At 36.4% G+C, this 67,084-nt stretch overlaps 3 protein-coding genes across 3 annotated transcripts in view; all 3 read right to left on the reverse strand.

Annotated features, from left to right (window-relative positions):
* Positions 1–7,308, reverse strand: part of LOC121430947 — a 14,817-nt gene extending 7,509 nt beyond the window's left edge. The window contains exons 1-3 of the mRNA XM_041628384.1: positions 7,026–7,308; positions 4,010–4,223; positions 2,296–2,550 (exon numbers count right to left, since the gene is read on the reverse strand). Of these exons, the coding sequence (XP_041484318.1) occupies positions 2,296–2,437 (142 nt within the window). The 5' untranslated portion in view covers positions 2,438–2,550; positions 4,010–4,223; positions 7,026–7,308. The remainder of the gene's footprint in view (positions 1–2,295; positions 2,551–4,009; positions 4,224–7,025) is intronic.
* Positions 7,309–23,086: 15,778 nt separating this feature from the next.
* Positions 23,087–34,435, reverse strand: LOC121431260. The gene is made up of 7 exons (XM_041628769.1): positions 34,411–34,435; positions 33,347–33,450; positions 31,771–31,984; positions 29,676–29,930; positions 28,568–28,730; positions 24,520–24,641; positions 23,087–23,438 (listed from the first exon to the last, which is right to left on the reverse strand). The coding sequence occupies exons 1-7, from the start codon at positions 34,433–34,435 to the stop codon at positions 23,158–23,160; spliced, it is 1,164 nt and encodes a 387-aa protein (XP_041484703.1). The 3' UTR covers positions 23,087–23,157.
* A 10,457-nt stretch (positions 34,436–44,892) lies between these two features.
* On the reverse strand, positions 44,893–60,421 carry LOC121430965 (uncharacterized oxidoreductase Mb1385-like). The gene is made up of 10 exons (XM_041628404.1): positions 60,358–60,421; positions 58,527–58,637; positions 57,920–57,948; positions 55,423–55,515; positions 54,261–54,399; positions 50,611–50,651; positions 49,540–49,609; positions 48,286–48,322; positions 47,663–47,726; positions 44,893–45,217 (listed from the first exon to the last, which is right to left on the reverse strand). The coding sequence occupies exons 1-10, from the start codon at positions 60,419–60,421 to the stop codon at positions 45,050–45,052; spliced, it is 816 nt and encodes a 271-aa protein (XP_041484338.1). The 3' UTR covers positions 44,893–45,049.
* Positions 60,422–67,084: the final 6,663 nt, after the last annotated feature.

A 67,084-nucleotide genomic window follows, 5' to 3' on the forward strand; every position in this document is an offset into this window, starting at 1 on the left:
GGGTTTACAAGTCTTCTGCATACTGATGAAAAAGTGATCGATATAATAATGATGATGATAATAATAATAATAATAATAGGCATTAATAAAGCGCCATCTATCTAGATATATTCTATTCCGAGGCGCATTGTTATTATTATTACCCCGGCTTTAGCTTGAGCTGCCTTTCAGCGCTCATGCATTCAAGGAATTAATCATTCCGGGTACCCATTCACCTCACCTGGGTCGAGTGCAGCACAATGTGGATAAATTTCTTGCTGAAGGAAATTACGCCATGGCTGGGATTCGAACCCACGACCCTCTGTTTCAAAGTCAGAAGACTTATCCACTGGGCCACAACGCCCAAAGCTAAAGTTATGGTATTGAAACTAGGAGAAAAAAGCTGACTGTGCACAGACAATATATTAGGTTGGGATACCATATATTGTATCAATCTGGCAAGGGAAAGACTCTCACTCTGGACTTGCTTAATCCTCTTCCAGACTGATTTGCCCTCTTCCATCTCGATTGCATATACTTGTGTTTAGAATGGCACAATACGATACACCAAAGTGACAACGCTAGCCCTAGAATATGCATGGTGGCCCCGATATTAATCCACATGGAACAAGTTCTGAAATTCCCATGATGGGAGTATCCACTATGCTATGAACAGGTACAGGAATGCCCTCCTAACTTAATATACTTCCCATTCATACATGAAAGGTTAGTTGCAGGGGCGTCTTTCGGATAAGATTTTCTCTGGATGAAGATCCTGGAGAAGAGCACATTTGACACGTTCTTTTGCTGACTTTTCAGTTGGGGTAGGCTCTTAATCTTTACAATTATTATTAGTTAAGAAAGAGATTATGTTTAAATACTACAGCTTTAATTGATCCTGATTCCTGTCCACTTTTTCTACATCAGGCTATGTAGAGTAAGCAGTAAGTTCAGAGTGAAAGTATTCCCCTTACCAAATTAACACAACATGGTATCCCACCGCCAATACAATGAAAGGAATTGTCTGTGCAAAGCAAGCTTTTTCTCCTAGGTTGAATACCATACATATCGATTACCTTTTCATCAGTATGCAGAAGACTTGTAAACCCAAAAAGGAGAACAGTCTGGTAGAACAGAAATATCAGTGTCGTCAGAGAAAAATTATATATGCTTCTACTCCCATGACATCTTCAGAAGATAACTTATAGTACTTAGAACAGGACATTAGGCCTACCCGCACTTGTTTATGACACAGTGTGTTTTATTTATTTATAAATTTACATTCCATTTTCCACAAGCTTTCAATTGATACCAAACATGATGTGTTTATTTCACACACTAGATCATAGATAAGTTATAATTAAGAGGTTGTCCTTTGTGAAAAGGATGGTGTGGTTTATGACGTCAGAAAATGACGTTGCCCCAAGGCTACCAAAGTAGCCCCTGTCAGATTCTGAAAATACAGATCCTCAACATAACCTAAAGCCCCAAATACATATGATGCCCAACTTGTTTGTATTCCACATGAGATAGTCCGCATTATATGTTGCATTTAATGCTTAATTTTGTGACCCAATTTGACATTTCGTGACCTTAAATGACTTTTAACTGCCCTGAATGCGTTCTAAATGCCTTGTGATTCAGATATGTGGATTTGATTTTGCATTTGTACTAATTTGATATCACACATGATATGTTTATTCAGCTCAATAGAAAAGTAATAATTCAGAGGAATGTAAGAAAATTTGTGTGGTTTATGACGTCAGAAAAGTAAAAATTCCTCAAGATGCCAAGGTCGCACCCATTGGATTCTTAATATGCGCACGCTCAACTTAACTTTCAGTACAAAATGCACACTATTGCTAACTTATTTGTATTTAAAACATGATATTTTTTCGTCTAATATGTATTACTTACGCTTGTAATGTAATTTGATCTTTATGACCTCAAATTACCTTTAACTGACACAAGTACGATCTAAATGCCCAGTGATCCATATATTTGTATTTTATTTGTCATTAGCTTTAATTTGATACCAAACATGACATAAAGTATGAAAGTCATATTTAAAAGGTATTTAAAAAAGTGGGCGTGGCCTATATGACGTCAATTTAAAAAAAATCCCAAGTGTGCCAAAGTTGCACCCGTCGCATTCTTAAAGTAGACACCCTACACTATACAACTTTCAGCAAAAAAAATGCATATATACCCAACTCGACGGTCATGCAGTAATTTTGATGATATCTACCTGACTATATCCTAAATCATAAAAGAAGCCTCGGTTCTTCGGTCAAATAAATATGCACTCTGACTCACGTTCGCACAAAGTCAGCGTTGCGAAAGTTTCCCATTGGTTATTACTACTGTTCATATTCATTCGTCGAAGTTCACAGTTCTGTGAAGAGCCCTCTACGTCCTGGATCCAATACAAGGTAGTTTCTTCTTTATGGTAAACCATCGTAATTGCAGAGACGTTGATGGGTGATCTTTCATGGAAACCTGATGAATCCGAGATGTTGTAATACAAGAGTGGCCTTCCATCTCCGCCGGTATGACCAACAAGTAATTGACCTACAAAATGTTGAGCAGAGGAGTTCAATAATTTATGATTTATGGCTGCTATTGCTTCAAGCACCTCTGTGCTTATAATAGCTGGCCCCTGTATTTTACCGAACTATATCACATGCTAAGGTATGATTTAATTATCAGTCTTGTTTGTATTATTTATATTGTATCTTTTAAATTGTCACATTTAATTTGTATTCATTCAATTATGTGAACATGATTATTTATCATTGATTTCTGAATAAAATGCAGAAACTCCTGCAAAAAAAAAATGATAGAAGCTATTCTAGTGGAACGTGATATTACCCTTTGAATTGAGATTTCATTTTTATGCCTTGAGAAAAAAAATATCACGGAGCATTTACAAGGCAGTTTGAGATAAAATTCAAGAACACACAAAAACCAAGAAGAATTTTTTTTTATTCTTATGGGAATCCTGTAGATATGATTGATACGATTAATCATACACTGTAATGTAATATTGTAGAAATCGGGGGAGCGTTTCATGGAAGGACTTGTCGGACGTTTTATCCGACAAGTCCCATTTTATCCGACAGTTACCATAGTAACAGTGCCTCACAGCCAATCAGAGTCAGAGAAAGATGTCAGATCTGACAACTTGTCGGACAAAAATGTTGATGAAACACTCCCCTGTCTTACGATCTAGTCATTACGGCGAAACTCCCTTCACCGCACCAATTCCTTTGAAAATGCAAGTCAAATCACAGTGAGTTGAGAGGCTTTTGTCGAAAGTTGGTGGACAGGGATAGCATCGGAATCTCTTGACTCTGGACAACGACATATTTGCAATTGTTCGTCTGGTGCAAATCTTCGGATGATCTGCAGCTGTCCAAATCAACAAACCTTCGACGAAAGCCTCTCAGCTCTCCATTGCGATATCAATTGCATTTTTAAAGGAATCATTGCCTTGCAGAGAGCCTCCCCGTTGTAAATGCAAAAAGTACCTGGTGTTACGCTTTATGCTACGGGGTCGGTAGCATATTGTGCGTTTTTTTTTTATAAGTGACCTCAATAATTACCCTGCTAAAGCCAGGGTAATTATGCTGGATATACTGTAGAGCGCTTAGAGACTACTGACAAAGTAAGTATTAAGCGCTATATACCGGTAAGCAAGTATAATTATTATTAATATGCGGTCTTTCTTCAAAATTGGTGACTCTGCATGGACAAACGACACGTATTTTTTTTTATTTTACGTCAGCTCCAAAGATTAGGATGAAACTTCTGTTCCGGTTCACCAATTTTCGACAAAGACCTCCCAGCTGTCCATTGCCATTTTTTTCAACACATTTACTGGTTTCTTAAATTCGTTCTGCGTCGCGATGCGAAAACTTCTTATTGTATATAGTATGTAATCCTTGAATCTGATTGGCTGCTGAGCCCTGTTACCATGGTAGCTGCTACCATAATGCCAAAGACACCATAGTGGAAGTGACCTCCATACCTGTAAGATCACAGATGACAGCGGCATCTGTTTCATGCTGACATTCGTTCCTACCAACTCCAGCCTTTCTGCACCTGTAGAGGGAGTCCTCATCTCCTGAACAGTTGGTTTGATCGAGCCATACTGGAGCTGTTGGAGTGGCTCCAAAGACGATGGAATCGATGGTGGCGAAGGCTCTCCAAAAACCAAGCTGTCTACACACCACATTGGAATCCTATGGGGGAACAAAGGAACTTTCTAATATTAGATCACAGTAAGATAAAATGCCAGTCACAGTTTGAAATTAGCCAGATTAAACTAACCAGATCGAAGGTGTATGTATTTTAAAAGGTCAAGTCCATCTCAGAAAAATGTTGATTTGAATCAATAGAGAAAAAATCAGACAAGCACAATGCTGAAAATTTCATCAAATTCGGATGTAAAATAAGAAAGTTATGACATTTCAAAGTTTCACTTATTTTTAAGAAAAATGAACGAGCCAGTTACATCCCAATGAGAGATTCGATTGATGTCACTCACTATTTCTTTCGTTTTTTATTTTTTGAATTATACAATATTTCCATTTTTACGACTTTGATGATTAGGACCTCCTTGCCCGAAGCACAAAATATTAAAATAATGGAATCCCACGTGTTTAGGGAGGAATGAAACTTCATTTCACATGACAATGACGAGAAAATCAAAATATTTCATATTTCATATAATAAAATACAAAAGAAAGAGTGAGTGATGTCATCAGTTCCTTCATTTGCATACCGACCGAGATGTGCATATAACTGTTTTGTGAAATGAAGCGAAACTTTAAAATGTCATAACTTTCTAATTTTGAATCCGATTTTGATGAAATTTTCAGTGTTATGCTTGTTGAATTTCTTTTTATTCAAATCAAGTTTTTGTTGGGGTGGACTTGTCCTTTAATGACTGCTGCAAACGAGTCAAAGGGATTTTAGTGATTAGAATTCTTTAGAGCAAACTCAACTTCTTAGATGTAGTTATAAACACTCTTCCACATTCACATGTTTGATAAGGTTACCACCGCATTCCAAACTACAATTAAATTGTACATCTAACTTGGTCTGGACAAATAATAATGGGATAAAAAAGGGTACACCAATCGACAGAGACAGCTAGGGGCGGCATAAACGGGAGAGGGCGCCATCACATTTCATTTTTCAAGGAGTGAAGGGGGGGGGGGAGAAGAAAGGGGAGTACAAGATAATATGTCTTTTAATTAACTCCATATCCTCATTATTTGAATGAAGAAAAAAAACGAAATACTTAAAATCGTCTCCCGCTCCCATTAAAATTTCCTAGCTGGCGGCCACTGTTCCTGCATAAAAGGGTGATCAGACAATGAAAGTCATGCTTCAAGAAATTATTGATGATGGAGTTCGAAAAAACAGGGGAAAAACTGTAACAGTCTCTTAACTCCAATAATAAGGCTGAATCCTTTGAATACACGGTGGGACGCCAATGCATGAATTATTCAGTGACTTTTACACGACGATTAAATGATGGATAACTTCAGTAAAACCGACCGGACCCACACATTGTCTAAATCATGAAAGTAGGTCGAGAATTCATACACTTTGACTCTCGACTCTCGGGTGATATTTTCGGGTTACGTTCTTTTATCACGAAGATTCATTTTTCAGAAGGTTCATTATTCCGAAACAAATACATTACATAGACGTTCGTTAGTTCGAAAAAAAAAAGATTCCTTAATGCGAACAATATTTTGTTATTTTTTTCCTGAGGTATAATACTCCGAAAGGAAAAAAAAGGTTTGCCTTTCCGAATGTTCCAGTGATCAAGCGGGAAGACTGAATATTGTTCGTTCTCAATTCCCAAGGTTCAACGGTAAAAAATGAAATAATGTTCGTTAGAACGAAAACAATTAGTGAACTATACCAACCATAATTTCTAGAATAAAATCTTCCGAATGACGTAGTTCAGACATTTCTTATAATGGAATTCATGCAGAATAACGAACCTTACATGCATCTCGTATGTTGATAAACAAATCTTCGGAATATCGAACCCGTTATTTCATAATTCGAAAAAAAACCTTCGAAATAATGAACCCTTGGAAGAGGGAATTGTCTGAATAACGATCTGAAATCGATTTGTTCAACTCCGCATACATTCGTAATTCCGAAGGTTTGTATTTCCGAAGGTTCGTTAGTCCGAAAACGAAATGAGGTTCGTAACTCCGAAGGTTCGTTTGTTAAAAAACGAAGTGAGGTTCGTTTGTTCGAAAACAAAGTGAGGTTTGTAATTCCGAAGGTTCGTTAATCCAAAAACGAAATGATTAACGAACCTTCGGAACAACGAACCTTATTTCGTTTTCGGATTAACGAACCATCGGAACATCGAACCTTATTTCATTTTCGGATTATCGAACCTTCGGAATAACACCACAAATGTTCGGATTAACGAACCCTTTGACGTTTTCGGATTAACGAACATCGAGGTATAGGCACTAGCGTACCTAACAGGGGCCGCGGAACCGGGGGCTAGGGGGCTTCAGCCCCCCACTTTTTTTCCAAAACCATGTACAAAAACGTAAAAATGACCATATAATTGTGATTTTTAGCATGGTCAGCCCCCCACGTTTGGCTCAGCTCCCCCACTTTGAAAACCGTTCCGCGGCCCCTGCCTAACCCTGACGAGTCACAACCCCATGCAAAGGACGTATCCCTGCCCTCCCCTGACGAGCTTGAAGACCTTTTTTGCCCCCCCCCCCCGACGAGCTTGAAGACCTTTTTTGTCCCCCTGACGAGATTCTTTTTTTGCTTGTCATTTTTTTTCTGGTACGAAATCCTTTATATGTGATTGAAGACCTTTTTTTGGCTTGTCAATTTTTTTGGGGGGTACAAAGTCCCTTATATTTTTGTGATTGAAGCCTTTTTTTTTTTTTGCTTGTCGATTTTTTTTTACGCCACTAGGTATAGGCAATTTACGTGTTTCGGAATTACGAACCTTCGGAATTACGAAGTGTAACCGTTCAACTCACCGTTATCTCCCATGTGGTATTGCAAACTGTACCCCATCTGTTGAAATAGAAAATCTCAACTCGACCCTCTCCTCGAGAATACTCGTTCCAGCCCAGTCGAACTTCTGTTCAATAACAAGATAACTCTTAAAGTATTAGGCCAAATACATTATTGTGAAATCTGCAACTAAGGCTGAGAAATGTACTATTCATTGAATTGTATACTATACAAATATACCAGGCTTTTAGTAAATATAGCGGGAATTATACATCCGAGGTTGGACTGGCATTACTATTTTTTCCCGAGGGGCGAAGCCCCGAGGGGAAAAAAGTAATTTGGCCATTACAACCGAGGATAAATAATTCCCTTTATACTTTCGAAATAAAGGCCTGGGGTGGTATTCTGAAAACGTTCTTATCTTTGTTCTTATCTTTTATCTTATCTCACTGAGATAAGAAGACGCTAAAATCATTGCAAATCGGTATTCTGAAAATCTTCTTAACGCGTTCTTATCTCTGTAAGGACTGCCCCCTTCTTATCTCCAACACGCCCATTTTTAAGATTTTACCAATCAAAATGTGCTTTATATTGGCAGTTTAACCAATAGAAGCGTTCTTTATGTGAAGAGAATATCATGGGCGCTGCGCGTTCACCGTTTCTGGCGCATTGCGCGAAATAGGCATTTTATACGCAATGACTGATTTTATTATTTCGAGACGTCCACGTGCAAAAAAAGTAAGAAAAGTAAATAAAGCAGGTACGAATAAAGAACAAAATATGAAGAAAGAAAGTAAGTAGGTATGAAAGAAAGAAGACAGAAAAGGGTCAGAATGAAGCAGAAAAAAAGATGAAAGTGACAAGCAGAAAATAATGAAAAAATAAAGAGTAAACGAAAGAAAACAAGCAAAAAGAATTCAAAAATAAAAAAGAAAGAAAATAGAATGAATAAAAGAAGGAAAAGGAATAAAAAAAAATAGAACAATTATCCATGATAAAGTGAAGGAACAAAAATGAAGAAAAAAAAGAAATTAACTAAAAGGAATACACACAAAAATAGAAAAAGGTCAAACTAATATAAGATAAAATAAATAAACAAGGAACCGAAAATGAAAAAAAGTCTAAAAAAAACGAATGAAAGAAAGTTAGAAAGAAATAAAAAGAAAGAGAAAAAAGGGAATAAAAATGTAAAAAGTGAAGGAAGAGAGAAAAAAAGAAAATTAAACAAAGAAATAAAGATGAGAGAAAAAAATGAAAGGAAATTTGACGCAAATATGAAGACTACAAAAAAGATAAAGAAAGAAAGGTAAATTCATAGAAAAAAGAAATAAGGAAAGAAAGAAAAAAAAGAAAGAAAGAAAACGAAAGGGAAAATAAAAAGTTGGGAAAAAAAACGAAAAAAAATCAATGGAAAGAATAAAGAAAAAGTTAATAGAAGAAAGACAGACAGATAGAAAGGAATAAAAAATGGAAAAGAAAGAAGGGATAAAAAAAGAGACGGGCAACATAAAGGGTGAATGAAATAAATGGTGGGAGGAATACTTGTGGGTACTTGTTACTACTAGAGGCCATCGATTTTGAGCAAGAAAAAACGCGGACATCGTGAGATGTGATAACCCTCTAGCTATCTTAAATATTATCTTAAATATCGTGAAAGATAAGAAAGAAAAAAGATAAGAACGTTTTCAGAATACCACTTATCTACATTCTGTTCTTATCTTTTAGCGCGCTTTGGCATTATATGCGCGAGTTGTAAATTTACGCGCTCAGCATTGGGTGGAGAGCAACGAACGTAGAGGGCAGCAACACACAAGCGTGTTGCTCTAAGGAAGGTCAACTCCGCTCGAATTTTGTGACCACTCTAAAAAATAAGGGGGACTTTTCGGAAATTTGTCGAGTTGATTTTTTTTCATTTGTTAATTTTTAATATTTTTAATGAACAATTATTAGGTCGGTTATTCTAGGTAGAAATATTACAAATATTACTTTTATTTTTAAAGAAATTATTTAGCTTAAATAATCATGATTTTGACATTTTTTCTCATTTTGGAATATTAAGTCTATGACGAGGATACCTCTTATCTCTTATTTTCCTCTGCTGAATTTCGCTGCACCACTAATAAATGCATAGCAAACCACCGTAATAATCGAGGTCAATTTTCTGGCCTGGGTGCGCCGAGTCTGGGCCGGTCGCGTAGCTACTAGTAACGTTGATGATCATGCGCTGGGGCTTCAGTCGACTCGTCTTAGATCTTCTAGCAACATACACAATGACGTCTAATTTGCCTGGTCTGATTTGAAGTGCAATTGCTTCAGGGCTGATGTTTATCAACGATGATTGTTCAAGGTCAGATTTCAAATTTTAAATTGCATTTTACTTTTTAGTCTATAAATCTTCATACAAGGCGCCGAATCCCCGAAATCCGGGTCTAAATTTCAACTTCGAGTCCGAGACTATGGACGGCGAAAAAAAAAACTCATGCATCGGATGCATTGCATTGGCTGCGCGCTGCGCTGCAGCCGAGCTGCACAGCCAGGCGCTGCATGGCGTCGCGTCGAAGGTCGATAATCATTGAGCAACCAAACTTCCAAAGCCAAATTAAAGCTTGAATAAACGGCCACCTATTCACATTTTCCCTGGTTTTCTTCAATAATTTCTAAGACAAATCAGCCAATTCTGGGAAATTGATTGCAATGTTACATCGTTTGCAGATCGAGTGCCATCATCGTTTTGCGTTAGACCTTAGTTATACTTAGATCTAGGCCTAGACTAGAAGAAATGGGAGCTAGATAGATTTTACACCATCTTAATTTATGATTTTGGGCAGAAAGTAGATTTGATTGACAGCATCCATATCTTAATTTGACCATTGATTCTGTGCAGTCAAAGACTTTTACATAATTTGTTTGCCATATTGCAAGAATTGGTAAATTTTCCTGGGCCTGCATGGCCTGGGGCTGGGCTTGGCTGGCAGAACACGTACTTTTTTGGATAAATTTCCAAAGTGAAAGAGCAAAGTGACTGCATGAGCTCGTCGTGATTTTATTTTTATGCATTTTCTAACTGAATTTTAAAGATTTCATGCCTAACGGTAAGGCCTAACGGTAACTTTTCAACCTTCAATCTTCTAGTTCTAGATCTACTAGACTTTACCCTGTAGGCATTTAACGGACTTAAAAAAATCATAACTAGCGGCTAGCCCATGCAGGCTGGCCTTAATTGAACCAAACTTAGCTTGCATGGACCAACCCTCAAATGGTCTAGATTTAGGCGTCCTATACTATAATGTGGAATTCATCTGTTTTGAGTTTATAATTATTTTAGTATTTTTTATTGTTGCATAGACTATCTCATACCAACAAGTCGTGCTAGATCTATATATATTCTAGATCTACTTAGATATCCAGTGTGGAACAACATCTTCAACAAACAGATCGAGACTGGTCAGAGCATTTGTCTAGTTAGACAAATAAAGTTACATGTAGATCTTTAGACTTGAGTCTATCGATCAACTAGACAGGAATAACCGTCGTTTCTGGGGATTTATTCAACAATTTCTGACATTTTACTATAATCTCCATCGGTGAGTGAGCCAGCGCAGTTCAGCAGAGCAACCAAAATACAGAGACTGAAGCTTTTGGTTTATCGATCAACATGATCATAATCTAGGTTAGATGTAGACTTCACTTATTACTGATTGGAATGTATTTCTAAATTTATAAGTTTTGGGGAAAATGGTGAAAAGAAATGATAACATACTACTGATAGATACGTGAATTATTTTTTAATACCCATTGGCATTGCTGCCCGGCTGCTCTAATAAATAAATAAATAAATGAGTCACGGCCTATATGGACTGCAGATAAATGCTGATCGACGCCTAGCAGAACAAGTACCAGTGCTAGACTAGGGGGTTGAAATCTAAGCAGACGACGGAGCATAATGTAGCTTATGCATAGAATGATGATGGGTTCAGCGAAGAGCCCAGAGAAAATAAGGGGGACATATTCAATCCCGAAATGCTTTGCGAGTGGTCACAAAATCGTCTCGGCGCAAATCACCTAATTCAGCCGTCTGGTGAAATCGCTGATAACAACAATCACCGATTTGGTAATGATTTTAGTTTCCTGAAACTTGCATTTGTAAAGTTTTAAATATCAAAGTATGTTTTCATATTTATGTATATCCTTCAACATATTTTTTAATGTTATCTTTGATATCGTTGTAGTCATATTCTTTCATATTCGTTTCTTGATCACTACTAATTTGTTGTTGTATTTGATCGGCATTTGATTTCGTTGTCATGAACAATAAAATATGCGCGCAGCTCAGTTGCATGCGCGTATCGAGTTGACCTTCCTTAGAGCAACACGCTTGTGTGTTGCTGCCCTCTACGTTCGTTGGTGGAGAGCAAGATAAGAACAAAGATAAGAACAAAAGATAAGAAAAAGATAAGAACGTTTTCAGAATACCAATTTAAGAAAGTGACGTAGATAAGAACAAAATTAAGATAAGAACGTTTTCAGAATACCGCCCCTGGTATATTTGTTTTATATCTTACACTTAATAACTGAATAAGGTAGAACAATAGTTTATCTACTCTTGTATACGTTGTTCATCTTTTCCTAATCTGAAATTAAATATAGATAACGCGCTGCGCAGGCTGATCTACTTTTTCCGAAACCATGCGCTCAGCGGAACGCGGATTTGTGCCTGCGCCGTACCTTCACTGGACTTGCCCGGTAAAGTCAACTCGCTGACCGGTGCGCCCGAGAAATTGCATGATCTATATGTCAATGATATGTGACGTCAATGATGGAATAGTCGACTATTCCATCATTGACGTCACGGAATAGCACATTTTCTTCGGTGGGCGTTTCATTTTCGACATCGCAAAATAGTGAGAATATGTTTGGTCACCTGATGCTATCTAAACCAATCAGCATACAGGATTTAATTAATGTAGGATATAATACTCGGTATACAATTTCGAAGGTCACGCGAATAGCTTAAATCTTATAAAAGGATTAACTCATACCGGTTCACATTAGAGGGAATTATTCGCAAACGCCTAATAGCTGCGTATAGTATACAAATATATCAGGCTTTGAGATAGTATAGTATACAAATAATGAATGTGTATGCGTGCAATGGGAAGAATATTTTCATGAGATGAAAGATGTAAGGTTCCATTCAACGAGGTGTTAGCCGAGTTGAATGGAACTTTTAATCTTTCATCGAATGTAAATATTCTTTCCATTGCACAAATATTTACATTCATTATTTGTTTTATATAACCCATATAAGTTACAAAGTTTTTAAAAATGGAAAAAAAGGAATAAAAAAGATAAAGATTAGGTTGGCTTATTTCCATCAACTCCTTTTCTCTGATAAAAAATTATTGCTAGTCGGTGGATTACAACATGTATCGACAGCTCATCAGCCCTTTGCTTTCATTGTTTTGTGACGCGCATTGCTTCATGCGCACAAAGACACATATACACACAGGTAAGTAGATGATTATGAGGGAGCGCTAGCGCGCTTACCGTGCAATGGAAAAATAAAAAATGCACGGTCACCGTGCAATGGAAAATTACAAAATGTACGCAGTAAAGAATGGACCAAATATTGAACACCTTTCAACCAATCAGATGGCAAGAATCTTCGTTTGAGTTATATATTGGGTAATATTTATCCGAGGTTGGTCTGGCAATTACTATTTTTAACGAGGGGCGAAGCCCCGAGGATTATTAATTCCCACTAACGCCTGATATATTTGTTTTATATTCCTTCTGTAAGTGAGATTTGTTGTGTAACAAATCTGGACCAACACGTTAGATCGTCCTCGCTTAAACTAAAAGACAGACGATCTAGACCTAGCGCCTGAGCTAATGCTACAGCTCAGCTCCTGGGTGGGCTGCGCGCGGCTTCTACCCGACTCCGGTTAACGCTGAGCTGCGCTCCTGCTGCTTTTTCACTCTTCTTCTTCCAGTAGTGTGCATAAACCTCCACGGAGTATCACCGCACAACAGTTGGTTGTCTATCGGCTAATTAAACGTGTTGCTCGTAGCAAAGCTCGATGAAAATAAGTCCAAAAACGAACGCATATACACTATATACAAATTGTTCTCATATTTTGAGTTAGGCCTAGTTTAAGACGACATCTCTGACTCGTGTCTTGAAGATGTCGATCGATGGTGAGATGACCACATTTTCAGGTAGACCGTTCCACAAACGGATGGTGTTTGGGAAGAACGTATCCTTCAGTAGTGATGTGCGTGATCGTGGGATTAGAAATCTCTTGCTGTGGCCTCTGGTTGGAGTGTTGAGCGGTACCAACTGGTCGTCGGGGATGTCAATCAGATGGTTGGTGATTCGGTACATCATAGTAAGCTTTGACACTGCTCTACGATGTTGCAGGGTCTTCCACTGACTCGAGTCAATTTGCAACGCGCTGGCCGGCTAACGTTTTCGGATCTTAATTGACTCACCTTGTTATGCTTCTCACAATTTAATTATCCTGTACCGGTATGAAGTTGCAGAATAAAGCCTTTAAAAACTCTCGATGATCAAAAGATGATGGCAGTTTCTGCACGTGCAAGCGCACTTGATTAGTTCATATCAAATTGTACAACGCCTACTTAGCTTGTTGTACGCGATCAAATGGGAGGCTGAATGTCACACATTCGTACCGTTGCACAAAAGACGTACCATCCAAAATGTACCATTGCACGGCTTTAGGAGGTGACGTCACAATGCGATTTCATTGAATAAGATGACAATGCGCGTACAACCCGCTGGCTAAATGCGCAATGCTGTCCAAGATCATGTGCGCTTGTGGGCCCGGCTTGTGGGATTTTGCTTTTCGCTTTCAATATTTTTGCTCCTTTTTCATAGATTACTGGAGGGAAAAACTCTTCTTTTTTCATATTTTCGCTAGATTCCGAGGCGTTGTACAACACAAATAGCGAATATTCTTATTCGTGCAATGGTACGAGATTTCGCATTCGGTGAAAGAAAGAAACGCTCTATTCAACTCGGCTAACGCCTCGTTGAATAGAGCATCTTTCTTTCACCTCATGCGAAATCTCGCACCATCGCACTCATGCCTATTCGCTATTTGTATATTGTACAACGCCTACTTAGCTTGTTGTACGCGATCAAATGGGAGGCTGAATGTCATACAATCGTACCGTTGCACACAAGACGTACCGTACCATCCAAAATGTACCACTGCACGGCTTTAGGAGGTGACGTCACAATGCGATTTCATTGAATAAGGTGACAATGCGCGTACAGCTCGCTGGCTAAATGCGCAATGCTGTCCAAGATCATGTGCGCTTGTGGGCCCGGCTTGTGGAATTTTGCTTTTCGCTTTCAATATTTTTGCTCCCTTTTTATAGATTACTGGAGGGAAAAACTCTTGTTTTTTCATATTTTCGCTAGATTCCGAGGCGTTGTACAACACAAATAGCGAATATTCTTATTCGTGCAATGGTGCGAGATTTCGCATTCGGTGAAAGAATGAAACGCTCTATTCAACTCGGCTAACGCCTCGTTGAATAGAGCATCTTTCTTTCACCTCATGCGAAATCTCGCACCATCGCACTCATGCCTATTCGCTATTTGTATACCGTCCTAGCGCAGCGCAGCTCGCCGAAACTTTCCCGTGGCATGCGCAGCGCGTGCCACCATGAGTACTAGACAAGGGGGGGGGGGGGGTCGAAAACACGTATAGTTCATTTTTTCCCTAGAGAAAAAATAGACTATGCGTGACGTCTGCAAGGTAAATGAACTTTTTCATGGCAAAGGTCGTCGTAAAACTATGCTTTTTCTTCTTTTGTATGATGGGGTGTCCAAACTTCGCGCACTTTTCAAAAATATTCATCAGGCTTAATTTTGTCCACAAATTATTCATAATTTATACAAAACCAATTCAAGAAATAGTAACCACATTGACGGCAAGATCATAAACTATAAAATCATGGACGAAAATGTAAAGTAGGTCACGCCGGTATCGCGATCTCAAAATTCTATTCCGATCGGCGAATGCGGGCTGTGCTGGAAAACCGTTCAGAAAAGTGTGACCTAACTTCGCGCACCAAAGCTTTTGTGGAGATTTAAACAAAGACTCAAGCTCAAAAAGTGAAATATTTATATCAGATTGATGGCAAAATGCTATGGAATTGGTTAGTACCACATTTAACTCACATTTTTTAGGATTTCTGCTTGTAAAATGGTGATATCGTGATGCTTGTTGCTTTCTTCAAAACGGGCGCTAACGGTGACAAATTTGCCGATCTTTTGCCAATATTTTCATGAATACTGGACTAATCCTAAAGAAACTTTCAGCGAAGGGTAATTTTAGGTCGCTTTTCACATTGATGATGTCAGATTTTAAGGATATTGGCTAGTTTTGGAGATAATGACCATCCGCGAAGTTTGGACACGCGCGAAGTTTGGACTCACTGCCATACACTCTCAATGCAACAATCTTTAAGTAAGGGATATAATATAGTATAGTTTATAAACCTCTCTTTAAGAATGTGGAATAATCCGTTCCTCTGATTGGTCAAAACTGAAGTCATGTAAACGACCATGCCTGCAAAACAACAAACTAAGGTGTTAACCAAGGGCAACGGGCATAGTTAACAAGATTTGCCCGTTGCCCCCTGACGCGCCCCTTGGCGACGGGCATAGCAAAATTTGGCTGAGATCCCCATTTGATTGCATGCAAAATTTTGCTTTCTGTGGTTATTGCCGATACCATAAATATCCGCGCGATTTGATCGAAAATTTTAGACAATTCGCGCATTTACGCGCATGTTGCCTAAGTGCGCGCAACGGATATGACATATCGATGGAACGATGCCGATCTTTGACTTTTGCTTGTTAATTCCTGTTAAAATATGTGGCATTTATTGAAAAGAAAACTAACTTATTAAGGACATAATGGATGTAATCAAGTATCACTGAACATCCTGTGCGCATTTTAGGTCACATGACCAAGGTCAAAGGTCAATAAACAATGACCATAATGGGGGTATCTCTTGAATTACCATCATAACTTTGAAAGTTTATGGATCTGACTCGTGAAACTTGAACATAAGAGTTATCAAGTATCACTGAACATCCTGTGCGAGTTTCAAGTCACATGACCAAGGTCAGAGGTCATGTAAGGTCAATGAACTTTGGCCACGTTGGGGGTATTAGTTGAATTACCATCATATCTCTGTAAGTGTATTGGTCTAGTTAAAAAAAAGGTGGAAATAAGAGTAACCAAGTATCACTGAACATCTTGTGCGAGTTATAGTAGTCTTCAAATCAGCACTGCTGCTGTATTGAATCGCGTGATGGAGGTGAGACCGCCATAGGCATTCCACTTGTTAACTTATTTGGTGGTCATTTTTTTCGTCACATCCGAGTACTGATAAAGCAGAACATGTGCTGGATGGATCTTCTGTGGAGCGTGGACCGATTCGTGGATCAGGTCAGAGCCGGGCAGTGGAGCTTCTTGCTTGGTGGAGGGGCAACAAACAAAGTGCCTCCATTTTTTTTTTTGGGGGGGGGGGGGTGGGTGGGTAGTGTTATGGTGTAAATAAAAGCTTCCCTGGGCACTTTCTGTATAATTTATTCATTTCATTTAATAACCAGTTTCGATTTATATTTCTCTCATTCATTTTTTTGTATAATGCTATCCTGTATCCATGTTTCTAATATGCACATACATCACACACCAAATTTCCTCACGGACGGCAATGAAATTGAATTAAATTAAAGCTATTAGAGGGATACTGCCATTTAACAGGGGTCACGGAACGGTTTTCAAAGAGGGGGTGGGCTGACCATGCAAAAAATCACAATCCTATGGTCATTTTTACATTTTTGTACACGGTTTTGGAAAAAAGTGGGGGGGGGGGGCTGAAGCCACCCCAGCCTCCCCCCCGCATCCGCGGCCCCTGTATAATACTATGAAGTAGAAAAAGCAATCGCATGTCTCATGATGGATCAAACGTTGGTACAATGTAATTGTTGGAATATATTACTAGATATGAAATAAATCAAAATGGTTAAAGGTAAAATGTGCATTTTTTTCACCACTTGAACATAAAAATGAGCAGTGGTTATTTGAAAAAGGAATATTGATCAATTCTTCAAATGGTTCAAGAATAAACATTACATTTTAGAGAAACAAAGTGGGCACCCCCCCCCCCCCGTTTAGGTTAACACCACTCGTCACAAATATTTTTTTTCTCTAACAAATTTCTGACAAGCAAAAAGAAATAAGAAAATTAAAAATAAAACAAAGGATCTAAACAAGGGGGCACGTGCCCCCTATGCCCGACCCCTTGCCCTGAATAATTAATCAGTAATGATTTCACATATACCTTCTGAAGGTCTTTCACACGACCAGTGGATGATATCTTCAGCGATGCCGTATTTCTTTAGATCAACGATTGGTGGCCGAGAGACTTGTACAGCTTCCAGATGAATTTCATCATTAGCGATATTATCGTGAACGTTTGGACACACAAATTGTGGACAATCACCACTCGATGAATGTACCCGAGTTAAAATCACTGTGTGAAAGAAAACGGATCAAATAAGGAGAAGAATCCACAAAAAAGAGGAGGAAGAGGAGGAGGAGAAGAAGTAGAAGTTGTGGTAGACTAGTAGCAGCAGCAGCAGTAGTAGTAGTAGTAGTAGTAGTAGTAGTAGTAGAAGCATAAAGTAGTAGTAGTAGTACGTAGTAGTAGTAATAGTAGCAATAGTAGTAGAAGCAGTAGTAGTAGTAGTAGTAGTATAGTAGTAGTAGTAAAATAGCCCTTACAAAACCCCACACACATTTTCTTCAAAACAGTCCAATCTATCCAAACTGTTCAATTCATTCCCCGCAATATAGTGATTAATGACAATATTACTTCACTTCTTTCTTTCATTCTTTCTTTCTTTCTTCCTTGCTTCTTTCTTTCTTCCTTGCTTCTTTCTTCCTTGCTTCTTTCTTTCTTTCTTTTTTCTTTCTTTCTTTCTTCTTTCTTTCTTTCTTTCTTTCTTTCTCTCTTTCCGTTACTAAACACCATGCCGGTTTACTTTTTGTTTTATATTGATATAATTTATTTCCTGTTATTTTTCTTTTCTTCGCCAATGTTTCTATGATTTCCTTTAAGTGGATGTTTTTTGAATAATTTTGATTGTTTTTGTCGTCAGATATTTTGTTTGATTATATTTTAATGATTTGCTGTTTTATAACTTTTGTTTTCTCGTATTTTATCTTAATCACGACCTCGCTAAAAACTAATATAACTTGAGTTTTATATACAGATTATAAGTGTATTTCCGTAATTCAGCTAATAGAGGTTTTTGCTGGTGTTGTTGTTGTCGTTGTACAAGGATTCTGTTCTGTATTCCTTCGTGATAATAAGTTGTTAAAGAAATGTGAGCAGATTGATTCTAAGTTTACATTTGAAATTCATATATATTCCTTTTCTTACCATGTTAAAGGTTTATGCGTAAACTTGAAACAATTATGTTAATGATGTTATGTTACATGTATATTTATTTTTACATGTGATATGAGGAAGAAATAAAATATAATTTAAAAGAAAAAAAATCCTGACAGTGGGAAAATGTATTGTTTTCAAAACGTGAATGAATAAAGTTAAACAAACAAACAAACAAACAAGATTATTATATTTCAGTAACCATTGTCGTATGATTGTCAGGCTATTTCGCATCCTATCAAATAAAGTAGATGTCCCTGAAGCCCTCATAAGCAACTGAGTCAAGTATACATAATTCGTAATTTGGTATTATAATCAAGTATATTGAAACTCTATTGCCCGTATTCTGAAGTCTGGTTTAATTCAAACTCTGGTGTAAAGTTGTGGTTTAATTATGGACAGCCAATAGTTGCATAGATCTCAAACAATATCATATAAACGTATCAATTCATTTTTCGCTCAAATCATTCTTAACTGTTTCGGAAATAATATAATTTTCTTCATTATTCACGAGTTAGGATAAGAAACCTGCAATGTAAGGAAAATTTGTTTGGCTTTACATAATTTTAGCACAGACTTAGACCATGGGCTAAGTTAAACCTGACTTTAGAATACGTGCCCATGTCCCAGTTTGAAAGGAAAATAATGAAAGATTGGGGTATGAAATGTATCTTACCGCAAAGTGAACTCCATACAAGATAACCTATATTCGTGCAAACTGCCATCTCATTTGATGTTAACTTTGAGTTTCTGTCTCCTCAGCTCCATGTGTTTTGAAACCTCGAATATATCCACAAAATAATCCTCATTTAGCAGCCCTTTTCAATTTTTTCATTCGTACAATCAGCAAAAGGTATATGTCAAACTCGAAAAGATGAAATTCGAAAAAAATGAAGAAAAGTCGAGCTGTACAGCGATTTTTTTCACGTTGATGATATGTAGGTCGGATATGAAGCAAGAGTGATATAATTGATGGTATAAATGAATATGAGTTGATAACAGGCACCGACGCGTCAGATGGTGCAGCTCGAAGTTCGCCAAAACCCGGAGGGGGGGGTGTAATTGAAACCCTTGCCCTTTTCTAAGAGTCACTTTACGGTGAGGATTTTTTTTCATAAAATACAGGCTCATGCCTAAGGATTTTCTATAAAATATAGACCCAAAATTATATTCCGTACTATATTTTTACTGAAACATATTCATGTGGGGGCAGTTGTGGGCGTGGAATCAACTGAGCATTATTCCAACCTCTCACGACGTCATCTTGATAATTTATTTTGATTGGTTACTTAAAACCTATCTGTGAAGTGACGAATTACGCAAACGCTATGGACTATTATGCTTGCTTTGGTGTTGTTTTAAGAATAACTCAAGAAAACCTCGGTTTGAGCTTCAAATGGCGAGTCTAAAAAGTGTGTATGAAACCGTAAAATATATTATTTTATGACATCAAAATGATAATTAAATTAAATGTATCAATAAATTAAGAGTCTTAAATACATAAGGCTCTGAAGACAAAGGTAATAAAGCAGCGTTTCTCACCATCAATCACTGCATGAGGAGAGTTTTAGCTGAACATATTTTGTAATACAATGTTCTTTACATCACATAAAAGTAACCTAAATAGAACACGCACACTCAAGCCAAAACTCCTAATGAATAGCAGGGGCGTCGATCGATTTTTCAGATGTATTTTTCAGATATATATATATGACTCATGAGAAAGAGACACATATCTCACCAACAAATTAATGCGAGCGCGAAGCTGAAATTTTTTAGTATATACTGACCTGAAAACCGGAAAAAGTGACATTAGGCCTGTTTGTAGTAACTCGTGAGGAGGATACGCATACACACAGATAATGCGAGTGCCGAGAGCGAGCTGAAATCTCTTAACATTCTGACCTGAAAGCTTGATATTCTAAGCATTTTTGGCAGCAATGATTAAGATGGATATCTAAAACAACAATAGATGCGAGCGTGAAGCGTGAGCCAAAAATTGTGATTTTTCGATCTGAAAAATTGAGTTAAATTGACGTTTTTAATAAAGAACAAGATATATATCCAACAAATTATTATTGCAAATCGAAGCGGAAGTTCTTTTGAGGATTAAAACTGAAAACGGGACATTCTATTCATCTATTTAATCATGAAAATTATGGGTTTTTGCTACTGAAATGATGCGAGCGGGAGCTGAAAATTTGTTATATTCCAATCTGAAAAAGCGGACATTTTGAGCATAATTTTCAATAAAGAACGAGTTTTGTATCTCAATCTCGCTTGCTGATTTTCGTGTAACATTACAATCTTATTTTAATTTTGCACATGTGGAATTATTGGTGGGGGGGGGCAAAACGATAAATGACCCATATTGCCCTCGTCTAAAGACTCGGGCCAATATGATTTTTTTGTTGACAATATATTTGATGTTCCCCTCAAGGCCAGTCAATATTATATAATTATTACCTATACAAGGTATTTTAGCAGATAAATAAAAGTCATATTTCGCTCGCTACTTTCAATCCGAGACCGACAAGGTAAACATTTGCCACGTTGCCCTTACGCGCATCCCATCGGTGCAGAAACGTGAGTGAAGTCATCAGTCACCTTATTTGCATACCAACCAGGGGAGTGTTTCATCAACATTTTTGTCCGACAAGTTGTCAGATCTGACACTTTCTGACTCTGATTGGCTGTGAGGCACTGTTACTATGGTAACTGTCGGATAAAATGGGACTTGTCGGATAAAACGTCCGACAAGTCCTTTCATGAAACGCTCCCCAGGATGTGAATATAACTGTTTTGTCTAATTAAGCGAAACTTAAACATGTCATAACTTTCTTATTTTACATCCGATTTTGATAAAATGTCAGTGTTATGCTTGTTGGATTTTTCTCTTTCATCATTCAAGTCAACTTTTTGTTGGGGTGGTCTTGTCCTTTAACAGTTGGCCAAGTACATTTTAATAGCAACATGATAACATTCAAAGTAAAAATGCAACAAATACCTTCAAACAAAATCATGACGTGCTAATATAGTCACCTAGGGTATATGCAATGTCTGCATTTTACTATTTCAAGCATGTTTACATAATATCTAGCTTTGAAATCTGTCTATCTTATTAAGGAACGGTCTTGTTTGAACAAACTTGCCCATGATGTATTAAATATATATATCAGGATTTGAGAAATTATAGTGGAATTGTTTATCCGAGGTTGGTCTGGCAATTACTATTTTCCCGTCCAACCGAGGATTGATAATTCCCACTATGCATTCGAATGAAACGCCTGGTATATTTGTTTTATATCCTACTTTTAATAATTTATAACCAAAATATATGCATGCGCTGCACTTTCAGATTACAAAAAAATGAAACACTTTACACTACCTTATCGAAAAAGATTTCAAACACAAATAGATATAAGAGTTATTAAAAAATTCTTGCTCTTAATTGATATTCATATTTTATATAAATAAAGCGTTAAATACAAGTGCATTCACTATGATTTTTAAAGTAATAAGTATCCTAAATATAAAATTTGGAGTGAGATTTACTTAATCGAAGCACGTCAGCATTACTTGAATTTTCTTAAATGTACATTGAACCTCAAAACTCAGGTAAATGCAAAGACAAGATAAATCTACAAGGAATAATTACAAAGTATAAATTCTACTTGTATAGATTAATTGGTAACTACTAATTCGAAGATTTTTTAAAAGTGCATGCTATCATGTATACTATCATCATTTTTTTAAATTATTTTCATCATCATTATTATCATTATAATCATATCCTTCGGCGTTAATATTATTCTAACTGACCACAACAATATTAGATATATTTTCTCTTAATATTAATTTTACAATCATTATAATAATGAAATTATCGTTATCTCAATAATCACAATATCAATCCTCCTCAGGGGCGGATCCAGGATTTTCCAAAAGGGGGGGGGCACATTTTACCGAGGAAAAATTTAACAAGCAACACCAAAAAAAAAAAGGTTTTCAACAAAAAACAAGAACATTTCGTCCATGAAAAAATTTGACAAGTCAAAAAACAAAAAAACAAAGGTCTTCACTTAAAAAAAGGGGGAGGGGGCACTTTTGTTTTAACAGAATTTTTACATAAAAAAAATAATTGCGTATCTCAAAGGGAAGGGCAAGGGCCGGCTTGTCCCCCCTGGATCCGCATGTGATCCTCCTTTTCCACATCGTCATCATCCTCACTACCGCCACCATCATCATATAACCACAACGTGGAGACTCCACGTTCTGGCCCAGTGGATTAGTCTTCTGACTTTGAAACAGAGGGTCGTGGGTTCGAATCCCAGCCATGGCGTAATTTCCTTCAGCAAGAAACTGATCCACAATGTGCTGCACCCAACCCAGGTGACGTAAATGGGTACCGGTAGGCAGTAATTCCTTAAAAAAGCTGTGTGCGCGGTGAACGCCTAGCTTGGCCGGGTAATATAGGAGCGCCTTTCGCAAAATAAATACTCTATATTATTATTATCATTATCATTAATATTAATCATAACATAATCATTATCGTTATATTACAACTATCATTGAAATGTATCAACAGCCACCAATCATGATCGCGAGTTCGTCTTCTGAAACAATTTCACTAAAACAATTTCACTTGAGATTTCATTTTCCTGTGTTTTTTGGAATGAAAGTGAGGCTCGCTGGAGCACCTTCCATCTGCTGATCAAAGTCCCGGTATATGATCTCCCGAGAGCTTGCCCGTAGGGCGACACGACCAACCCGATGATGAGTTGGTTCAAGCCAGACCAACCAGCCCGATGCGAACAGCATACCCGAGGGGGTGTCATTGATGTCCAACGGAACAACCTTGAGCGTGCCACCATCAATTGGCGCCATCTTAAGTACGACGTCACTCTCGAAATCGACGAAGTACATCATACCACCTAGTAGGAGAAAAGATGTTGTTGTAAACGTTTTTTTTATTTCAATTTAAATATGCATTAATTGACTTTTATTTTCACAATAAAATAATTTTTCAATCTAATTTATACATACCCATGCCTCTTTTTTTTATCGATGTGAAGTATGTGTTGATTTTTCCTTTACTTGAATGTATAAATTGTATTTATTTGTTGTATATTTATTTGTTGTATGCGTTGTTATATTTATGCATTTATATATTATGTTATTTTACATTGTATTTTTTACACTGTATTTTACATTGTATTTAAATATTTTTATATGGTGAATAAATGAATTGAATTGAATTGTATATTAGTTGTAATTCAAGTTTGAGTTGATTTATTAGATAACTTTAAAAACACATTTCGTAGAGAGATGTTTTCGTTTTTCAATTCTCGTTGGAAAATGTGGCCTAAAATTCAAAGGATTAAGAAAAAAATGTCTGAATTTCTTTTTGATTGAGAGGTACATATCTGGATGCACATCTTCGTATAATACATTTTTAAAAGTATCATTCTGCATTAGCTGCAAATTGCGACACCGGCATGATTGCTCAGGTGAAAAGCGCACAGTGGCATCATTTCTTTCTCATTCGAATGATAAGAGTTCTACGACCCACAACTCTCTTTCTGACATGTCCACGTTTCCCGTGTTTCCCCCTCTCTTGTCTTTTTATCTTTTTTCGTTACGATACACGAAAACTGTCATAGGGGCCCGTAACACAAAGCTTAGCAATGATCGTAGAACATTTTTCTACGATTGATTGCATTGACTACAACGTACAATCAATCGTGAAAATCAAGCGTACGTTTAATCGCTAACCTTTGTGTTACAGAACCCAGGTCTTAGACCAACCAGGGGCCTGTAACACAAAGCTTAGCAATGATCGTAGAACATTTTTCTACGATTGATTGCATTGACTACAACGTACAATCAATCGTGAAAATCAAGCGTACGATTAATCGTTAACCTTTGTGTTGCGGGAGCCAGAACTACTCGTCCCGTGACAAAGAGCTGCCATAGATCATAATTTTTCATTTCATTTCCAAGTTGTATACGTACCTGCTTCATCTAATGTGAGACATTTAACATTCTTGTTATTTGGGTAAGAAACAGGACCTATAGAACCACCTAAATTCAAAGTGCGCGAATCCACCCGATTCTCCATTAAGATGTATACCCTCCTAAAATGAAAAAGGACAGAATAGAGTCAAGAAAGTTGAAACTAAAGATATACGTTCCTTGTGAGTGCAGGGCGCTGGGAAGGATTATGTAATGTGGGCCGTTGGTTTAAATTTTACAACCAAAAGAAGAAAAACAGGGGTGTTCACAAAATGAAGGTGATTTGGGTTGAATTTTTGTTATTTTCTGCTATTAACTTTGCACACGGTAACACACAAAAAATCGTAATTTGAATGATTCCAGTGAAAATCAGGGTAATGTCGAATATTTAGCAAGTGTGAAACAAAACTAGAACATGATTAGAATTATGAACGCTAATCACAGTCACGATTACAATAGCAATCGTCATTACAATGATGATTCAAAAATTCACGTGTGAAAAGCTCCAAGTCAAATCGCAGAGAGGTACGATTTTTTTTTACAGTTTAGGGTTGACCAAATGGGATAACTAATGATGTATCTGAGGAATGTATTCCATGTCAGTTTCGAGTTACTCGAATGGTTTAGCTTCTTCCCCTCCTTAGTTGTTTTTTTTACTCACTCGTCTCTTTCTTTTTCCATGGTATTTTCATTTTTTTTCTTATTAGGCAGATGAGTGACCAAAAATGGCCAAGATGCTCGGATCCGGCAGAGAGTGTGAATTTTAGCGTACGTGCTATTTGGGGGCACTGACTTATTAAAAAAAAAATCACCGGTCCCAAACGATCTGACCATCGGGTCGGCCGCCTGTTAGAAATCCAAGATTGCCGCCATGAAAAATCATTAGCTATCATTTCTTGAGTTTTACATGCCATGTTACACTGAAGTTTGGCAAAGGAATATTTTGAGGCACTGAATTCAAATATTGCCGCCGACCGCGATAGCTCACTCGCGAGTGTGGGTTTTGGATTCCGGTACGCCGGGTGCGTATTTTTTTTTTACACCACTGCTCCGCCAAAATATTGAAAAACCCCACAGAAACGGCTCGCGCTAGAGTCTAACACGTTGACCACACACGTTTCGTCGTGCACATCTTGATTTCGTTCAATATAGTCATACAAAACAAACCTTATGATTTCAATATAGATAATTAGATATATAGCTTTTTAAAAGCGTTTAGTTTGTAGGGACCTAATCGCACTTATGGCACCTCCAGACATTCAGATACATGAAACAAAACACTAGCGAGGTTTCTTAGCTGCAGATAGACTAGATTTCTTTTCTTCGTCGATTAGAATTTTCACCTCTCTGATCTCCAGCATTCTCCGGTCTCTGCATTGCCCTCTTGCTTTTTGCCCAATACAAAAACCTTTATTTTGTTGTCATTAAATCCCATTAAATTAGGCACAATCACTTTTCGATAAATTTGGTCTGTATTTATTGATAACTTTGTACACCTTGATACCGTTGCTTTTCTTTAGTTAATTACAAAGCATTTAGGGACTGCTTCTGCATTGATGCGCTCTAGAAATATGATTTTATATTAGTCATATTTTGATCATTATTATTATTATTTTTATTTGGCAGATAAGATCTTCTCTCTACCTCTCTATTAATTCTTTCTTTCTCAATTTTTTAAAGGATAGTCTACGCCAAAATAACTTTTCAACGGGACAAGAAAAATCAGATTGACAGAAAGGGCATAAAAAGTTTGAGGGAAATTGGACAACTGATATGAATGTTATGAATTTTTAATGAAGTGAATACCACCAAGCGATTACCAACTTGCTAACATCATAGGTGCACGACTAGCATTTCATTAATCATTACTACACTTTTTTTTTTTTCGAAATTTTGATTTCCTCAAAACTTTTTCCAGGATATCTAGATGATAGATATGCTTTTCATGTTCCCATTATTACAGACTTTATAGTTCTATTTAACAACCTTGAAAATATGAATTTATGATTCAATATTTATAATAACTGAGTGATTAAAGGTGTAAAAATATAGTCAAGCTCAATATTTTGAGTTCATTATATTTTAAGAAGGCCTACATAACAATTTATGTAAGGCTTGATTCGAGTTCTGAAAAAAATCATGTGATTGGTCAAATAATGATTTTTTGCAGTATAAATACATTTGTAAACAAAATGAATGGTTATAGTGGTGCATCCATGACTTCATGTAATCGGCAATTTGTCATGTGATTTCCCCATATTTTCATGTGATTAAATATTTCATAAATAGGGGCCTATTTAGTTGTCCAATGAATGTTTTCGTTTTGTTCATCAGATTTTTCTGCTTGGGTAGACTCTTCTTTTATTCCCCCACTCCTTTTGCTTAAGGTCCATTTCTTTTTATTTTTTTCACAATATAATTTTTTTTCCAAATCAATCTCCTTGTATCTCCTAGCTCTCCCCCTTTATCTCTATTCCTTCGCACTCCCCACCCCTATAGCTTCTCCTCTCTTTCTTTCTTTCTTTCTTTCTTTCTCAGATCACAGCTACTACTGAACTTTATCCACAGGTGCACTACGTACAAATTGCTGCAAATGTATACTCTGTACGTGATTCTGAAAAGTATTTAAGGTTGGGAAAACCTCAGAACAAGTCAATTCTAGAAGGCCTATATCAGTGGCATACCTAGGATTTTTTACAGGGGGGGGGGGCAAATTCGTCCGCCCCAAAATTTGGTCTTCAACCACAAATATAGGATTTCGTACCAGAAAAAAATTGACAAGCAAAAAAAGGGCTTCAAGCTCGTCAGGGGGGGGGGGGGGCAGGGATACGTCCCTTGCATGGTTTGTGACTCGTCAGGCGGGGGGGGGGGCAGACTGCCCCCCTGCCCCCCCCCGTAGGGACGCTAGTGAGGCCTATATGTAGGAAAAATACTAAAATGCCCTCACCACACTTTCTTTCAGCAAATTCAATTCGCCAAAAGACTTTAAATAGACAATATCCTTTACATCTTCATTTTCAATACAAAATCAGCTCAGTTACAAACTAAAATGGTTTTTAGAACCTTTTTTCCATTATATCAACAATAACATTAAGAAAATAATGTGGTAACGGGATGATTTCAGGTGGTTTTGGATAATTCATTCAACTTAATACACCGGGTTCATACACATCTCACGCGGGAATTCCGAGAGCTTTGCTTTCAAGATGTGTGTGCGTGTGTATTTGAGTTTTGTCAGACGTGTATCAATCAGATATGATTATTTACGTCTGGGACCGACCTTTAACGTCACCCTCCGAAAGACGTGACCAGGGCTCGAAATTCGAACCTCTGCATCAATAATTTGTAACTTCCCCACAGCTTGGATTACAGGCGCACGCCACAACGCCCAGCCCAGTTGTGGCGCACATGCAGATTAGACTTGCCCGCGAGTCGTTTCTTTCGTATTTCTGGGGATTTTGGCGGAGCAGTGGTGTAAAAAAAAATACGCGACCCGCGTTCATTCCCATTTGTTGCACTAATGCCATTTGGTAAGGCATTATTCCTCATTACTAAGTCCCTCGGAGACGAACTTAAGCCGCCGGTCCTCTGGTTGCTTACTTACAAGCATTCATGATTTCGTAGCAATAAGGTAATTGCTGGGGGCCGGAAATATTGAAGTGGCACAAAATATGCCAAGTTTCAGTTTCACATGCCATGTAACACTCAAGAAAACGATAGTTGATGAAAATTGTGCCCATCTTGGATATCAAAAAGGCAGCGGCCGACCCGATGTTCAGATCGCTTGGGGTCGCCAAAATTTATAAATAAGCGCCCCCAAATCCCCCTATATGCCAAATGCCACACTCTGCCGGATTCGTTCATCTTTGTCAAATCTTTCGCAATATCTCTTATTTTCCCCTTTTAAAGAACTATCTATTATTACTATCAATCATTCTTTTTTCCGCTGTCATTACTTTATGTTGAGAGGGGCAGGGGGCACTTTGGCCCTCTGAACATGCTGAATGCTATCTGGATAATACCTCAATATGCTATAATTAAACCTTACCGTGTTGCTTTTCGTAGTGCGATTCCTCGAGGGGCTCGTACGCCGTATCGAAACACAGTTGGACTAGACCCGTCGGTAGCCTTCCGGTAAACCCTTCTTGATGTTGAAGGCTCCGTCCAGAAGACATATGCCCCGATTTCATCGATAGTCACTGAGGAATATTCTTTGATGGAAACAAAATAATGGCCGTCTCATTTTTTAATCATTTCAATGGTAAGTAAATTCTACTAAACATGGATTGCATATGTAGCTGTAGTAGCTATGATAACAGACAGGCCCAGCGGTATTCTTAAAGGTCAAGTCCACCTCAGAAAATGTTGATTTGGATCCGCAGAGAAAAATCAGACAAGCGTAATTCTGAAAAATTCATCAAAGTTGGATGTAAAATAAGAAAGTTATGACTTTTTAAAGTTTCGCTAAAAGTTATATGCACAATTTAGTCACATGCAAATGAGAGAATCGATGATGTCCCTCTCACTGTTTATTTTGTTTTTTATCGTTTGAATATTATACAATACTTGTTACAGATTTGACAAGGACCAACTTGACGGAACCATAAGAGGGAGAAATAAAATTTTGTTTCACAGGACAATGAGGAGAAAATTAGAATGTTTCATATTTCATAAAAAAAATAGGAAATAGCGAGTGAGTGATGCCATCAGTTCCTTCACTTGCATACCGACCGAGATGTGCATATAACTGTTTTGTGAAATTAAGCGAAATTTAAGTGTCTTAACTTTGTTGGATTTTCCTCTGTTTTTATTCAGATCATCTTTTCTGTTAGAGTGGACTTGTCCTAAAACTAATTTCAGTAACTGAATAACCATGCATTAACTAGTTAAATCAATGAATTGGTATACATAAATGTGTCATGAGAGATATATGGAGGTCACATATAAATCCATAGATCCATACTTTTTCTGACCAATTTTATGAATATATAATTTGCAGTCAAATAACAAAACGGTATGATAAAAAAATATTGAATTGTTGAACGTAACGCTAAACGCTGCATTTGTTAGAGATTGACTAACATTGGCGCCCTATACATCCTAAATTATAAAAATGCCTAAATTCTTTGGTCAAATAAAAATGCACTTAGACTTACGGTTGCAGACAGCCAGCGTTGCAAAAGTTTCCCATTGGTTATTACTTCCATTCATATTCATTCGACGAAGTTCACAGTTCTTTGAAGAGCCCTCTACGTCCTGGATCCAATACAAGGTAGTATCCTCTTTATGGTAAAGCATCGTAATTGCAGAGACGTTGATGGGTGATCTTTCATGGAAACCTGATGAATCCGAGATGTTGTAATACAGGAGTGGTCTCTCTTCGCCGCCGGTATGACCAACGAGTAATTGACCTACAAAATGTTGAGCATTCATGATATCAACAGACATGACAGAGGAGTTCTATAATTTACGATAGGGCTAGTTTCTAGTTTCTACATGAATTTGTCCTTTGAATTGAAATGTCTCTGTCAGGCCTTGAGATTAAAAAAAAAAATCCCAGAGCATTACAAGGCAGTTTGAAATAACATTCAAGAACACAAAAAAAAAACAAAAAGGAAGACTTTATGATGCTTATGGTAATCCTGTAGATATGATTGATACGATTAATCATTTACTATAATCGATGCAACATTGCAGAAATCAGTCTTACGGGCTAGTCATACGGGGAAAATCTCTTCACCGCACCAATAAGCCAGTTCGTAGTTCCTTTCTGCGCTTGATCAAAAGATTCTACGCATGATCAGAGGAAGGTCATTTGTACTAAAGTGACATTGTGGTTTAAAATCTAATAAGATAAGCACCAACTTTGATGTCTTGATTATTCATATATTCTTTTGAATAGTGGTATTCATTTACACCCGCAAAAAACAACAATGCGTCCACTAACGACTGGTATTTCACAGTTTGCCAAGTACATTGTGCAACATACTATGATATGCATTCAAAGTAGGAATACAATAATTACCTTCATAAAGCGTTCATTGGTGTGCTATTCTATTCACCTGGTCTATTCAATCTCTTCATCCTGCTATGTAAGGCAAGCTTACGTAATATCTTGCTTTGAAATCTGCCTATCATAATGAAAGGCCATTTGACCAAAATTGTCCAGAAGCAACTACGAACTGGTCTATTTCTTGGAAAATGCAAGTCAAATCACGGTGGCGAGCCGATTGAGAGGCTTTTGTCGACAGTGTGTGGACCGAGAAGCATTGGAATCTGATGACTGTCGACAACGACATATTTGCAATTATTGTTCGTCCGGTGCAAATCTTCGGATGATCTGCAGCAGTCCAAATCCACTGGCGGCGGAAGCCCCCCCCCCAAAAAAAGGGGGGGGGCATCTGGAATTTTGTGATGGACATAGGTAAAAAAATTGACTAGCACAAAAAAAATATAAACAAAAAAATAGGGGGACTTGCCCCCCCCCCCCCGCTTCCGCCGCCTTTGTCCAAATCCACAAACTTTGAACGGAAGCCTCTCAGCTCTCCATCGTGATTTAATAAAGGAATCGGTGCATTTAGAGAGTTTCCCCGTTGTAAATGCGAAAAGTACCCATATGTTACGCTTTATGCTGCGAGGTCGGTAGCATACACTGTGCGTTTTTTTTATAAGGGCCTATCATTACAAGAATAACAACGAACTGTTTGAGACTTTGCAATTAATAGGGGGCTTTCGCTTCACGCCGCTTGACAGATTCAAGAACAACGGAGAATACATTACATGTGTATATTCAAATGCCCTTCACGACAACGAGCAACTAAGAAAAATCAAGCTTTCTCGAAAATTTGTGAATCCAAACTGCAGTTTCGTCCTGGACCCTGCATGGTCAAACGACACATTTGATCAAAAAAATAATTTACGTCAGCTCCGAAGATTAGGATGAAACTGCGGTTCCGGGTTCACCAATTTTCGTCACAAACACTGTAAAAATTAAGCGCTAATTCAGCACTTACGGTGCTTGAGTAGTGACTGCACTACGAGTGCTAATTATCTAGTTTAAATTGGAACTAGAAAATCAACACTCGTAGTGCAATCACTTTACAAGCACTGTAAGTGCTAAGGGAGTTCTCACTTCCTTTTTTTACAGTGAATTTCTTATTGTAACATGGAATCCTGAAAAGTGATTGACTGCTGAGCCCTGTAGCTGCTACCACAATGCCAAAGACACCATAGTTGAAGTGAGCTCCATACCTGTAAGATCACAGATGACAGCGGCATCCGTTTCATGCTGACATTGGTTCCCACCAATGCTAGCCTTTCTGCACCTGTAGAGGGAGTCCTCATCTCCTGAACAGTTGGTTTGATCGAGCCATACTGGACCTGTTGGAGTGGCTCCAAAGACGATGGAATCGATGGTGGCGAAGGCTCTCCAAAAACCAAGCTGTCTACACACCACATTGGAATCCTATCGAGGAACAAAGAGACTTTCTAATATAAGATCACAGTTAAAGGGGAAGTTCCCCCTGAAGAAAACTTTGTTGTAAAAAATAGCAGAAAAAATAGTAAAAAATATTGGTGAAGGTTTGAGGAAAATACTTTAAAGAGTAAGAAAGTTATCACACAATGAAAATCATGCTTCAATAAATTATTGATGATGGAGTTCGAAAAGAAGCAGGAGAAAAACTATAACAGTTTCTCAACTCCAATAATAAGGCTGAATCTGTTGAATACAAGGTGGGACGTGCACCAATAAAATTGCATGAATTATTCAGTGACGTTGATGAATAGCTTCAATAAAGCCGGCCGGTGCCACACACCGACATAGAATTATGAATGATAAAGTCAATCATGAAAGTAGGTCGAGAATTCATATACACTTTGACTCTCTACTTTCTGGTGTTATTTTCGGGTTACGTTCTTTATCACAAAGATTCACCATTCAGAAGGTTTCATTATAGAGAGCGGTGTCGGCTCAGTCGGTAACGCGTCTGCCCGTCGAACCAAAGATCGTGGGTTCGAGTCCACCCCGGGCGGATGACTAAAGCCAATGCGTTGTGTGTAAACGTCTCTCCCATGTTTCATAGATGCAGGCTATGTTATAATGGAAAACACTCCGTCACTCGGATAGGACATTAAATGGAGGCCCCGTGTAGAGGAGAGTCACCACCTTTGCACGTTAAGAACCCATTGCACTATTCGTATAAGAGTAGGGGGAAACCCCGGTGTAGTGGTCCACCTGCATTCCCCAAAATCAGTTATATCGGGAGGAGAGACCTGCGGGTCACAGTGATTCAGTTCGCTTTTCGCCTCCCAGGCACAGGTGACGCCAAACAAATAATAAAAATAATTATTACGAAACAAATACATTACATATAGACGTTCGCTAATTCAAAAATGGAAAAAATCCTTAATCCGAACATGATTTTGTTATTTTTTCCTGAGGTATATTACTCCGAAGATTCATTAATTCAAAAAGTAAAAAAAAAAGATTTTGCTCTTCCGAATGTTCCAGTGATCAAGCGAAAAGACTGAATATTATTCGTCATTTAACTCCCAAGGTTCAACAGTCCAAAAAATGAAATAATATTCATTAAAACGAAAAAATTAACGAACTAGACCTCACCATCATTTCCAGAAAGAATAGGGCCTATAGAACACTTCTTCGAAGGGAATTTCTTGAGAATAACGAGCATTTTCTCGTATGTTGATAAACAAATCTTCAGAATATTGAACCCTATTTTATAATAAAACAAAACTTTCGGAATATTGAACCTTTGCAATGGGGAATTTTCTGAAAAACGAGTTCTAACCGATTTGTTCAACTTACGGTTATATCCCATGTGGTATTGCAAACTGTACCCCATCTGTTGAAATAGAAAATTTCAACTCGTCCCTCTCCTCTTGAATACTCGTTCCAGCCTAGTCGAACTTCTGTTCAAGAACAAGATTCATTCATTCGTTCATTCATTCATTTCGTTCATATGATATATTAAAAATAATATTTACAAACATATTGGAATGTACAAGAAATAAAAATAATTCATCAAACGAGAAGACAGCTTAGAAGGCAGAGAAGCCTTATTGGTGCTGCCACCGATAGAACAAACTACAAATTTATACAAAAAAAATTACAATATACAACACCTAAAAAACCTAAATACGTTACATAAACAAAGTAACGATAAAGGCTGTAATATAGTAAATGAATTATTAATAATTAGTGTAATTGTCAATTAAATATGATTTTAGTCTCCTTTTGAAAACGGAAAGGGAAGGGCGATCTTTTATATGTAAAGGAAGGTTATTCCAAATGGTTGGATCTTTGAAAAAACCTCTAAAAGTAATTCAGACTGTATACCGAATATTATCCTATGATATTGTGAAATCTGCAGCTAAGGCTGAGTTAAAATTGAATATATTCGGTGTACCATGCACGTTTTCGAAGGTCATGCAAATAGCTCCAGTCGTAAATAATAAGGATTAACTCAAACCGGTTCACATTAGAGGGAACTTTTCGGAAACGCCGCAGTAGCATAATAGTATATTATATTATATATTATATTATAGTATACTATATTATAGTACAGCATAGTGGCAATCGAACTTGTTCGATTTTCGTCCAGCATATATATTAGCGTCCAATGTAGATGTGGCAGCAGTTGTCAGGTGAAATAGGGTTAAATCCAAAATAATGAAATAATTTCTTGGTTCTCATTATGTCGTGATATTTAAGATATCCAGCACTCCGGATCTGCAATGTCAAATGCCACATAAAAAACTGAAAGAACGGCATTTCATGTAAATTTTACTTGATTTATGTGGGCTCCTCATTTTTCTTTTGTTTTTACCGTGGGATGATTGAAGATACAAGGTCAAATTGGCTGAACTAACCAGCACCTCTGGTTAGTTCAGCCATTTTTTGTGTATGTTTAGCCATATTACTTAATTATTCTTATAATAAGTTAAAAATAATGAGAAAATATATTTAATCAAAGAAAATGATATATATAAAAATGTTTTCTTTATTATTCACTTTTGATACGAGTTCACATGAATAATATAATATAGAATATAGCTAGGATGGGGAAGTTGATTTAAGCTACTCCAACATTAAAAAAAAGACGACATCAAAACAAATATAGGAATAATTGATGACATTAATTAGGCTGATACATGGATGAGATTTTGAAATGTATATTTGGGAACATAACCACAGTATTACCACCCCAGCCCCCCAAAAAATGAATGAATATAATTTGTTGCTTTGGTGTGTGAAATCATAATTATGACTCAAATAATTCCATCTCGATCAACGAACCACATTATAAACAGATGTATTAAACAGAAGTTAAATAATTTCTTCTATCCAAGATGTATTAAACAGAAGTTAAATAATTTCTTCTATCCAATCAATGGCCTTATATTTCTCAAATCTCCTAAAGTATCAGGCCTTATCTACTGAAAAACATTGTAGTGATATATGATAAGATAATTTTGATTGGCGCATACATGAAGTATATTCATTTTTGAATGAGAGAGCTGTTAAAACAACAAATTGCAGAGGGGTTTCCTCTACTTGAAGTTAATTCAAAACAAGTTCATTTTCGAATATGAAATTACGCAGAAAAAAAGGTGTGTTTTCTTTTATTTTTATTCAAAATCATAAACTTCAGGAAGGAAAAAAAATGCTTATTGCCATAATTTTAGTCCAGATGAATAAAAAAAATACAGAAACGATTTCACATAAATAATGAACATGATGAATGACAGCATTCAGTTTTTGTTTTCCTTATTTTAAATGAGCGGAGAAGAGCAAAAATTTCTTCGTATGTGGTATCCATTTTGACGGCGCCATAAGAATATAGGACACACATGCTACCTTATGTGAACCGCAATGCCCGTATAGCGAATAGCGAATACCGTATACTACTATGTGTGTAGGCTAGGCATAAGCATTACTGAAAATACCCTATATGCGGAGCTTTGGGCCCAATGGAGCAGTTCAGAGTTGCCTTAAGGTCAAGTGTATTCAAATGACTTTCATTTCTTTCATTGGGATAGGCTATTTTCAAGGCAAGATATCATTTAAGCATACCTAACATAGTAGGATAAAGAAATTGCAGATAACTGGGCCCTGTCTGACAAAAATTACGATTGATCAGATCAAACAACAACCATGGACGGCCATTAACATCAACATCTAAAATGCAACTACGTTCAAAATATTTACTAGATATGATGTATATTATATATTCATCATTCGCTTGAAAATTCAGTGTGGTTCTTTTTGTTTACTGGAGAAAAAAATTATGGCATGGATGGATTTTTCATACAGTTGAGATTGATTGGATCAATCGTAGCTCTTTGTAAGACGGGGCCCAGGTGAATCGAAATATGAAGGTGTTTTTGCGTGTTTACTTTGACACTGTTTGAATGAATTAGCATGTTGCTGTTATAATGGATTATTAAGTCAACTGTTACCAATGGACGCATTGTCAATGTCCAGTGGATCGAATTCAATTATCTTGATCAAGCTCCCTTTTCGACCTATTTGTCAACCAAATTACTCACGATAGAAGGACAAATAGCTTGGTCTATCAAGTGCGACGTTGATTAATAGTTAAACCATTGACCATGGTGATAGGATATTATCTCTATTTCAAACTTATTTGGCGGTCTTTTTTCGTCACATCTGAGTACTAATGAAGCCGAACATTATCTGGGGACCGGTTTGTGGATCAGGTCAGAAGTAGCGGAGCTTCTTTCTTTCTTGCTGGAGGGACAACAAATAAATGGACTCTTTCTTCTTCTTTTTTTTGGGGGGGGGGTATAGGGTAGGGTTTTGGTGAAAATAAAGGAAGGCTTCCCTGGGCACTTTCTGTATAATTATCAGTTTCGATTTATATTTCTCTCATTCATTTAAACAAAGATGTTATCCTGTACTACAAATCCCTCAGACCCTCACACAACAAAATGTCCTCACGGACGGTAATAAAATAAACCTGAATTGAGTTAAATTAAGGCTATTAGAGGCGTACTGCATATGAAGTATAAAAGAACTAATCACTTGTCTCACGATGGACCGAACGTTGGTAGAATGTAGTTGTAAAGTACTTGATATGAAATGAATTAACATGGTTAAACATAGCATGTGCATTTTTTTACAGTTCAAACATAAAATGAGCAGTGAATATTTGAAAATAGATATTAATCAATGAGTCAAAACTAGAAAGGTACGTAGAGAATTAAAGTGGGCATCCGTAGAGGTGTTGTGGCTCAGTGGATAAGTCTCCGGACTGTAAACCACAAGGTCCGGGGTTCAAACCCCACCGCAGTACTAGCGTCCTTTGGCAAGGCGTTTATCTACAGTTGCCACTCTCGACCCAGGTGTAGTAAATGGGTACCCGGTAGGAAAAAAAATCCTTGAATGCTCGATGCGCCCGATCAGGGTAGTCGTGATAAGGCCGGAGTAATAGTATGCAGCGCTTAGAAACATTTGTATTAAACGCTATATAAATGTTGCATATTATTATTATTATTATTATCATCCTCCCATTTAGGTTAACACCACTCGTTACAAATATTTTCTTTTCTCTAACAAACTTCTGACAAGCAAAGAGTAACTAGAAAATTAAAAATGAAATTATAAAAAAATGATCATATGCCCCCTTTACCCAACCCCCTGCCCCGAATAATTAATTAGTAATGATTTTGCATACCCTCTGAAGGTCTTTCACACGACCAGTGGGTGATATCTTCAGCGATGCCGTATTTCTTTAGATCAACGATTGGTGGTCGAGTGACTTGTACAGCTTCCAGCTGAATTTCGTCATCCGCGATATCATCGTGAACGGTTGGACATACAAATTGTGGACACCCACCCCTCGATGAATGTACCTGAGTTAAAATCACTGTGTGAAAGAAAACGGATCAAAAACTCAAAAAAAGCAGAAGAGGTCCAAAAAAGAGGAGGAGGAGGAGAAGAAAAAGAAGAAGAAATAGTGGTAGACTAGCAGGAGCAGCAGTAGTAGTAGTAGTAGTAATAGTAGTAGAAGTATAGTATTATTATTATTAGTAGTAGTAGTAGTAGTAGTAGAAGTATAGTACTACTACTACTAGTAGTAGTCGTGGTAGTAGAAGTATAGTAGTAGTAGTAGTAGTTGTTGTTGTTGTAGTAGTAGTAGTAATAGAAGAAGTATCAGCAGCAGGAGCAGTAGTAATAATATAGAAGCAGCAGCTGTATAGTAGTAGCGAGTTTTCGATTTGCACGTCGACTAGTGGACTGCCACAAAAGTGCGGCATAACAGTCTGCTTTGTGTTTACGGTATACAGAACCGCTGGAGTAAATCACCACGTGGCTTCAATCAAAGGGCATGGATTTGATTGCTCGTTTACTACATTTCGAACGAGCGTGATCTGAGCGAAATCCACAGTCGTCATCATGAAGTTGACGTGTCAGGAATGGCTTGCACATGCCCAGTGTCTTCCAATCATGTGCTCGATTGACTTTGTATACCATCAACATAAATCAGACTATTATGACGTACTTTCGTCGCAGATCACTAGTCGACGTGCAAATTGAAAACTCCCTAGTAGTAGAAGTAGTAGTACAGTGCGTATAAAAAAGGGACAGAGTTGGTAAGTCTACAAAATTTCGAAAATTACGGCAAAGATAATGAAAATGTTAAGAGGAAGTCTGCTGATTAGCAAAAAGTCCGACCATCATTTTTATCATTTTAGGCCATTTTGGCGCAAGCCTCCTTTTTAACCCCAGACAAAAACATTCCGTGTTTGCTCAAGCATGAACGAAACTTAATTATTTTAATGACATTTGAAGGATACGACTTCAGAGCACCTATTGTCACCAAAATATAGAGATCATAATTTGAAACACAAATTTTATAGACTTTTAAAATCTTTCCCTATTTTTGATACACACTGTAGTAGTAGTAATAGTAGAAGTATCAGCAGCAGGTGCAATAGTTAGTAGTAATAGTAGAAGTATCAGCAGCAGGTGCAATAGTAGTAGTAGTAGTAGTAGAAGTAGAGTAGTAGTTGTTGTAGTACTAGTACTACTACTACTATTACTACTACTACTACTACTACTACTACTACTCCTACAACAACTACTTCTACTACTAGTAGTAGTAGAAGTAAAGTAGTAGTAGTTTTAGTAGTAGTGGTAATAGCAGAAGTATAGTAGTAGTAGTTGTTGTTGTTTTAGTAGTAGTAGTAGTAGTAGTAATAGTAGAAGTAGCATCAGCAGGAGCAGTAGTAATAATATAATAGCAGCAGCTGTAGTAGTAGTAGAAGTAGTATTAGTAGAAGTATAGTAGTATTATTAGTAGTAATAGTAGTAGCAGAAGTAGTAGAAGTATAGTAGTAGAAGCAGTATAGTATAGTAGCAACAGTCATGGCAGTAGTAGTAGCAGTAGTACACTGTAGTATAGTAGTAGAAGTATAGCAGTAGTAGTAGTTATACTACTACTACTACTATACTACTACTACTACTACTTCTACTACTACTACTACTACTGCCATGACTGTTGCTACTATACTAGTACTGCTTATACTACTATACTTCTACTACTAAGTAGTGGTAGACTAGCAGCAGCAACAGCAGTACTACTACTACTAGTAGTAGTAGAAGTATAGTAGTAGTAGTAGTTGCTTTTGTAGTAGTAGGAGTAGTAATAGTGGAAGTATCAGCAGCAGGAGCAGTAGTAATAATATAGCACCAGCAGCAGCTGTAGTAGTAATAGTCGTAGAAGTATAGTAGTATTATTAGTAGCAATATTAGCAGAAGTAGTAGTAGAAGTATAGTAGCAACAGTCATGGTAGTAGTAGTAGTAGTATAGTAGTAGTATAGTAGTAGTAGTAGTAGTAGTAGTAGTAGAAGTAGTAGTAGTAGTAGAAGAAGAAGAATTAGTAGTAATAGTAGTAGTAGTAGTAGTAGTAGAAGTAGTAGTACTAGTATTACATTTACTACTTCTACTACTACTACTACTACTACTAGTAGTGGTAGATTCTTTCTTTCGGTCTTTATTTCTCTCTTTACGTTACTAAACATCATGCCGGTTTACTTTCTGTTTTATAACATATAAATTATTTCCTATTATTTTTCTTTTCTTCGCCAATGTTTTTATATTTTCCTTTAAGTAGATGTTTTTGAAATAATTTTGATTTTTTTGTCGTCATATATTTTGGTTATATTTGAATGATTTGCTGTTTTATAACATTTGTTTTCTCGTATTTCATTTTAATCACGACCTCGCTAAAAACAGCTATCATCCTGGTTGCGGGAAAATATTATATTTTGTTTTCAACCCGTGAATGAATAAAGTTTAACAAACAAACGAGAATTATAGTTCAGTAACCATTGTCGCATTTCGCATCCTATCAAATAAAGTAGACGTCCCTGAAGCCCTCAAAAGCAACTGAGTCAAGTATACATAATTCGTAATTTGGTATTATAATCAAGTATATTGAAACTCCATTGCCCGTATTCTGAAGTCTGGTTCAATTTAAACTCTGGTGTAAAGTTGTTGTTTAATTATGGACAGCCAATAGTTGCATAAGTCTCCAACAATATCATATAAACGTATCAATTCATTTTTCGTTCAAATCATTCTTAACTGTTTCGGAAAGATAAATAAGATAACTTTCTTCACTATTCATGAGTTAGGAATTAAAGAGCACAGTAAGCATAAGAAACTTGCAATGTAGGGAAAATTTTGACATGTTTGCTTTTACATAATTTTTTAGCACAGACTTAGACCATGGTCTAAGTTAAATCTGACTTTAGAATACGTGCCCATGTCCCAGTTTAAAAGGAAAATAATATAGGATTGGGGTATGAAATGTATCTTACCGCAAAGTGAACTCCATACAAGATAACCTATATTCGTGCAATTGGCCATCTCATTTGATGTTAACTCTGTCTCCTCAGCTCCATGTGTTTTGAAACCTCGACTATATCCACAAAATAATCCTCATTTAGCAGCCCTTTTCATTTTTTTTTATTCATACAATCAGCAATAGGTATATGTCAAACTCGAAAAGATGAAATTCGAAAAAAAATGTGAAGGAAAGTCGAGCTGTACAGCGATTTTTTTCACGTTGATAATATGTAGGTCGGATATCAATCAAGAGTGATATAACTGATGGTATAAATGAATATGAGTTGATAACAGGCACCGACGCGTCAGATGGTGCTCGAAGTGCGCCAAAACCCAAGGGGGGGTACTTGAAACCCTTACCTTTTTCCAAAAGTCATTTTACCGTGAGGATTTTTTATTAAATATAGACCCAAAATTATATTCTGTACTATATTTTTACCAAAACATGTTAATTTGGTGGCAGTTGTGGGCGTAGAATCGACTGGGCATAATTCCAAACCATCATGATGCCATCTTGATACTTTTTTCGATTGGTTACTTAAAAACTATCTGTGAAGTGACGAATTACGCAAAACGCTATGGACTATATAGTGCTGGCTTTGGTTGTTACTTTAAGAATAACTCGAGAAAACCTCGGTTTGAGCTTCAAATGGGGAGTCTCAAAAGTGTGTGTGAAATCGTAAAATATATTATTTTATGACATCAAAGTGATAATTAAATTAAAAGTATCAATATATTAAGAGGCTTAGATATATAGGCTCTGAAGACAGGGGTCGAAACACAGCGTTTCTCACCATCCGTCATTGCATGAGTAGGGTTTTAGCTGAACATATTTTGTAATACAATGTTATCGTGGAAGATGGGTAGACAACCCTTGAAAGTATGCGCTATCAATATTTATTTTGTTTACATTATACCCGGGACTCAAGGAATCGACCTAACTTATCGATTAGCTAAATCTAGTATCAACTAAAAGCTTAAACATCTGGGAAATGATGGTGATATAATATAGACGGAAATCCACGGAAATCTAAATATTTTAGCGTAAATGCCAACAATTTGGATTATCAGCCTTTTCGAGGAATAATCTTCATACAAACCACCTGACACTGTGTCTTTTATTTACTTTTAACCCTTTCACACGAAAAAATGATATATCAGGATTAAGTTGGATCCATTTCAGATTCATACATTAAAAACATCCTGGTGAAATGACTTGTTTTTCATTTAGGTTATATTATACGCGGCAACTCACAAAATGTCATATTTCACGATTTAAAGTAGGAAATTAACAACCTTGATGCAAATTCCGGAATATTTTACAGAAGTATTCTTCAAAGGGTTGTCCTTCATCTGAGCATGACAAACATTAAAAATCTGAAATTGCGCCAGTGCGCCAAAAGTAATCTGCGACGTCTTTTGTCAGTATAAAATTGCCACGGATGGTTGATTGCATAATAAGAAGCTGATGCTTATCACCCGATATGTTACTCTTCTCATAATTTTTTTTTGCGAGTAAATGTTACAAATTGGTGTCCAGCTTCAATTTTGGTTCAGCACATCCCTGGTGACTTGTAGGTACATGTTTAGCATAAGATAAATGTTTTTCGTCACAATCCCGCAATGGTTAGAAGAGCAATGCAAGACAATGCAGCATCGAATGTGGGGTACTGTGAAAATGTGAGAGTACATCAGGACTGGTGCAAAAGTTAGGGCCTTAGGTGTGAACCATGTGTTCAACAGAGATTGAAGAAAGACATTTTATATGTAAATGCCAGTAACACATAAAAATAGCAATTCACTGAAATTTGGAAGAAAAACCGAAGAAACAAAGACCTTCATGCATGCACATTAAAACCCCAAACTTGGAAAAAGTGGGGGGTTTTGTACCTTTCGCCTTCGATGGACCATAACTCTAAGACCTGTGACAACTGTGACGCAAAGAAGGTGTCAAATTAAAGTTGATGAGTTACTCAATAATGTAGAATGGCAATCACTAGAATGAATTAATTATTTTTATGTAGCTGACCTTTGAACTTCGGTTACCCCCTTTTTTTAGAAACACCCTGTAGAACTTAAAACAGACGGTTCTTGAGTACACACATTAATTTTTTTTTTACAACGCTGTTTACTATATGAACCTTACAGTAATTGTAATACAGTTAAACAACTGTTTAAATCTTAAGAAACAAAGTTTAATTTTCAATATCTAATCTTCAATAAATTGTTTAAACGGTTAAACAAATACTGTAAGGTTCATATAGTAAACAGCGTTGTATACAATCTTTAACAGCGTTTTTACTGTGCATACTCATAAAGAAACAGGGTTGCTGTATATACGCCTTGAGTTGATCAATTTGCGTGCAATGTGCATTTCCCAATATAATCTTTTGAGAGTGGATTTTATGTCCTTTACGAATGAGAGATCCCGAAACCCAATTTCAAGTAAATAAAGATAAGGTCCGAAAATTTCCCCCCTCGCCTGGGTTAAATCATCAGATTATTTTTTTAAAAAAGGACCGTATAACTTCTTTACAGAAAATGAAAGTAACCTGAATAGAATATATTCGCACACTAAAGCCAAAACTCCTGATGAATGGTGTATGTGGTGCATGCTGCCCTTTCTATATAGGCTAATATACACAATAAAGTAATACCAGTCTTATTACAACTTCAGGTAACATGATATACAAAGTGAATTCAATTAAGTAACGTAAGCCTTATTACAGATACAGGTAACATGATATGCAAAGTGAATACAATTAAACAATGTAAGTCTTATACCATGGTCACATTTGCTCTACGGCGGCCTTACGGCGAGTCGAAAACAGCCGTTTCAACATTTGTTGTACCAACTACATATATGTGGTTTGAATTAAGATCAATAAAACGGGTTTTTTTTACTCGCCGTACGGCCGCCGTACAGCAAATGTGACCGAGGTATCATTACAGCTAAAGTAAAGGCACCATGATATACAAAGTGAATACAATAAGGTAATACCAGTCTTACAGCTACAGGAACCATGATATAAAAAGTGAATACAAGAAAGTAAAACCAGTCTTATTACAGCTACAGGTAGCATGATATACAAAGTGAATACAATAAAGTAATGCAAGTCTTATTACAGCTACCGGTAGCATTATATACAAAGTGAATACAAGAAAGTAATACCAGTCTTATTTCAGCTACAGGTAGCATGATGTAAAAAGTGAATACAAGAAAGTAATGCAAGTCTTATTACAGCTACAGGTAGCATTATATACAAAGTGAATACAATAAAGTAATGCAAGTCTTATTACAGCTACAGGTAGCATTATATACAAAGTGAATACAAGAAAGTAATACCAGTCTTATTTCAGCTACAGGTAGCATGATATAAAAAGTGAATACAATGAAGTAATGTCGGTCTTATTACAGCTACAGGTATATAGCTTTATATACAAAGTGAATACGATGAAGTAATGTCGGTCTTATAACAGCTACAGGTTAAAAGTGAATACAACAAAGTAATGCAAGTCTTATTACAGCTACAGGTAGCATTATATACAAAGTGAATACAAGAAAGTAAAGCTAGTTTTATTACAGCTACAGGTAGCATGATATACAGGGTGAATACAATAAAGTAATACCAGTCTTTTACAGCTACAGGTAACATGATATACAAAGTGAATACAATAAAGTAATGCAAGTCTTATTACAGCTACAGGTAACATGATATACAAAGTGAATACAATAAAGTAATACCAGTCTTATTACAGCTACAGGTAACATGATATACAAAGTGAATACAATAAAGTAATGCAAGTCTTATTACAGCTACAGGTAACATGATACATGATATACAAAGTGAATACAATTAAGTAATGCAAGTCTTATTACAGCTACAGGTAACATGATATACAAAGTGAATACAATAAAGTAACACCAGTCTTATTACAGCTACGGTTAGCATGATATACAGATAATACCAGTCTTACTACAATTACAGCTAGCATGATACATTAGTAATGTCAGGCTTACACAGTAATATGCAGTACGGTATACCTAATGGAATGATGAAATGTACATTCAAAGTGGTAATGCCTTTGGGCATTAAGCAAATATAAATGAATAAACATACGCTACAATAATCATTCAAAGTGGTAATGCCTTTGGGCATTAAGCAAATATAAATGAATAAACATACGCTACAATAATCATATAAACTGGAAATAATTCAAATATCAACAAATAAAATTAAGATTTGGAGCCATTACAACGTATCCCATCCTCTCTTCCCACAAGCAAACAATACATTGCTTAGTAACCCCCCCTGCTCGTGTGATGGTTTGCGATCATTTGGTCACAATATAATGTTGCACAACGGTTGTAAGTAGTCGCATAACCAAATGTGGAAGGGACTCAACACATCGATTTCGTTTAGAATCTTATAATTCAAATAAGTGCTTAGAGTTTAAATCAATTTCATTTTATTTAAGGTACTTATAAAGATGCGATCGTGAAGTTCGTGAAAATGTTTTACGCCAGCATTCAGTCCTTAGTTTTGGATGAATTACATTTTTACCTACTCTTAAACTTTCAGAACAATTTAAAATTTCAATGCGTATACAACATTTTGTGAAACCAAATTCTAATCGTTTACTGGTCGGATCAAGAGATGGCGCCCTCCATCTACACCAACTGTTTCTCCGGTAGTGAATGACGAATCGCTGGATGCCAAGAATGTTACGAGTCGGGATACCTCATCCACATAGCCATTCCTCCGCAAGGGGTGGAGAACATTGCATCTCTCAAAAAACTATTTATTAAATGAACAATGCGTATAAATACATGGATTAATGATTGGAGACAGGGCTCTGGGAAGAACATAATTTTTATATATGATATATGTAAGTTTGGAAATCTGACTTTGATCGATAATTCCTCCTTGATTTTAGTGAATGTCCATGCGTAATTGATATCAATGAATAGAACATTGAATTTTCTTTAAAATTATACCCTACATGATATGATTACGGTTGACATGGATGTGCAGTGCCTTGAAATTTGGGGCGAGGTCAAAATTCAAAAGCTGCAAAATGACACAATATTGAAAATCACTGGTTTTATTTCCGGGGTGATGAGTGAGTTTCTCAGCTGTTTTGTTTGACTTTGATCGATAATTTTACATCGGTTTTTAATAAATATCAATGTAAAATCAATATAAATGAACAGATCATTTAATTTTCCTTAAAATGAGACCCTACATGATGTAATTGTGGTTCACATGGAGGTGCAGTGCCTTGAAATGTGGGGCAAAGTCACTATTCAAAAGTTGCAAAAATGACGCAATATTGAATGTCACTGTTCTTTTTTTCAGTGGTGATGAGTGAGTTCTTCAGCGGTTTCTTTTAATTATTCTCATGCACCTTAACATCAACATTAACATGGATTCAAACACACCTCTGCACAAGCAAACACATAACATGTATTTCAAACAACGACCCAAATCATGTTATATCACAGAACCATCACTACAGAAGCAGGAGCTTGATTTGAATTGATTTTCATCTGCATGGACACAGAAAAAGAATCATGTTCTGTACCGACCCTTCATGACTATTTCTGCTCGTTTTGCAGCTTGTCAGTTCAGACCTCATCCCAAACTTTTCAATCCTGCTCTTTTCGTTATGACATAATCTTAAAAACCATGGTATCATTTTACAGGATATTAAACGATATTTTGAATGATATAAATCAAAATATGCATTGTGTAAAATTGGGAGTTGGGGGAAATTAATGGCCAAAGTAAGATTTCCAAACTTGTTTTTGCACGTTTTGCAGCTTTTCAATTCAGACCTCATCCAACACTTTTTAATCCTACTTTTTCGTGATGGCATGATCATAACAAGTATGGTATTATTTTAAAGAGAATTAAATTATCTTTTGAATGATGCCAAATATGCATTGTGTAAAATTGAGAGTAGGGAGAAATGAACGGCCAATCTCAGATTTCTTTATAACGTAGAATGATATGGAACATTCCAGAACGTGTTTGTAAAAGCTTTTGTTATGCAGGCCTCTCGCCTATTTAAAGGCCAAGGAGTTTTATTTTTTAATATAAAAAAACAGACAATAGATTGCTACACAATAGCCAGCCTGCAGTGAAAAGAACAGTAGGATTAAATATGTTATTGACATGTTAATTTCACTGAGGTCATTCAAAAGTCTTCCAGAATGCGATTGATCCAGAAAGAAGGTTCTTTTTAAAGACAATACTAGAAGCCTCTAGAATAGTTGATGTGTGTGTATATATATCATATCATACCAGAACACTTCATCATATCAGATGACAGTTAAGAGTTTCACGCCAGACTTTATGTCAGAGCAGACGTTATTTCCACCTGGAATCTTCTGTTGAATTATTTACACACCATCAATGAACTGTTTGCAGTTATTTTGAGAGAGGAATTCTCATTTCTCATTGAGATCATCAACCTGTTTAATGAACACTCTTCAACCCATGGATTGCTGAAATTGACTGTTAATCATCTACATCGTCTTCACGGACATTTCAACTCATTACAGTGACTCCTGTTATTCATCGTGCTTCAACATCAGTTTCATCATCGCCATCATTGAGAACTTTTACTCAAGGAATTTAAGCCAACTTGGACTTTTATCTGGATACTATAATTTTCAATAATTGCCAGAACTGATTTAAAGAGACATAAGACCATTATCATTTATGATTGATTTGTATATGGTTAATAATTTCCTGCAATAAAAAAGAGAAATTAAATTTCAAATTATATTATTGTTATTTGTTGCAGTATCGTAACAGTCAATAGAGATGAAAATCCATTCAAATCACGCCTCTGCTTCTTCATTTCTGATGTTATGGTGTGGTTGATGTAGTGATGGTCCTGTGAGATAACATGATTTGAGTCATGGTTTGAAATACGCATGTTTGTTTGTTTGTTAGATAAGCGGCGGAAGGGGGGGGGGCTGTCCCCCTAAATTTGAGGTGGGGGACCATCCCCCCTAAATTGTAGGTTGATAACCTTTTTTTTCCTTTTTTTTCCTTGTCAATTTTGTTTCCTGGGACCCATCCTATTTTGTCCTATTTTTTTTGTATTGTTATCAACCTAGCTGAATCAAAAGAGAAAACCTTGCTATTGAGCAGATTTATACATAAAAAACAATAACACATACTAATGCTATTTAAAGTGTATCTTATCTTAAGTATTATTAAGACTTTTACCTTGGCTATTTGCCCATCAGTCATTCCTGTTCTTTTGAAGATCGGAGTAGCTATTACACCAGGACTATATAGCAAAGATATCATTTAGACGAAAATGAAAGTAAAATACATTTTTTACTTTCCACAGACACCACTCTCCTCATTGGCAAACACCAATTCAATATTGTGTTAACAAAATTTCAGAAGATCTACTTGTTCCCCAATACAAATACAGCAATTTTTAGAAATTAGCCACAGAACGGCAAGGTACCTACGACCAACCAATGATCCAGAATTGACGTCCTGTACGTTTGTCGATACTAATTTGAAGAAAAAAAGGAATGAATCGAACCAAACTGATCGAACACAACAGTCGGAGGATAAGGTGTAAACGTCTAGACACCTTTCTTTCATTGAAATATTTTGTTCTTTTCATTATTTTTGCCTTCATTTTTTAAAAAGATTCAATGAAAGTTTTTTTCTCCTTTTAATGGTACTCTGGCTCCTCTATAAAACAATCATTTGATACGAACCGAATCAGAAAAAAACCCAAGTAATTTACATTAACATTAGAGATGGTTGAAACATTATCTAAGAAATATGTTAGATAAAATTTAACATGTAAAATATTGTTTGGAACTTACTTTACTGCATTGACTCTTACTCCATGAGGCGCTAGTTCTATAGAGAAAATAAAACAAAATATATGTTTACCTATACAAGTCATTTTGGCAGATAAATAAGTCATATTTCGCTCGCTACTTTCAATCCGAGACCCTTCAGGTTAACATTTGCCACATTGCCTTACGCGCATCCCATCGGTGCAGAAACGTGAGTGACGTCATCAGTCGCCTTATTTACATACCAACCAGCATGTGCATATAACTGTTTTGTCTAATTAAGCGAAACTTAAATATGTCATAACTTTCTTATTTTACATCCGATTTTGATAAAATTTCAGTGTTATGCTTGTTGGATTTTTCTCTTTTCTTTCAATTCAAGTTTTTGATGAGGTGGTCTCATCCTTTAACGGTTGGCCAAGTACATTTTGATAGCAACATAATACATTCAAATTAAAAATGCAACAAATACCTTTAACAAAAATCATGACGTGCTGATATGGTCACCTAGTAGGGTATATGTAATGTCTGCATTTTACTGTTTCAAGCATGTTTATATAATACTTAGCTTTGAAAGGAACGGTCTTGTTTGAACAAACTTGCCCATGAGGTATTAGACATATATATTAGGATTTGAGAAAGTATAGTGGAATTTTTTATCCGAGGCTAGTCTGGCAATTACTATTTTCTCGTCCAACCGAGGATCCCATTTTGCTTTCGAATGAAACGCCTGGTATATTTTTTTTATATCCTACTTTTAATAATTTATAACCAAAATCTATGCACTGAGCTTGCAAAGTCCAGTAACTTGCATTGAATTGCCAATTCCGTGCCACCGCGCCCAGCGGAACGCAGATTAGTGCCTGCGCCGACGCATCACGGGACTTGCCCGGGTGAGAGAGCTCGCTGGCCGGTGCGCCCGAGAGTTTTTATAGCTAAATATCAAATTTTCTGAAATAATGACGTCAGAATGGTACAGCGAAAAACATGTCGAGGTGTGACGTCATGCAACGCCATAGTTGAAATTTGGTCTACAGTCTACACACGTCGCTGGTTAGATATGGACATAACAGTACCACTGCACCCCATCGCTACATATAGGGTGATAGTATGCAGCGCTTCTGGTTGAAAGTGGAAGGCCGGGGGGGGGGGGACTGACCATGCAAAAAAAATCATTATCAGATGGTAATTCCTTTTTTTTCACACTTTTAGAAAGAAAGCCCATCAGTTCTGCGGCCCCTGTTAAGCGCTATTCATAATTCGTTGCGTTATTATTACCTTCAGCTAAACAGCGTGTCATGTGATCCATCGCTGTTTGGGACATAGAGTGGCTCATCTTACTGGGCATCTATGATGGGGTTTGGAATGAGACAGAATGAAAAAAGATATGAAAAGTATAGTCCTAACTAACGAATGTAGAGGGTGTAAAACTTTAACAAGTATTGATGCTCATTTAAAGGTCAAGTCAACCCCAGAAAAAAATGTTGATTTGAATAAATAGAAAAAAATCAAACTAGCATAACATTGAAAATTTCATCAAAATCGGATATAAGATAAGAAAGTAAGGGAGGAATTAATCGTTGTTTCACTTGACAAAGAGGAGAAACTCAAAATTTCACATTCTTATATATGAAAATACAAAAGAAATAGTGAGTGGATGACGTCATCAGTCTCCTCATTTGCCGACCAGGATGTAAGCGAAACTTTAAAGTGTCATAAATTTCTTATTTTAAATCCGATTTTGATGATATTTTCACTGCTATGCTTGTTGGATTTTTCTCTTTTGATTAAAATCATTTTGTTGGGATGGCGGTGTCCCTTTAAGCTTTACGTCTAACGTTGAAAATACACGCAAAGATTATCTGAGGTCGGGATCATTCTGATGACATTGCTTCCATAATGAAATTTGTCCTCTTTTCAACATTTTTTTAAGTTATCGACTGGTATTACCGCATTAAAAAAAATAATAAGACAGGATGATAACCTACAGCTCATTATGGGCTTTCCATTCGCTTCTTATCTTCTTAGCTTTATACCTTGATTGTAGGTCTACATTTCCTTATTAGTTAGTTATTAAAGATTTTACACTTGATTCTTCAAAATAATAAAGAATATTGATTATTAGTTCATTTTAATGATGGAATAACCTTATTACAGACAATGGAAAGAGGAAGAGATAGAGCATTAGAGATAGATAGGGGGAGGGGGATAGAGAGAGAGAGAGAGAGAGAGTGGAAGAGAGAAGGGGGGGGGGGCGAGAGGAAGAAAAAGAAAAAGCTAGAAAAAATTTCTTGATTTATATATATTCGTATGAAAATCTTTTATACATAAATTTTAAAAAGTTCTTACCGATGACCTACCACAAATGCTTGATATATTTACCACAGCTCCTGTATAAATATAAATAATAATCAACAAATTGTTGATTTATCGATTTACTAAATCTATATACGCAAAAACAAAGTAAAAATGAAAAGAAAAACAGACAAGATTATGTATCATTATATAAAAAAGATGTCTCGATGTCTTTAAAAGAATGGTCCAGGCTGAAAATATAGCTTAATAAAAAGAGTAAAATTCACTGAGCAAAATGCTGAAAGTTTCATCAAAATAGGATAACAAATAACAAAGATATTGAATTTTAAAGTTTAGCAATATTTTGTGAAAACAGTCGTCATGAATATTCATTACACAGTTAAAACGCTGTTCAAGATTTGAAACAACGCTGTTTATTATATGAACCTTATAGTAATGTTTAAGCGTTTAAACAATCATGTATTTATTGAAGATTAGATATTGAAAATGAAACTTTGTTGCTTAAGATTTAAACACTTGTTTAAACTTAGCAATATTTTGTGAAAACAGTCGTCATGAATATCCATTAGGTGGGTTGATGATGTCACATCTCCACTTGTTCATTTGTATTTTATCATATGAAATTAGGTCTATTCAAATTTTTTCCTCCAAGAACTAGAAATATTGGATTGATAACTGATTTAGTGCATTCGATATTTGTTGCTAAAACTTATTTCATTTTAAGGGAGACATATTATTCACACAAGTATGGAATAATTATTTTTTTTATTTAATGTAAAAACATAAGAAAACGAAAAATGGGGATGTGACATCATCAGCCCACCTAATGAATTTTCATGACGACTTTTTTCACAAAATATTGCTAAACTATAAACTTCAATAACTTCATTATTAGTTATCAGGAAATGGAAATTTTAGCATTTTGTTTAGTGATGAAGATATACATGTAAATATTTTCATCCCGGACCATCCCTTTAAGCATTCCCTTAAAGGGATTGTCCCGGGTGAAAATATTGATATCTGAATAAATAAAGTAAAATTCATTGAGAAAATGGCTTAAAAATTCATCGATATCGGTTAACAAATAGGAAGTTATCGAATTTTAAAGTTTAGCAATATTTTGTGAAAATAGTTATATGCGTGTCATCATGAATATTCATTAGGTGGGCTGATGATGTCACATCCCCACTTTCGTTTTTCTTATGTTATTAAATGAATTTATAATTGTTTATTTTTTTCATATATACATTTGTGAACAATATGTCTGCTTTATAATGAAATAGGTTGCATCAATGAAAATCTAATGCATTAAATCAGTTGTCAATCCAATTGTTTTAGTTCTAGGTAGAAATTTGGAATAAACCTAATTCAATAATTAAATAATTTAATATATTAGATAGCCAAGCGCGATTGGTCGATTGCGCGTCACGTGATATGATCGAAATCCATGTATTTTCCCAGCCGGTCCACCTTCGATGAATATAATTGACTAACCGGTCCACGAATATATTTTTTAGGTGTATGGCGCCCTCTTGTGGATTAGATGTAACCATGCATTATCGGCTTGCCTTGGGTCCTGGACCTGGACTGGGCTCGAACTTAGATTTAGATCTAGGGCTAGGCCTAAACACAGTTGATTTGATTAGAAAAGGGTCATTCACTGCGTTAGGCTAACGTTACTTAGATATATATAGATCAAGTTCTAATGTTAGATCTATACCAGTTCAATCAATCACTTTGAATATCATAAACATAATGCTGCACGCATCGTTAGGCCTAACTTTATTTTCATCATTAGAGGCTATCTAATATAACAGATATTGACTGATGGGATGTGTAAAACAAACATTCTTTGGACCACCTAAAGGATTAATATTTTCCCTCGTGATCATATTTTCCCTCAGCGCTGCCCTCAGCGCTGCGCGCTTCGGGAAAATACATATCCGGCGGTCTAAAGAATGTTTATATTACACACCCCATTAGTCAATATCTATATAATAATAAAATACAAAAGAACAATGGGGGATATGACATGAATTAGCTCATTGAATACACATGAAGACATGCCTAGAACTGTTTCACTGGAATAATGCTAATCTTTAAAATGCCATAACTTCGCTATTCCTTGTCCGATTTTGATCAAATTTGTAGTGTTTTGTTTGTCTGATTTTCCTTTATCCGTTTATATCATATAATTTTCAATCCGCGGAGCATCCATTTAAGTACTGATAAATCATCTCAATCGCATGTATTATGAAAGGATTTGAAATAACCTGGGCCCCGATATTTGTCCAGCGTTGTTAAAGGGGAATCCAGCCTTGGCCATAAAATGTTGTGTTGGGAAGAAGAAAAATAAATTAAACAGAATGGCGAAAGTTTGAAAAAAATCGGACAAGCAATAAGAAAGTTAAAGCTGCTTTAAAATTGAGATCACTAATAGTATGTAGATTTTAAATTGGCAACTGGGTAAGTAAATTATGACAAGGGGCAAGGACAACTTTCCCATAGGCCATGTACTTTATTATCAGGGATTTGTGGTTTTCTCCTAAGTATCTATTCCCCTGGGGAAGTAATCTAAATATAATCCTGGTAGTATATTGTTTTATGTCCTCATGAAAGAAAAATATAATTTGAAATAAAACTTTTGGGAAAAATGACATTTTAGCCATAACATGTATTGGAGTACATGGAAGAGTAGTCCTTGCCTTACATCACTATGACATCCCATATGCGGCCAATTTGAAGTCTCCATGGGTATAGTGATTACAATATTTACAACTTTTAAAAATTCATAGCTTTCTTGTTGTTTGTCCAATATTGTTCAAACTTTCACCTATTAACTTGTCTGATTTTTCTTTTTCTTGTAAAAACAAGTTTTTATTTGGGTTGGTTTCCCCTTTAACATCCTGATGGCAAAGTGATCACAATAACAGTAACGTTAACTTGATGAAACGGGATGTTGTTTCGTCAGTGATCCATAATAGAAAGTTGGCCCTCTTGGATTCTTGAAAACCTTTATTTGTCCCCCTTTTCTTCGGAGGCTACTATAATTTCTTCCCAGCAAAACTTTTTTTTTCGTTGTAAAGAAAGCAAATTGCCCCTCAAAGTGATGAATGCTTTCACACCCCTATCAAATCTCGGAAACGCAACTAGAACTGACATTCTTAACAACGGATTGTCGCTTAACCAATCGGATGGCTAACTTAAACTTTGAACTCCATGCAGTAGCCCAACGTTCAGCATGTCGAACACAAGTCATGTCCCTGGGACTTGGATTGCTTAGGGGCTGAAAATATGCTGTATGCAGCGACCAGAAATCATTGAAATGTTTTTCCCGTAAAGTTAAAGATTTTAAATGAGAACTTTTGGGATTTTTTTGCCAATTTTTGGTCTGCAATATCACAAATGATAATGTTCGATTCTATTCTCTTTGCAAATCAAAGTCAACTGACAAATAAAGTAATGCGAAACATTTTGGCATGTTTCGGACTTTTTACCAAAAAAAAAGATAAAAAAAAAAGTTTATGACAATGGCGTTAGATTGGCTGCCGATGAGCACGAAATTCACATTGATGTTTTGTTTTCGTGCAAACTTTTCAGGCCCGTAATACAATATCAGCTCCAACCACTTTAGGGCCACCCTCCACCCACATCTGAACAACCAATAATACTTCTGACCGTACCTTTTGTTTTGATCAGATATGGCGCAAGGTTCTTGGTAAGATGAAGAGGTGCCCTCACATTCACAGCGAAGATGTCATCAAAGTTTTGTAAGGTGAATGTCTCTATGGTATCGAGCTTAAACATTCCTGCGTTATTTACCTGGAAAATGGAATGCCACACAACTAAAACATTGTTCAATATATCATATACAGTTTAAACAACGATGCTTAAGTTATTTATAATTAAGTATCTAAAATCATTTTTTTTGTTTAATATCTTAGACAATTGCTTTAATTGTATAATCAAGAACGGTAGTGTTCATATTTCAAACAATATACTGAACATCACTAAACAAACAAAAAGTCACAGATTGGTATAAATTAGACTAAGTGATATCAAAATCCTTTTAAAAAAGTAGATGGGTTTTCGAACTATGTGCACTTTTATGTAGTCAAAATTGATGCATCCGTCATTATTGGATCAGAAATGTAAACACATCCACCTAACTTCTCAAATTAAAAAAAAGACTTTAATAATCTTTTCAGATAGCTAATCAAATTAAACAAGAAGCATAATTCTGATTAATTGATTGGTTCGAAAAAAAGAGTAGGTAGAAGCTAAAAATTTCGAAAAAGGGAAGGTTACCAAAATTCTTTCATGCATGTGGCATTCTGCCCTTTGCCCCCGGAAATTACGCCTCATTGATCATCAGCTTCGAGGTTAATATCATGTTTATTATATCAATTTTTTTTACAAAAAAAGCAATTCAGTTGCTTTAAACACGTAATTACAACATTAAGGGAGACCTACATTTTATAAGCTCTGCTTTTCAGTTGGCCCTCCCTCCCTTTCAATTATTTATGTATCTCAATTTGATGATTGCCTATTGCAATTTTAGAATGTTATTTATTTATATGTTACTATGTCAATTGTATCATAACTGTAAATATGAAATTGAAAGTGGAAAATAAAATAAATGAATTGAATTGACCTCTCTACAATAAACATTGACCAATGTAATACAAAAAAAAATGTTGTAACACAAAGGGAAAAATACGAAGGTGACAACCAGAATTGGAGAGCATTTCTCCATGTTTAATAAGTAACATTCCGGCAAGAAATCAACCCCGATTGTATCGGTTTTTATGAAAAAATATAAAGGTTTCTGCTGATATTGCCTACCAATACGTCAAGTTGGTTGAATTTATTTATCGTCTCATTTGAAATTTTCGTCACATCCTCTTCCAGTTCAAACTTAGCTTGGATCATCAAAATCTGCATGGATAACATTCATGAACATTACAGCTTATTTTGTTACACGGGAACACCATCGAATTACTTAATATATACTAGTAGTCAGTTAGTTTTGATACATTTTGTAGTGCAAAATATTTCTATAATATATAAATATATATATATGAAAAAATGAACTCTGAATAAAGCTTTTTGTGTGCTGCCGCTCACGAAACCTTGGAGCTACAGCTCTGTAAGAAACACATAGGCCTACACCCAAGAAAAAAACCCTTCGCGCTTGACCTTTTGAAGTGTATCAATTTTAGGTGTTTCTGGTAGCCACAAAAGTGTGTTGTAGCTTTATCTGTTTTTGTTTTATACACTGTTGGTCATAAAGGTGGAATAAAATATTTTTGAATAAAAGTCGACAGTTTTGTTGGTATTTGAAAGGCTACGCGTAGACAAAATGGTAATTGAGTGATTACATAATGTTTCCCCATTACACAGGTGACATTATAACATGAGAAAATTGAATTACGTAATAAATTCTTTTGTTGTAGACTATAAGAGCCTATGCATGTGATATTCCTTCCCTTTCCCTGATATGGCACTGTATATAAGAAGATTGCATTTTTTCGAGTTACTTGTACCGTTTGAAATAAAAATCGGTAGAGACGTTCCCTGGACTATGCCTGGTCCAACGGCAACAGCAACACGCGAGAGAGTGTTAGCACTGCGACAGGAGGGCTACAAGCAGACTGATATCGCAGAAGTCCTAGGGATATCACAGAGTGCAGTCTCTAAGATTCTGAAACGTCAACCTGAGGAGGGGAATGTGCGGCCACGGAAATCTCCAGGACGTCCCAGATTGACCACAAGAAGAGATGATCGCCAACTGTTGAATTTCAGCCGCAGAAACCGGAAATTGTCCACGAGCCGTCTTCGTCGATTGTGGAGAAGGTATCATGGGATCAACGTTTCCCGGTCAACCGTTAATCGCAGATTGCTCCAACATGGTTACCGAGCACGACGGTTGACCAAATGTCCACGCCTGTCTGTTCGCCACAGAGTAGCTTGTCTTCTTTTGGCTAGGAAGCACAGAAGGCTTCATCCAGGACATTGGCAACATGTGGTCTTCACGGACGAGAGCCGGTTCATCCTTGACCGAAAGGATGGGAGACAACGAGTTCGTCGATTAGCCGGGGAAAACCTTCGCGATGAATGTATCCACGAGACGACTCAAGGCGGAGGCGGCTCAGTGATGATATGGGCCGGCATCCATTATGGAGGCAAAACGCCACTGGTGGTTCCGGACGGAATCGTCAACGCCGCCCCCTACAGGGATATCTTGGAGTTCCACTGTCTTCCATATGCAAGACGAGCGTATGGGCACAATTTCCGACTGCAGGATGACAACGCTAGACCGCACAGGGCCGCTGCAGTAAGGGAATTCCTGGAGGCTGAGGGCGTAGTACAGTTGCCATGGCCAGCTTGTTCGCTTGATATGAACCACATAGAGCATGCATGGGATGCACTAGGCCGAGCCATCAATGACAGAGAGGTCATTCCTCAAAGTCTGCAGGAGTTGGCAGATACTCTGAGGGAAGAATGGGACGCTATGCCTGTTGACGTCATCAACAAGCTTGTGGACAGCATGCCACGACTTCTGCATGCGCTGGTTCGTGCCAGGGGTGGACATACCCGATACTAGCGACTGAGTAAGAACAATGACTCAAGTTTGATGCAAATTTGTCCATGAAATCACAAAAAAGAAGTCATCTGGAAAACTGAGAGAGATTGAAAATAAATATTCATGATCCTTTAATTTACTGTATATTGTCGTCGTTGTTGTTCTATGTTCATGACATCCATCGCTTAGGACATAAACTTGTAAAATATCACTGTCAAACGCGTGTAAAAGGCAGAATAATAAAGTATAGTGGTTATCATGCACCATAAATGCCATATTCAAATCATGTTGTAATAATTACGCTGTGAAAATTTGGTGAAAAAAAATATTCCACCTTTATGACCAACAGTGTATATCAGTGACAGGGGCAAGTATTTTTTAAGCATGTGCACATGTTGGTAGCTGGAACATTTTTCATTTTATTTGATGTACGATAGAAAGAGCTATGTAGATAAAATGACATATTCTTCGGGCATAAATTGTTGTGCTGGGAATCGAACCTCGGACAATTTTGGCCATTTGTAATGCTAAAACCTACCGAAATCAAAACCAATCTTGACTGAAGTTATAGACTAAATATCCCTACACGTACTCGAGAGATGACGTCGTTTTTTAAAGTTCACCTAACATTTAGAACAGTATCCAGAAAGACTTGATCATGCTAAGCTTTTATTCGGTTATTTCATGTATTTGGTCTCTTGAGTGCGCCTTTTATTGTAAAGTAAAAGAACAAAATGATTCTGAGTATAACAGTACCTGATCTTTGTGTAGCCCTCTCTGCATACCTAAACGAATTTTGAGAGAAAATACAATTCATATTCTATTTTGTACAAATACCGTCATGCATGTATTATATAGAGACGTATTTTGTACTTTCAGTTCATTATGTACAGAATATGAAGAAGTTAACGCACATGTGATTGTCGCTGTTATTATTGTTTATTTCATATTCCAGAGATATATGGGGGAAATCAATCATATTTGAAAATGGCTCTCTTTTTATCCCTTGCATTATCATAATTTATGTTAAGGGAGCTCTACTTTCAAAGGGAATTAAAATAAGATTTAGATATGGTGAAGTGCGTTAATAAGAAAGGGAAAGAAACAATTCGAACTAGAAAATTCTCAGGAAAATATTTGATACAGCATTCGGCATTTATCAATATTCATTTAAAAGGGGAGATATATAAACTTATTGAAACTTTTCTCATTTCGTTTTCGATCCATTATCGTTTATATTCGGAAAAAAAATATGGAGATAATGTGATGACACATCTTTTCCTTAATGAAATTAGGTTAAAGCTCTATCAATGGTTATCAAATCAATATATACTGTATACTTATGGAAAAAATGTAAAATTACACTCATCAGTAACATTTCGAAGTGCTTCCATGTCTCGTCCCGTCAGAGCTAGTCGGCACCCAAGGGAAGCGAAATGTCGGGCAATCTCCGCACCTATACCTGAGCTAGCACCTTATTAGAATACAGATACAAAAGTGGTGTTTACTTTAGGTATATTTTAGAGGTTTTACATTGTGCTCTTGTCTGTTTGTTTTATTTTTGTCTACGTTCATAATAAATGATAAATGTAATTGTCAAGAAATATGATTTATGTATAACTTGTCACAATGTAATACAAAAAGTATAAACTAGTATTTCAAATGTAAATAGGACATAATGAAACAAATAATTAAGTAAACTGCATAATAAAAATGTAAGGAAATTGATGAGTCAAGAAATAGATTATTTAAGAAGCAAAAAGAACAACTAAGAAAACTCATTATGAAAAACAAACAGTTGAGAAAAGAAGTTAAAAAATCTTGAAGTAAACTAAGTAAACTATTTGCGAAATAAAATGTGATAATCTAAAACACGTACAGTCCCAAACCATTTTACAATTTTATGAAGTCTAGAAACTGTCGCCGTGGTACGATAGAGCGTTTTTATGTAAATGCAATCTATAGTTTGTCTTAATGATAATAATAATAATTGGCATTTACATAGCGCTTTATCAATCTACGACTGTTCAAAGCGCTTTACAATTATTATTACCCGGTCACTGGATTCATAGCATTCCAAGCAGCCTGTTAGGCGCAAACTTGCTAAACCAACCACAATGACGGTTGTGTCCTTCCGGTACCCAATTAGCACCTGGGTGAGAGTGGCAAAGTGTGGATTGACGCCTTGCCAAAGGGCGCTAGGCCATGGTGGGATTCGAACACACGACCCTCTGATTACAAGGCGAGAGTCAGAACCGCTACATTACGGCGCTTCCACTTAATGTCTTAATATCTCTTAGCCTTGTCTTCGTGTATGTATCACTATTAAAAGTTAGTAAAAGCTAGTATTGGTTGCCCTTCGCATGGAAGAAGGTGGCAAGCGAAAATCCGTTTGTCACAGTATCTTCGTTTCCATGCGCAACTCATATTTTGTCATCATGTTGCTTCGTTAAAGGTTTTTTTCGAGATCGGTTCACTTTGGCAAGAGCGCGATGAGGGACTATGCGCGACAATAACACACGAAAGACAAACTAAAGACAAACTAACGATTACCGCAGACTAAATTAGAGATGCGAATTCAAACAGATGACCAACGATTTTTAAATTCGTCTGGAAATTTTAAACATGTTCAAAATTTCCGCGATGGTAGGTCAGAAGGTGTACGAACCCAAACACGACGGATTGAAAAATCGTTGGTCATCTGTTTGAATTCGCATCTCTTATTGTTCGTTTATCGTTCGTGTTTTATTGTCACGCATAATTAAAGTCCCTCATCGCGCTTTTGCCAAAGTAGACCAATCTCAAAAGAACCCTTAACGAAGCAACATGATGACACAAACGTACGAGATCTAGATCTATTCCTGTTGTGATTTGTATTCCCATACAAATAATGACATGAAGACAAATTGTTAAGGTTCCATAACAGAAGTTGACTAATCCTTTATTTGATAACTTCGGATAGTGCCGCGCCTTACCTCGCATGCAAAGAGGTGTACATACGCGCAGTATATGTAAACATAACTCATCTCATTACAATTCCCTCGTCTTCGTTTCTAATCTCAAGCCTTATCAATCCCTTGCTCACTGTTTGTTCGTCTTATTGGGTTATATCAACCCTTTGCTCGCCTTCCCCTGTCCAACGTTATGAACTCTTAGATCCGCCCCTGGAGTAAGTAAGTACCATTAAGAATTACCTGTGACCAGGGCAACTTGTCCTTTCAACGATTCCCCGAGCAATCCTGGAGCCGATGAGGCCATGATGATGAATCTAACAGTATTCAAATGAAATAAGAAATTGCTAATTAGATTATTGCGAATTCTTAGAAGATCGTGAAATTACGCTTCAAAATATGTCGGATTTCCCCCATATTCGGGAGATCCATAAAAAGGGAATCTGAGTTTTTGCCTCTTTAAAAAACTGATTTTTACGCTTCTTTTCACTTCACCTGAGTCTCCAATAGAAAATGTGTGATTGTGGAAAGGTGAGAGCTCGATTCAAACATTTTTTTTCGTTTTTCTTTTAAACATTATAATCCGCATTCTTTCAAAAACTCTCTTTTTCTTATTTCCTTTTCTATTTTTTTTTCCAATTTTTCTTTTTAATTCAACTGGTCATGCTCAAGTTGGTACCTTATTTTTTATATGCTAAACAACTGTAAGAATATTTATTAGGAGGCTGCACTCTACAAGCTCCGCTTTTAAGCAGCCTCCTCCATTTCCAACCTGATTTGTAATAATCTTGAATATAATTTCTGTACAGGAATATTTGAAATATGTTTTGTTATTTATATATGTCAACATGTACAGAAGAAACTGTAATTGTTGAAAATGGAAATAAACGAATGAAATGAAATGAAAAACAATTTTATAAATTTCGTATCAAGAATCATTCGACATACTCCTTTTTCGTTGTATTTATGTCTAACAGTAAGTATAATGTAAATCAAGGTGTTGTTTGGTTTAAAAAATGAAAAGGGGGTTTTGCGTTCGGATTACCTGCAAAATAACGAACTGTCACCTATTCGAAGCAGTCGTTTTTGTAATTGACATTTTTTTTAATAAGTAGATCGGCCAAACAGATACTTTGGACGGCAAAATTTGTTAATTCTAATGCTAATGCTTGGCATCCCAGTAAAAACTCTTGCTAAAATACCCCCAAATAGCGTATGGCCGGATGCCGGATGGAATATCAATGCCTTGGTCTACCGTGTCTACTGCAATTACTTATACCTTGGTCACATTTGATCTACGGCGGCCATACGGCGAGTCGACAACAGCCGTTTTATTAATTACAATTCAAACCACCTATATATAGTTGGTACAAAAAGTGTTGAAACGGCTGTTTTCGACTCGCCGTACGGCCGCCGTAGAGCAAATGTGACCATGGTATTAATTGCAATTCTCAATCTAGAGAAAACTAAACAAGTACAGGACTTTTTGCTCTGATTGCAAGCTCAGACACCAATGATGATATAATACTTTGCTATGAAGTTTTGAATTTTGTTTGCATATTTATAGAGCGTGGATTGAACTGAATTGGTTTCACAATGATCTAGGACTTTGTTTGCGACTACTTTCTGTTCTTCAGATTTTGAGTGTTTTCAATCATGAGCATACGGCCACAAGAAGAATTGTTTGTTTGTGTGCTGTTATCAAAAACACTAATCCCGGCCTTTCGTTGGAGAACGCGAAAGCTTATTTACGACGGTAGTTGATTTTGGAGGAGACTTTTGGGCCCATCGTCATGGCCGTAAAACTGTGTCCTGCAATGCAAATTGTGTGACATGAGTTTTTTTTTCGTTTAGCATCTGGAACGGAAACATGCAATTTGCGTTTTGTGTGCAAAATTCTGGTTGCTACTGTGGTAACAGCGATACATCCGATTTAGGATGACTTTCCAGAGCCACATTTGGTTCCTACCAGAGCTTCAGAGGCCGCCCGGGGGTGGGGGCACTTCCATTGACGAGTGGATACCAGAAGAAAAATACGTGACCACGCGTAAAAGGGGACAGAGTGAACAAGTACGTTAGGTATAGACCTATGTCATGTATGTAACCTTATAAGGGTGTTAACAACGATGTTTAAAATACTGAAAATGGGATATATTGCTAATACTTGTAGGGTTTCAAAAGCCAAATACTTGTTAAGAGATGCATTTTCATAACCAGAAAAGACTTGCTTCCCTTGTTTAGGGTGCTTTTCGAAACCCCATGGTTGTGCCTGGTGTCCACACATCAGTGGAAGTGTTCCCCCCTGGGAATTTGAATCTAATCCCTCATTTCTGGGGAAAGTAAAACATAGTGCCAATTACATTGTGTTCTAGAGGAATATCGTTTGTGTAGGAGGAGTAAAAAAAAAGAAAACCCCGCAATTTCGACTGAAGTTCAGACGTATTTAGACCTATTGTATTTGCTGTGTACATATCAACGCATGCGAAATGGTTTCGACTGGAGAGGTGATCTGACCTATGGAATCAATTGCCAGTGATCCACCAATAATCCACATTAAATGCAATATCAATTTAATGGACTGTAATGATCTATAACTAAGCCTTAATTCGGTGTTTCCTCACTCAATATGTACTCGATTTGTTTGAAAAAAACACTTTCTTATCCATGTCTATTGTGGGCCCTGCATTTCGAATATCTCCAGCCAGCTGTCATAGTAGAGGCTCGTGCAATCATGAAAACGGGATTTAATCTTAAGATGGTGCGGGTGTCGCGTAGAAGAATTTTGCACACGAAAAGCAGATCTATAGGCCTGTATCACAAAGCTTAGTAATAAATGTAGAACAGTTTTCTATAATCAATGTGCCGGTACAATTAATCGTAAAAGTCGAATGTACGATTAATCGCTAATATTGTGTTAGGGGACCCTAATGTTACCGTCCCTGAGGTTTGCAAAATGAGGCTTACATAAACTACACCGCCGGTTTTTAAAGAGGATGATCATATCATGGAATAGCTCCATGATCATACCAATCATTACGTTGAGTACAAAGTGTCCCACAAAAATGTTAATGGCACTTTAATTGAGTATAATGTGAAATTACTAAATCCTATTGTACATAATTCATGTAATCGTAAATTAACATTTTTTTTCAACAAATTGCTTGAATTTCATGAGACATGATTCATTAAACAAATATAGATGAGCCTTCTTCCAAGTTTCGTTATTTCGTTGAATAAAAAACGCACCCAATCACGTCTTCATTCACTTTTTTTTCTATTTTCTTTTTATTTTTTCGGCCCACAACTTGTCAGCCGATACTTAAATTTAAAAGGAAAATGGAGGTTTATGAAGATTGGCAGATTGGCATGACATCTTTAATCAAACGTGAGTTATCAAACATGAAATTGATTTTAAACCAACGGGATGCACGGTTAGTGACTTGCGATTGATTTTTAGTTGCTTATAAACGCATCAAGCCCCTGGACTAGCATTATGTAATCCAGAACATTCTGTTAAAATATTCGATACGAATAAAAAATATCTATTCAGTCTCTGGTTCTTGGGCTCAGAATCTATCACGAGCTGATGGTGCCCTCAGAGTCGCTCTATAGAATTAAAGAACAAGAGAAAAAAATACACTGGGATTGGGCAGGTGGTTGTGTTACGATACTGCAAGAAATAACAATCAGAAATTGAGATATAAATTTTTAATTTTTCCTTTTTTTTATTACAGGAAATTGATCATGTACTTAAACGAAATAAAACCAAATAATCTTACATTAATCTCTTGAAGTGTCTGATGTACAATCCAGGGTTATAGTTCACTGTTATAGTCCAATATATATTCCAGGTAGGCTGGGAAGATTCCTTATTGATGATGGCGATGATGAAACTGATGTTGAAGGACGATGAATAATAAGAGTCACTGTAACGAGTTGAAATGTCCGTGAAGACGATGTTGACGGCGATTAACAGTCAATTTCAGCAATCCATGGGTTGAAGCGTGTTCATTGAACAGGTTGGTGATGTTGATGATCTCGATGAGAACTGATAATTTCTCTCTCAAAATAACTGCAAACAGTTCACTGATGGTGGGCAAATAATTCCACACAATATAGATATTCCAGGTGGAAATAAACTGCTCTGATCTGGTGAAGTGATCTCATATGATGTGGTGATCAAGTGATCTAATATGATGTGATGATAGCCTTAAGAAACTGCAGCTTTATACACCCATTACAGCTATCCTTCTAGAATTCACTATAATGGAAATTTCTAGCATTGCTTTCCAAAAGAATGTTCTTCCTCTTTCAGGAGCCTTCTTCATTTCTAAAACATTCTTGAATGACCTCATTGAAATCAACAGTGTCAATAACACAGCTAAGCCTATTGTTCATTATCTCTATTCAGAAATAACAATAAAACTCCTTGGCCTTTTAAATAGGCAAGGCCTGCATAATGAAAAGACATCGGGAACGTTCTTACAAACATGCTGTGGAATCTACTTGATCATTCTAGGCTATTTTTAAAGAGGAAATAACTAATAGATTAATGTAACTGCCTTTACAATTCCTCTACAATTATTCTTATATATAACAGTTGGGGGGCGCTGATGTAAATTTGACAAGCAAAAAAAACCTTTCACTAAAATATATAATGTATTGAATCGAAATCTATATTTTTACACGTTTTTAATATAAAGAACGAACTTGGATTCTGCATCAGCAACGGGACAAGCTGTGACGTATCTCAATAAACATAATGCGATCGGAATATTTTCTATTTACTTACCAAAAATCGTCTGCATCAAAAATATTTAATTTTTTGCAGTTATTTCTCCTCCTGAAAATGTATTTAACGAACTTCATAATTTAATTGTGAACTTTATCTGGTCAAATAAGCGGCACTGGTTAAAAAGAAATGTGTTTTATGAAAAACCCGACGAAAGAGGATTGTCTCAAGCTCGTATCGATTATTTAACGGTTTCTTTCCTTAAATTCTCATCCAGTAAACGACTTTATGGCTCATTTTCTTAGCCATTATTGTAAACTAGGTTTTGATTACCAATTGTTCTTTACAAAAATTGATCTTAAATTTTACACAAGTTTTCCAGTTTACTATAGTGAAGTTCTGCGAGCTTGGTTAACATCTGGAGCTCGAATTACGACAAAATCCCTCTCTTTCAGCCATGCAATTAACATGCCCTGAAAATATTCATTTCATTAAAGCAATTGATTTTGATAATTTTTCCCGACGCGCCTGATGGCATGTAAAGTAAAACTAGTTCGCCAATTGATAAACCCCTCAAGAGTAGCTGTCTCCAAAAGAACTTTCGAGGACTTCGACAACCATCATCGCGTCTCGTCGAACGTGAAACATTACTCATACAAACTGCACTCTCTACTGCACTCTCTAGTTTTCCCTACATATTTTAAATGACAAGTCCACCCCAACAAAAACTTGATCTGAATAAAAAGAGAAAAAATCAACAAGCATAACACTGAAAATTTCATCAGAATCGGATGTAAAATAAGAAAGTTATGACATTTTAAAATTTTACTTCATTTCACAAACAGTTATATTGAATTGAATTGAATATGCACATTTTGGTTGGTATGCAAATGACGGAGCTGATGACTTCATTCATTATATGAAATATGAAATATTTTGATTTTTCGTCATTGTCATGTGAAATAAAGTTTCATTCCTCCCTGAAGAGGTGGAATTCCATCATTTTGACATTTTGTGCTTCAGGCAAGGAGGTCCTAATCATCAAATTCTTAAAAATTGAAATATTGTATAATTCAAACAATAAAAACCAAAAGAAATAGTGAGTGAGTGACATCATCGAATCTCTCATTTAGATGTAACTGGCTCGTTCATATAACTATTTTGTTAAAAATAAGTGAAACTTTGAAATGTCATAACTTTCTTATTTTACATCCGATTTTGATGAGATTTTCAGCATTGTGCTCTGTTGATTAAAATCAATATTTTTCTGAGGTGGACTTTACTTTTAACGACTCAGGCTGTCAACGCAAAAACTCTGATCTATTATTAGCTCCGGATACTCAAATCAACTTCATTCTGGCTTCTTCTGAAAATGGACTCATTCCTCCTTCTAAAGCTAACTACAGGATCTACAGGTAAGAACTTGACAATGTGACTACCTCATCAAGCTGCATCTGCATTATACTTTTTTCCGATTCATCTACAAAAGTGAACTGGCTGACTATTTATCAATTACCAACACCGAAAAAAGAGGCTGATATTCAATACAGACTCCTGCACAATATTTTACCGTCGCTCATTATACTTCATCATCTTAACACAGACATTTCGTCTTTTTGCGGATGGTGAGGAGAACCGGGAACCAATCAAAATCTGTTTATTGAGTGTAAAGGAATCCAACCCCCTCTCAATCTTCTTCTTCTTCATAGACTTTTGAACGATCTCCTCCTCTGTCTTAAACTTAATTTTGACTTATACTGGGCTCTCATTCCGCATGCCAGAGGACGTGACAGAAAGGTTATCCGCCTTGCAAATTTTCCTATCATCAGTCTAAACAGTATTATTTATTCAACTTTCACTGATCCACTAATTGTTTGGTTCGTCTAAAAAAACATAATTCTGTATGAAATTTCTTACAAATTATGCTCCAATATCGATGCCTTCTTACGGAAATGGTGCATGAATGAAGTACTTTTTACCATTGCATTTGGTTTTACTTTTGTGTTTGTAATCAGCAGTTGAAAAACCGTGCTACCTGAATTCCTTTGAATGCTCATGTCAAACTATATGTTTTTTTATTGTATACTTGACTTCTGTGATTATAATTTGTAAATAAAATTTTCATTTGAAAAGTAAAAAGGCTTTCTTTTTTCTCTTGTCTTTTATTTTTTCGTGGTGCCCCTTTTCTTCATTCCCCCCACCCCCCCGACGAAGATTTGCCGACGATATTCAAAGTAG

The sequence above is a fragment of the Lytechinus variegatus genome, chromosome 17, assembly GCF_018143015.1.
Source record: "Lytechinus variegatus isolate NC3 chromosome 17, Lvar_3.0, whole genome shotgun sequence".
NCBI classification, from domain to species: Eukaryota; Metazoa; Echinodermata; class Echinoidea; order Temnopleuroida; family Toxopneustidae; genus Lytechinus; species Lytechinus variegatus.

Bases quoted from the DNA above. Each gene is read 5' to 3' on its own strand.
- LOC121431260 (XM_041628769.1), bottom strand. From the start codon at position 34,435: ATGGCTGAACTAACCAGAGGTGCTG. The intron at 29,931-31,770 runs GTATGGAGCTCA...AACATTTTGTAG, and splicing joins TGTCATCTGTGATCTTACAG to GTCAATTACTCGTTGGTCAT. The intron at 23,439-24,519 runs GTACGTATACAA...TTCTCCTACTAG, and splicing joins TCTCACATTAGATGAAGCAG to GTGGTATGATGTACTTCGTC.
- LOC121430965 (XM_041628404.1), bottom strand. From the start codon at position 60,421: ATGGCCTCATCGGCTCCAGGATTGCTCGGGGAATCGTTGAAAGGACAA. The intron at 58,638-60,357 runs GTAATTCTTAAT...TATTCTAATAAG, and splicing joins ACAAGTTGCCCTGGTCACAG to GTGCTAGCTCAGGTATAGGT. The intron at 54,400-55,422 runs GTAGGCAATATC...TCCATTTTCCAG, and splicing joins TCAACCAACTTGACGTATTG to GTAAATAACGCAGGAATGTT.